Source organism: Pelodiscus sinensis, unplaced genomic scaffold (genome assembly GCF_049634645.1).
Source record: "Pelodiscus sinensis isolate JC-2024 unplaced genomic scaffold, ASM4963464v1 ctg81, whole genome shotgun sequence".
In the NCBI taxonomy this organism is placed as follows: Eukaryota; Metazoa; Chordata; order Testudines; family Trionychidae; genus Pelodiscus; species Pelodiscus sinensis.
Genome location: NW_027465987.1, coordinates 196,691 through 257,638, shown reverse-complemented (window position 1 = coordinate 257,638; position 60,948 = coordinate 196,691). Strand labels below are relative to the sequence as shown.

Here is a 60,948-nt window from a genome sequence, read left to right as displayed (position 1 = left end):
GCACAATATAAGTCGGGGGTGGGCAATAAAATGGTGGCAGTTCACAAGGGTTAGATCCTGGTAGGCTGCTGCCGATATATTTATCTGTGCCTCCACGGGTATGGGTGATCAGAGCTCTCGTTGACTGGGAATGGCGATTCGCAGCCAACAGGACCTGTGATCCCCTGTACCTGCGGAGGTACAGAGAAATATGGTGAAAGGGGGGTCCACCAGAAGCTAACTCTGGTGGAATGGTTTGTCCTGCAGGTCGGTATTTGCCCACCCCTGAGATAAGCCATGATACCAGCCTGCCATATAAAGAGACTGAAAACACCCTTTGATGTTAAACCAATATAGGCTTTTACTGTAGCTCCCTCCATGAGGGTCTGACTTTGATAGGGGATTCTCAATACCTGGAGCCACAGGGAATAGTGTCTAAATGAAAAAAGGCATAAGAAAACCAGACACACGATTGGGAGAGATGTTCAGACAGTATATTTAAAATATGAACATTTATACTACTATGTAGAATCCCTGCCTCATTGTTTGTTGGAATGTATAACTATGCAACAGGATCATTCTTGTCAGACAGGCTGTGGCTTTTGTTTCTGTCACAGAAATGGATGGGTCACTGATTGTTCATAGAAGATAGGAGCTTTCTTGCATGATTTCTCTCAAGATTACACAACCAAACTGACCACTGCACATCTACAATCAGTTGGCCACATTTATGGTCTCAAAGGCTTTGACACCCGTAAACTTGTCACTGGAGAAATTAACGAGCAGCTGCTTGGTTCCAGTCTTGGTGGGAAAGATCTCAAACGGCACTTTGGAGCTCTGCTTGGGCTTTAGTGGGGGCATTCTAAAAACCAAAACAGAAGGGGAAATATCAGTTGAGAACATCCTTGCACTTTATATTTTAGTTTCCCCGCCAGCCATCCTCCCTATCCATTTCTACCAGCAGAAGCTATTTACTGGACTTTCCAAGGGGCCTAAGAGAGTTAGATGTCCAATGCTGACTTGGGAGTTGGGTACCTAGCTCCCTTGGGTCACTTTGGAGACCCCCTGCTATCAATGTACTCTGCAGCGATGACACGGAGGGATCAAGCATATTTAATATAGTCCCAGGTCAAATTTCATTCAGGCAGCAATAAGGTATAAAGGCATGTTAATGACTTAGCAAATAACCTGAGACATTGACAGAGGGTTCTAGAATCACCCTGAATAAGAATAAATTGCAGCGCTGAGAAAATCCCAAACATCTGAATACCAGGATATTCTAAATGAAGGTCAAACTTTTTTTTAAACAGTAATTTTTGGAATGTTTGGAAATGCACTATTATTAAACTACCTTTCCATGTCATATATTCCTGGTTTTCTTGCAGATCGGCTTACAGGAGATGGATATAGAGTGGCAATTAAAGAGGGACTGTGAATATGCAATAGATCAATGTTTTTGAATGTGCTCTGCGAAAGCACTTTGAGAAACACATTAAGTGGTCACTCCAGTTTGTTTATTTACTAGTGCCACAGAGCTTCGTGGCTCCCCTTTGCAGCCAAGAGGAGCAACGGGAAGCGGTGCGGGCCAGGCTATTTCTTCCTGCTGCTCTGCTTGGCTGCAAAGAACGAAACTGTATTAAAAATCAAGTGTTTGGTTTCTTGAGTCTCATTTTCCAGAGACTTCCCTGGTTATAGCCAGAAGGAAAAGCCCTGCCAACATTAGCTTCCAAAACACCAACCCCTAACTCCTGTTATCTGTGACTTTTCTGACAAGACGTTGATGCTTCTTTTACTTACTCTATCTTGAGCTTTCCTTTCAGCAGGTCGCTGCCTTCTGCCTGCAGGGTGCAGTCTTTCACCTCTTGGTCGAGAGGATTGGTAAATATCACTTCCACATTCACTGGTTCATTCACCTTGGCATCACCGGACACCTGCAGAGGCCAAACACTTGCATGATCACTCTCTAAAGCTGAAAATGTTGAATCATAACAACAAAGGTTTGGCACTCTTATGGCATCCCCCTAAGGCAGGATGAACACCGAGCATCTCTCCCAATGGGAAAGGCAGTGGCTGTAGGAAGCAAAAGATCTAGTCTGAATCTCCTTTCCCTTTCCCCTTTCCCCAGCACTGGATTTAGAATCAGATTAGCTGTCCAGCACAGCTGACGCCCTCTTCCTCTTCAGGTGGCAAAGGGGCAGATCTTTACCTGTATGAGAAGCTCAGGGTTCTCCAGAACAATGTTCCTTTCCACCACCACTTCAATCCCATTTTCTTCTTGACACAGAGCAATCACTCGCAGCATGTTGTCGCTAGTTAAATGTTGCTGGTACTCGGCATACGCTATCTTAATGGGAAACCGTTTCTCTGAAGAATGAAGAATAAAATTCAGTTAACATAAAAATTGACAGTGTAAGTAAAAGACACATTTGCAAGTGTGACAACTGTTATTGACCTAAAAAGAGCATTTTCCTATTCCCCAGTGTCTGGTCCTAGATAGGGCATGAGCTTTCCCTGCTGTTTTCCCCACTTCCTGGGTATGTCTAGACTACATCCCTCTGTCGCCAGAGGGATGAAAATTAGACATACCGAAATTGCTAATGAAGCGGGCATTTAAATATCCCGCGCTTCATTAGAATAAAAATGGCTGACGCTTTTTGCTGACACAACATTTTTCTGGCAGAAAGCGGCAGTCTAGATGGGGATCGGTCTACAAGGAAAGCCTTTTCCGACCGATCCCTCATGCCTTGTGCAATGAGGTTTACAGGATCAGCCAGAAAAGGCTTTCCTTGTCAGCCAATCCCCGTCTAGACTGCCGCTTTTTGCCGGGAAAGGGCTGCGTCAGCAAAAAGCGTCAGCCATTTTTATTCTAATGAAGCGTGGGATATTAAAATCCCTGCTTCTTTAGCAATTTCGGTATGTCTAATTTTCATCCCTCTGATGACAGAGGGATGTAGTCTAGACATATCCCCTGTTGCCATTGTGCATCTACCTATCAGGAAGTGGGGGTGGGCTCTTCAATTCCCCTTCTGTCTCATTCCCTGTCCCCTTTTTCCTCCCCATTTTTCTTCCTGGTAGGTGATAAGGCAGATAACCTGCCACGTTGCATTTGGTTAGTGTCTATTTAATTGTCATGGCAAAGTGCAATCGGGCCTTATCCAGGATTAATTCCCTCAGATGCACATGACTTGGACCTGCTTTACATGGGTGTGAGTATATGCTTTTTCCCAAGCCTTCCTCTGTGTGCTCTTTATGCAAAGGTATTTTACAGCATTTCTCTTCCCTACTAATCATTCGGGTTTCCTTTTGTTAAAGATATTGTTTAAACAAAGCATTTCCACTATTATTGAATAGGCAACAATTTCATACCCTCCCAATAAACCAGTTTTCTTCATTCTGCTGTGCTGGTACCCTGCATTATAAAAGTCCTTGGAATGTTTCAGAAGTCCCTTTGGCTTCCATTAACTCATCTTGCTTTTTTGCTCTCCTTCTCTTTTCTATGCTTGCTTCTGTTAACCGAGTATTCTGGTTTATTGTCACCATCTCTTCATTTCTGGTTTGCTTTTCCCTCTCTATCTGAGTCGTGCTTGGGAACCACAGTGGAAATATATTATTTCTTACATTTTTCTGTTTTAGACAAACTTTACCCTGCTTTGTACCAGTTTAAGACCCTCTCCCATTACAACTTTCATAGAAGATTTCTTCAGCCCCTCAGTGTTCCCACCTTAAAATCCAATTCTGTCATTCTGTTCCAACAAACTCGTTTCTTTGACACTATTATATGAAAAATTACCTTCTTTAGAAGCAAGAGTAGCTGATACGGAGTCCTTCCACACCTCATGAATTGGCTTCCTGGTGTACACAGTGGTCCAAGCAGTCATATTTACCTTTATATTCTTAGCCTCAGAGGTCAAATTACTGAGAAGCAAGGTTAGTTTGACATCTTTGCCAACCTTGAAGGCTCCATCCACCTCGAACTTCCCAGAGATTTCAGGATTTGGAACAATCTCTTCATGCTTCATGGCTCTGCCAGCAAAACCACGTCCTACATGCAGCTTTCCGACAGCCTTTTGATACACCTCTCTTTCCTTCTCAGAGCCTATGAGAGAGAGACAGATGGTGATGAGGATGATAATAGCGTTAAAATATCTCAATATTAAATGGTGTATGCAATGTAGCTTTGCTTTTGTTGGGCCCAGCCTAGGTAGAGAGACCTTGTGTCTCCACTTTTAACTTAAGCAGCAGGATGAAGGGTCCTGGCAAATCTGCCTCCAAGAGAGACAGAGCAACTGTTTACAGCAGCTACTGTTAACCTGTTGGACAGGTGATAGGCACGCATCCATTTCAGAGTTGCTCTCCTTATACTTGAGAGCACTAAACCTGTTCATTGCAGAGAGGATCTAACATGTAGTTCCCAAACCTCCCTCATCCCACTTTTGCTGGGGCTGTACAGGGGGTAAATGAAATTCCTACTTGCTTCACTTTTTTATGCAACACGAGGCAGCTCTCTAAGCTGATGAGATTGACAGGTCTGCAGTTTAATTGAACAGACTCTACTGTATTACGAGGGTTTGATTGATCAGCTCTTGTGCCCTTTGCACATTTTTAATTGCAGTCTTTGTATCTTATTGCCATGTGCACATGCAAACTTAGCTGACAGGTGTTCCCACTGACAAAACTGAAGTGCGAATTTAGAGGCCGGGGAGGCCCCTTTGAAAAGGTTGCCCTTCCTGTGGAGTTTGCTATCTGTCTGTCTTAGGCTGTAGGGGTACTATATAGAAACCTAATCACTGTGCTGTAGAGTAGCCAATGCAATTCAAGCAGCCTGTGTTATCTTGGACAGGATCAGACAAGGCATGTTTTGCACAACGCAATTTAGAGCCACGTTACCCAGGGCTCAAGAGTGAGAGCTGACATATCAGGAATGGCATGGCACAATGCTACACGTTCCCTCTTCCTCCTTTTCTTAGCACTGTAGGACCCACTATTGTAACTTGTGTCCTCGCGCTTGTAGAACTCGCACAGGTACTGGCTCCCATTACAATATTTCTAGCAGTTTAAGAAAGAACTTTTGTGCTACCATCAAGAAACAGAGGATTTTTCATTACCTTCTTCATATTTGTAATCATTAGTGACATCTACACGGTCGTAACTGCCTACTGCCTTGGTGCTGATGGAATGGCCAATTGACTTGGTGTAGGAATAGATGCGTTTTTTTTCTGTAGTACTGGTGTTGTACGACCAGGTGATCCGGTCTGCATTCACCTCAGCAAATATAAATGGAGCGTCATAGTCCAGGTCTACATCTCCTTCTTTGATGGCCGTAAGTGAGGCAGGACCACACTGGAATACCCCTGGAGTATCAAGGCAAAGGAAATCAGTCAGGGCTAGACTAGTGAAAACACTCGAATCCAATGTAAGCAGAGCACATTAAACCTAAATTGTGTGTCAAGGGCCCCTGACTGATACAGCCCTGCCCCCCCCCCCCCGCTCCAGCCCTCTCCCTTAAAGTCATCCAGTGTAGTCAGCAGCATAGTCTTTGTATTTATTTGTTTTCATGATCAGTCCAGTTTGTCTAATTTGCAATAGCTGCAGATGTCTGTGTAGAAGCTGCACAGGGAGGGCTATTCTGTGCTTGGCACAAAGGAATAAGCTGAGGTTTTAATGCTGGAAAAGGATGCTTGTGCTCATTCCCTCCCCTGTTTGGTCAGGGAGAGAAATGATGCTCGGCCACAGCTGAATTCCTCACCCTCCCCACCATGCCCTGAGAGTCACTGTTGTCCCCCTGCTTAAACATTTTCCCGAACTAAAGTCCTTGTACCTGCGCTTCTCTCCTGGGGGGTCGCATCCAGAATTTGCCATCCGTTGTAGGAGGATCCGAGGTCCTTTCGGGTAAACCAGCTTTCATTCCAGACATGGAAATTCCTAGTGACAAGAATAACGCAAACTGCTAGTGTGTGACTGTCGTGCAGAGAGTTTGAGGGTCACAGATTCATGTTGCTTTGAGGTTCCTGGAGCCGGGGGCCAGTTTAGCCCAGGACACAACTCACTGCAGCTTTAGGGCAGTTCTAAGGTTTGTTCGGCTATAGGCAGCCCCAAAAGTAATTGTGGCTGCCCTGGATTACATGAGGGCAGCAGTGTTCTGGCCTCATCCTGTGAACTTGGAGCGCCAGTAGGTTGATCCAGAAACTCGCCTTCCCCTAGAGCCGTGTTTCTCAAAGTGGGCCACAGGCCGCTGCTTCCCATGGCTGCCGTTGGCTGGAAATGTTTCTCATTTGTTGGCTGCAAATGGCGAACCAAAGCCAGTGGGGGGACGTGAGGCTCCGTGGTTGGGGAGCTGGTAAATAAACAAACCGGAGCAGCCTATTAGCAGCTTTCTCAGAGTGGGCCCGTGGCCCTAGGGAAATCTTCAGGTGGCTGATGAAGATCGTTTCCTGGCTGCTCTTAGCTGTTAGCAGCAAGGCCGTAAGGGAGAACGGGGGCTATAATTATTACAATGCACTGCATAACTGCTCAGCTTTATATGCTTCCTAGCCACACATTCGCCTTCCTCTGTAGCATGGGGCACAGATCACAGCTGGAGGATTCTCTGCATCTTGGGGTCTTCAAACTATTTGAAGGCTTCAATATCTGAGATCTAGGTGAGAGGATTATTCTAGGAGGGGTGGGTGAGATTCTGTGGCCTGCACTGTGCAGGGGGTCAGACTAGATCAGTGGTCTCCAACCTTTTTACACCCAAGAGCACTTTTTAAATGACAGACCAAGCCAAGATCTACCGTCCCGCCCCTTATTTGAAGCCCCGCCCTCTCTATTCTCCTCCTCTCCATCACTTGCTATCCCCAATTCTTATGCTGCTGCTTTTTTTTTTTTTTTTTTTTAATTCTTCTGTAGAATGAGGTTTTTCCAAGATTTGTCCTGTCTAGACTGGACCAAATGTCAGAAAAAAACCCCTTCTTTTGGAAGCCACCTTATTCCTTGGGGAAAGAGGAATATAGGGGTGACCGAAAGAGCCTGATTGCTCTTCCACTAAAAAAGCGGAAGAACAAACGCAACCCTGGATGCAGAAGAGTTTTTCTGAGATATCTCCAGAATCCTGAAAAACTCCTGCAGTCTAGCCGGACCCCCGCTGGGTTGAGACAGGATGTGTAGTCTCTGCGGTGGGAATGAGGGATTTGGGTGTGGGAAGGGGTGAGAGGTGCAAGCTCTGGGAGGAAATCTGGATGGAGGAGGAGGTGGAGAAGGGGACACTGGCTCGGGGAGGGGGCTCCAGGCTGGGCGGTGTTGGGATACTAAGCAAGTCACAGGCTTGCGGATGTGAGGGTGCAGGAATTTGGGTTGGGGTATGTGAAGGGCTCAGGGCAGGGGGTTCCAGTGTTTGATAGGCTCAGATCTAGGGTCTGGGGAAGGGGGAGTGCAGGAGTGGTTGTGGCCAGATGGGGGCTTGGCCCCAATTGGGGGTTTGTTGGCCAAGCTCCATTTTTAAATAAAATACTATGTTAAACACAAAAAGTTTCTGCATTGTCTTTGTTTATGAGAATGGCAGGGAACCTGCCTTGAGTCAGGGGTCACTGACGCATAGAAAAGTCCTTTGGGAGCAGGGGACCCAGTACTGGGGAGGGGTGCTAGTGGGTTCTGGGTCAGGGAACAGGGTGCCAGTGGGGACAGGGGAGAGGGGGCAGGGTGCCAGGACAGGTTTCTGCAGCAGGGGTCAGGGTGCTGGGGGGGACAGGTTTCTGCAGAGGGGAACAGGGGGACAGGTTTCTGTAGTGGGGAAGGCAGAGGGACAGGTTTCTGCAGTAGGAGACAGGTTGCCAGAGGGAACTGGTTTCTGCAGGGGGGGCAGGGTTATACAGCGGGGTGGAGGGGCAAGGGAGAGGGAACGGGGCCAGGAGGGCGGGGGACAGGTTTGGGGGAGAGGAGAGGGAACAAGGTTGGGGGCAGGGAGTTCCCTACACCAGCCACGGAGGGAAGCCTCCGACCCGCGCTCCCTCCGGACTGACCGCAGGGCAGCCGGGCTGGAGGGAGGAGAAGCGGCTGCCCGGCCAGCTGGCCATGGTGCTCAGCCAGGGTGCACCAAGCTCCACGTGGGCAGGCGCAGAGGGGAAGCAGCCCGATCAGCTGGAGCGCGGGGCAGCGTCTTTCTGCTGAAAGCCACAGTCAGCTGGCTGGGGTGTTTCAGCCCTCCAGACCTCCCAGCTCCCACCATTCCTTGCAGCTACACACCTGTGTTGTTGCTCGGTGAGTAGCTGCTCCTCAAATGAGGAAATCTAATGTAAATGTACTGCGCACGCACGCAGTTCAGAGAGGGCTGAAGAGCTACTCTTAGAGCCTCAACATCTACCGGTAGCTCGCGATCTACTGGTTGGTGACCACGGGACTAGATGATCATAATGGTCCCTTCTGACCTTAAAGTCTATGAGTCTATTATACCTCCTCATAAAACATTCTCAGAAAGGCACCATTTTCCCTGAGGGCTCTGTACTGGTCTCCGATGGCTAAAATAATGACAGAATGGGAAATGAAAGAGCATGAATATGAATTATTTGATGCTGTTATAAGCCATGTGAACTAAACCATTGCACAGGTACTGGATCAGGCATGTCTCAGGAAGTAACTGCCCTCACTAAGGGCTCTCAGCACGTCCAGCCTTCCACTAATTGACAGGAAATGCACTGCCTGTCAGTCGTGTCGTCTAGACTGTAGCACATGTTGCAATTCTGTCTGTGTTCTGTCCCCAGAAACACAGCCAAAAGTTCTGGCTGGGAGTTACATTGGGAAATGTAAAATCAACAACATTTTTATGTCTGAGATCAAAGAAAACAATTCCAGGTATTTTGCAGGAAGCCTTGGGCCTCAGTTTGAAAGGCTCTGAGGAATCTTCACTTTCAATGTCTTCCCCAGTGTTTGCTGGCGCCCAAGATCTGAGATTTATCTGGTCCTTGAACCCAAGATAAAGAGCGAGAACAAAGCAAAATGTGAGAGAGACTCTTAGTGCTCTCCTTTCCTGATCACAATCTCATGCTAAATTTGTGCCTTAATTTATGCAACTACCTTTTAATTATGGGTATAATTCTTAGAATTTTCACCCCAGTGATGTGATCTGCAGAAAGCTGTATCTTTGAAAAGGAAGCCTGTGCCCTGGTCATGCTGAAAGGTCTCATGTTTGGGTGCACACTTTTAACAGTCTCGACCCAAACTATCCCAGTGAAACTGCGCGGTATTTCCAAGTTGATCCCTTAGATTCTGGTATTGACTTGGGTCCTGTAGCTGTCATACTGTTAGAACTCTTCCCAACAGCTTCAAGTGATGGTCATAGCTATTTCATAGAATCATAGAATAATAGGACTGGAAGGGACCTCGAGAGGTCATCGAGTCCAGCCCCCCGCCCTCAAGGCAGGATCAAGCTCCGTCTACACCATCCCTGACAGATGTCTATCTAACCTGTTCTTAAATATCTCCAGAGAGGGAGATTCCACCACCTCCCTTGGCAATTTATTCCAATATTTGACCACCCTGACAGTTAGGAATTTTTTCCTAATGTCCAATCTAAACCTGCCCTGCTGCACTTTAAGCCCATTACTCCTTGTCCTGTCCTCAGAAACCAAGAGGAACAAATTTTCGCCTTCCTCCTTGTGACACCCTTTTAGATATTTGAAAACCGCTATCATGTCCCCGCTTAATCTTCTTTTTTCCAAACTAAACAAGCCCAGTTCATGAAGCCTGGCTTCATAGGTCATGTTCTCTAGACCTTTAATCATTCTTGTCGCTCTTCTCTGTACCCTTTCCAATTTCTCCACATCCTTCTTGAAATGTGGCGCCCAGAACTGGACACAGTACTCCAGCTGAGGCCTAACTAGTGCAGAGTAGAGCGGCAGAATGACTTCACGAGTTTTGCTTACAACACACCTGTTGATACAACCTAGAATCATATTTGCTTTTTTTGCAACAGCATCACACTTTTGACTCATATTCAACTTGTGGTCCACTATGACCCCTAGATCCCTTTCCGCCATGCTCCTTCCTAGACAGTCGCTTCCCATCTTGTATGTATGGAACTGATTGTTCCTTCCTAAGTGGAGCACTTTGCATTTCTCTTTATTAAACCTCATCCTGTTTACCTCTGACCATTTCTCTAACTTGCTAAGGTCATTTTGAATTATGTCCCTATCCTCCAAAGAAGTTGCAACCCCACCCAGTTTGGTATCATCTGCAAACTTAATAAGCGTACTCTCTATCCCAATATCTACATCATTGATGAAGATATTGAACAGTACGGGTCCCAAAACAGACCCTTGAGGAACTCCACTTGTTATCCCTTTCCAGCAGGATTTAGAACCATTAACAACAACTCTCTGACTACGGTTATCCAGCCAATTATGCACCCACCTTATCGTGGCCCTATCTAAGTTATATTTGCCTAGTTTATCAATAAGAATATCATGCGAGACCGTATCAAATGCCTTACTAAAGTCTAGGTATATGACATCCACCGCTTCTCCCTTAGCCACAAGGCTCGTTATCTTATCAAAGAAAGCTATCAGATTAGTTTGGCATGACTTGTTCTTCACAAACCCATTTGTTAAATGAGACTCTGTTCTAAGTGATGCGCATTGATGTAGCTTAAAGAGAGGTTGAAACTCTAACCTGGGACTCTGCTCTGGCAACATCCCTGATGCAGCAGGGCCACAGATGTTGCTGGGGCAGAAAGTCCTGGTGGATGGCGAGAGGCAGGAGCCCTGTGTGGGGTGGGAGCCCAGCCATGCTGGCTGCAGAGGTGCTGGCAGCTGGGAGCCCTGCTGCAGGAGACCTGCTGAGTTGGGTGGCTGAAGCACCAGTGGACTCCAGCAGGGCAGCAGTCTGTTGTGCTGGGGCAGGAGCCCCAGAAACGGGGCAGCGGTTTGCCCTGGTGGGGCCAGGAGCCTCCGCTGTAGGGCAGTAGTGTGCCCTGGTGGGGCCAGGAGCCCTGGCAGCAAGACCATAGGCTTCCATAGTAGCACTGGTGGGGCTGGGAGTCCAGCATCACAGTGGGCAACTGGTGGGGCAGTGGGGCCGGAGGCAGGCGGGAAGCTGGTGGGAAGGCTGGCAGCTGGCCAGGAGGAAGCCGTGCTGAGGGGCCAGAAATGACCCCTCTGGTCCAGACAAATCCCTCGTTTGGAATGAGTCAGGTCCCAAGGATGCCGGACCAGAGAGGTCCAACCTGTAGTGTTGATCATTAAGAATTGTTCTGCTCATCGGACAGAGAAACCATTATCTGGGTGTGAAGACTGGGGTGACTTGCTGGTAGTTGCCATAATTTGTATTGTTTAGGTATTTCGTTAATAATGTATATCTTGTTTTGACAGTGGGCCAACTGTGGGAATTGTGGTTTGAGTCTGTCTCTCTCTCCCGTCAATGCACCGGATCAAATCATATTCTTGACTTGCATCTATGAGCTGCAGTGTGAGGTCAAGGCTTTATACTGCAAATATTTAGAAAAGGAGATGGTTACCAGACGCTGTCACCTCCCATTCTCAGAGGATTTCCAGATTCATCATAATATTCATCCACACTCAGGTTTTTATCGGCATCATGGGCAGAGTTGAAATTTGAAATCATACGAGTAGGAATCCCCAGACATCTGAGCACTAAAAAACCCAAAAGAAATAATGAAAAGCCTGTATTTCTGAGAGAGAAAGTTTCTAGGCAACTATCCTCAGCCAATATTTCTGGATAGTGATCCTGGCCAAAGCAGGTTCCAACATTACCAGAACTTTGAAACATGCCTCAGTAGATATAGGATTTAGTGTTTAGCATTTCCCATAATGGAACCTTTGCAACAAACAAACCTTTGCAACCTTTCACTGTGTTAATGAAATGTACCTGTGGTCAGCACTGATGCAAAAACCCAGCATTGTCCGTATTTGACAGGTTTAAATCCCGCAGCGTTCCACTTTTTCAGGATTTCAACGCTTCCGTTCCAGCTGCTGGGACTTGTTCCGCCACGGTAATCTCCACTCCAGTTTCCCTCCAGCACCCCATTATCATCATTACTGTTTACCTGGAAAAATTACACCTTAGATTAACTCATAGCATAGTTTTGTGGAGAAAAAGGGAAGGAGGGAGAAACAGCTTTGTGTAGCGCATAGTGATAATTAACACCGATAACTGTTACAGAAATACTTTTTCATCAGTAGATCTCAAAGTGTATCATGATTTTTACTCTATGGATCCCCACAATGCCCTTAGACAGTGCTATTGTCTCCAGTCTACTGATGGTAACCGAGGCACAGGGAGGCTGAGTGACAGACAAGGTCACACAGGGAGACTGTGGAATAGGATGGAACTGAACTTGGACTCCCAAGTTTTACGCTAGTGCCCTAATCTTTGGACAAGGGGCAAAGCTGTTGCCTCAGGGAACTGGCCTGTAATAAAGATGGCATCTTACTTTTAGGGAACTGAAAGATAGATTTCATCAAGCAATACAAACATCTAGCCCTCTTTGCTCCTTCCACCCAACAATAACAGCAGTAGCTCAAAGCCTTTTCCAGAACCTGAAGTGCATCATATCAGGGCCCATGTGCCAGCTGGTGTCAGCCTGCTGTAGATGTATTCCCCTGCCCCAGCTTGTCATGTGCTGAGTTTCAGCACAAACAAGGCTCTAGGTGAGGAGATGCACGTTACACCTCAGAGCAGCTTCATGGTTTACTGAAACTATTAGAAAATATTCCTGGCCAGATGCAACGATCTTAATATTCTTTTGTCTCCTGCTTTGATTGCTACTCAAAAACACCTTTAAGCCAGTGTAGTGCTAGTGAAAGAATAAAATCCTCTCCTGCAGGAACACAGCAAAGGGAGAGATTGGGTACGACATCTAGGGAGCTGGGGAGGACGCTGGCCCACAGAAGGATCCCTTTCCTGTAGAGCTCCCATCAAAAGAAGGCAAACATGAGAACCCCCGGTTTGACCACTGTAGATACTAGGCCCACCCTTGCTCTGTTTACTGGGGGAAATGAAGCTGAGAACAAGCTCTAATGTGGATCTAGGTATGATCTCTGTAAATGCTACTGAAACCACTTATGCTCTCTGTATACTGAGGCTATGAACACTTTATTTTGTCTGACAACTGGATACTACAGTAATAGGTGCCTCAGAAATACCCTTGATTAGGAAGAGCTTGCAAGTGCAACTCAGGTAGGTTTTTTTGGTCACACTGGTTTCTGAGCTGCAATTCCCTGTGAAGGTAAATACACAGTTTGTATCTCCCATCTGCCTTTAAAAAAACAGTCAGTGGCTTTGGCTTTTGCAGTGTTTCTAATGCAGAGTAATTTAACCCTTTTCTTACCATGGCACTGAGCACACGGCCCACGTACTTGGGATCATTTCTGCGAGACACATCGGTGGCAGGGTCTCTACGGTAGTTTAGGCTTTTATCCAGCGAGGCGAGGCAAATATCCAGAATGCCTTTTTGAAACTGTTTGAAAAACAGGTTGATGTTATATGTGATCCAAATTGTTCTTCCTTATAAATCATCAGGGTAACATAGTGTAACGCAGTATTTGGAATAATATTTTAAACGTTTCTTAATGAGCCTTTCTACTGCAATGTAAATTTGGGCTCGATGCAGGAGTTACTCGAATGACGATCTCATGCCTGTGTCATTCAGCAGGTCAGGCGAGGAGATCACAACTGATCTTTCAGGTCACAGGATTGACGACTGCGTGATAAGGGTTGGGACAGTGCGGCCCAGCACCACGGCAGTTCCATCTGTGTACAGAGTTATCCAGCAGAGGCTTTTAGATGTTTACAGCTGAACTCTGGGACTCCTGGTTTAGGAGAAATGCCCAGTTATTGATACTGATGCTTATGTGAGCTGGTATAAGGTGGGGGCATGAGATGAGGCCTGGTGCAGAGAAAAATGGCTAGTGGCTGCTAGTGCCCCAGGAAGTCTCTTAAAGACAGTGTAGCAAAAGTGTGAACTAGAGAGAGGAGGCAAGAAGAAAGGCAGGGGAGGGATAGCTCAGTGGTTTGAGCATTGGCCTGCTAATTTCTATCCTTGCAGAGGCCATTTAGGGATTTGGGGCAAACATTTGTCAGGGATGGTACTTGGCCCTGCTGAGAAGGCAGGGGACTGGACTCGATGACCTTTCAAGGTCCCTTCCAGTTCTAGGAGATAGGCATCTCCATTAATGTATTGAAAGGAGATCCGTATATCATGTTCTTTGCTTTGTATTTACCTGGCCATAGTTCCAACCAGAACTGTTAATGCGGTTTGCGTTGCCTGTAAAAACCATCCCAAACTCTTCCATCACGTACTCTTGGCGTTCAGCATTGTTAGGCATAAACACATCATCTCCTGAAAACCCAAAGCAGAGGTGCTGTAAAACCACAAAAGGGCCGAGATTTAAGAGCCTCAGATGAGCTCCTGTAAACTCCCACCCGGCTCTGCTCTGTTCTCATCAACGGATTTTAGAAACACCACCCTTTTGCTGGTGGGGCTGGAGGTGACGGAGGGGAGAGGGAGGACATGTGGCTAAGTCTCTGTTCTGCAGGGGAAAGTTAGTGTGCGCTGGCTTCAGGGCCTTGTCTCTTTTCTCGGGGATAGCAGAGTCCCTGGGAGTGCCCACTTTCTGCTCTTCTGTGGTGAGGCTGAGCTGTGGGGGGCACAGGGCTCAGGCTATGCCTGTCTCCCCGGTAGGACTCTGTAATCACACACAAGCTACAGAATGAATGTGATGAGTTTGGGAATCCCACAGGACCCTGACTGCACTGAGAGGAGAGGGAGCGCTGCCTCCTGTGCCCTCTACTGTAGGTGTCTAAGCCATTCAGTGGTTTTTGTGTCACTGGAAGGCATGGGGGCACTCCGGATCCCCACACTTGCTGGGGGGTTCAGCTGCTGTACGTCAGATGGGCAAGCTGCACGTATTAAAGCTGCAGTGAGTTACTCAGGGAGCAACCCGAGTGTCTGTACCTTGAGACCAGGGGTTATAGAGTAGAACAAAAGTTCCGACGATCCCCTGGGAGGCATTTCCCCCTGAGGTAGGCTGCACGCTCAGTTTGTAGCGTCCGATGGCAGCATTGGCTGGACAGTAAATAGAGATGGTGACGGAGCTGGACTCGGTGGATTGTTGGACTGCGCTCCAGGTACCATTGCTTGCTGTGCTGGAGATGCTGAATACAGCCTGGGTCTTAGCTTTCAGTGATGGTTTTGGCCCTTGCAAAGAGGATAAAGAACACTGAGATGTCTCCTGCTCTCCTAAGTCACATACAATTTCCAGTTGACACAGTAGAGACACACCCCCACGAGTGAGTTTGTACCAGATGTCGGCATGCTACAGACCAAGGCTACTCAACACGCAGCCCACGGTCCATTTGTTTACGGCCCGTGGTGCAGTTTGGGTTTACGCGGGGCTCAACACACGGCCCGCGGGTGGGACTCTGAGCATGGCGTCTGCTGGGAACATGCTGCACAGAGGTAAGCTGTCTCCCAGGAGGGGTGAGCGTTGAAAGACGCCAGCGGCCGGGCTGGCTGGGCAGACGGGTACAGAGTGTCGGTGTCTCTAGCCCCCAGGGAGGAAGTGCTGAGAGCGCTGGGGCTTTGTGGGAAGTGCTGGTTGCCTAGCCTTGTGGGCAGAGCGTGAGAGGTGCTGACTGGCTCACACTGGCCACGTTTGGGTCTGGTGCTGCGGCTTAAGGCTTAATATTTGTATTCGTGCCTGTCAGTGTGAAAGAAGCTATTTGCATATATTTGCATATATATTTGCATGTATTTGCAACCACGCTTAGGTTGCGGCCCTTGGCATGTGCTGTGAGTATCATTGTGGCCTGCAGGGCTTCCAAAGTTGAGTAGCCCTGCTCTAGCCAAGCGGATGCACAGCAGTGGTCACAGGGCCTCTGAGGGGTGAATGCCTGTTGGCATCATTGCCTCCTTCTGGCATCTGCAGGGGAGGCCATTGCCCGTCCGTGAGAGCAGCAGCCTGTTTGTGGGGGGGACTGAAGCGGGGGCATTACCTGTCTCTGCAGTGAACTTGAAGCTCTCTCCAGACTTCAGTGCTCTGTTGCAGGTCGCTGTGATGGAGAAGGGCTGTTCTCTCCTCACAATGAGGTCTGTGCTGTCGTATTCGTTGGTATGGTGTTTGCGCCGATTTGCTTCTTTCTGCCAGTCGATCTTGATTAATTGTAGACCTGTGAGATGAGAAAAAAGAGCTGAGGAGAAGCCTAAGCCCTTGTAGGGGCTGGCAGAAAAAATCCCAGGCATCTTCTCTGGAGTTGTACATGCTTTAAGTACCAGTTGCTTGGGGCAATGGGAGGTGATTTGATGGAGTTGCAGTCTAAACCAACCGACTGCTTCTTCCAGTCAAATTACAACTTCTGACTGTGACAGAAGGCTGAACATTTGAGGTCATGAATAGGATCATACAGGGGAATCCTCTTGGCCTCAGAAAAGGAAACCGAGGACTTAACAAATCTATAGACCCGAGACATGCTGCTGTATTTTAAAATGTGACGTGACTCACTTTTGCGGCAAATGCAGCCCCTGGAGCCCCAAAGAGCAGGAAGTCTGCTCAGGGCTTTGGCATGTCAAGACAAGGCACCTATGTAGCCCTTAGGTCAGGTCTCACACAGCCATCCAGGACCCTTAGGAACTAGATCTGATTTCATTGCAACACTTGTCCCCTTCTCCAGGGAAGCCAATGGGATTGCCAGGCCCTTGGGCAAGGTTGGGGAGCCTGACTCTGCGCTCGCTAATGGGGTGGGCCCATGGGTGGAAGGGCAGAGCTGGGCTGTCAGCCCCCAGTGTTGCCCAGACAGCATGGTGCCCTTGTCCTCGCTGTCCCTCAAAGCTGGCTGCAGCATGCCGTGCAGGGCTCTGGAGCACAATGTACAGCACTCCCACGGAAATTCAAATGGTCCCAGGGCTACGGCACTGTGTCAACAGCTGGTGCCTCAGGCCCTTTAGTATCGCCTGGCCCCAGAGCAATTTCCCCCTTTGCTCCCTACCTCTCCATTATGGGTCCTGACCTCCTCTCCCCCATGCACATCACTTCCACCAGTTCCACAGCTGCATGTGTAGGTAATACACAGAAGATAAAATGTGCTCTTATGTTCTAAGATGAGACCTCCCACTAATACTTCCCCTTATGAGCAATAAGTGTGTCTTGCAATCACCCATCTACATGGCAGTGAACGTTTTCTCTAGGCTTTGGATCCAACATCTCTTCTTTGCGTTTCTTGACCCCCCGCTCTGTAGTTCTAGTGTCCACACAAGTTATTTCTAGGTGCGACTCATAGCTTTATTGGTTGTTATGCAACAGGGGCTGAAGGCCGAACAATGTCAGATTATGAATGAAAGGAAACGATGAAAGAAGCAGTTGAATCCTCAACAGTGATGTAGCAGGGGCTCCATGAACCCCTTACTAAGCAGGGGAGATTTCGGCAAATCCAGTAAGTGCCTGAACCACTATTGCTTACTGCTTGAACTTTAGCAACCAAGCTAACAGGCGGGGCGGATATAGGGCAGGGCGAACTGGGCGGCCGCTCCGGGCCCCGCGCTTCAGAAAGCCCCGCGCATGCGCATGGCGTCACTGCGCATGCGCCCTGGCAAAGGGGGGGCCCTGCAGAATTATGCTGCCCGGGGCCCCACAAAACGGTCATCTGCCCCTGCTAACAGGCCCAGATTAGACCTAGACTGCAACTTCCGCATGACCACAGTCAGGGAGGGAAGGGAGAGTTTGGGTGCCACAGAGAGGGCAGCTTGACCCCGCGTCCTTCCTGAGGCCCAAATCTCTAGTGAAATCACTGACCTATGCATTAAGAAAACCAGGAAGTTTGTCTAAATGCTCTAAGACACATATCTATCAGGGCCCCCGAGCATGAAGTCTCTGAAAAAGAAAAAATGCATCTGGTGAAAGTGATGATCAGAAGAAAACCTCTTGCCTAACCTTTAAAAAGTGCTTGCCTAGCAAGTTTTTGAGTGGCATGTTATTGTAATACTAATGGATAAATAGGGAAAGAAAGTCTGAGTTTGGGGGAACAATTTTGGGAACACTTGGAGGGACGCCTCTAGGACTCCTAGAAGACTCTTCACTTCTGGACACATCTTCGTCCCCACTGGCAGACGGAAGACTGGCCATCGGAAGCCTGCTCGGTGTCACTCGAGAGCCACACTCCACTTTGGAGGGTGGGGGTGTTTTCCTAACCTGTTGCGGACGTGTGTAAGTGCTTGAGACTAAGTAAAGTTTAGCTTTAAGTGAAAGCATTCTTGTGTTGTCCTGTTTGTACCATCCATCTATTGGACGGATGACCATACCTCCCCTGAATTATTTCCTGACACCACCGCGCAGAGAGTAAAAGTTACTGAAAGGTTTTGGTTGAAAGAACCCGGGTAACATAACTCATTCACCTACTGGGTGTAGGTCACAGTCCCATTAGTGCCACTTAAACGAGAGAGAGAGAGAGAAAGAGAGGCTCCATCTATACTACAGCCTTCTTCTGCAAAAGCTTATGCAAATGAAGTGTGGAGTAGAATATTGCCATGCTTCATTTGCATAATTAATTAGCAGCTGTTTTTGCACATGAGGCTTTTGCACAAGAGCCGTTCTTCCTGAAAAGAAGTGGCAGAACGGCTCTTGCGCAAGAGGGGGTTTTACGCAAAAAGGAGCTGTGTAGACATTTTACAAGGAGTAAGGGAAATCAGAGGACGAGTGCTCTTTCTCAGACTTCCTGCTGTGTAGACAGCGCCAAAAGCCGAAATAAGCTATTTCAACTTAAGCTACACACCTGAAGTAGATGAAGTTGCATAGCTTATTTCAGCTTTAGCCCTGCTGTGTAGATGTGCTGGTAGTGCACACCGGCTCCACAGTTACTGCACTTTAGATAAACCACACCCATGAGAAGTGTAGAGCTTACTGTGTTCTGGATACAGAACTAGGGGGCCTGTGTGGACAATTGAATTGCTTGTTTTACTCTGCTTGCCCTCCAGAAATGACCCATAATCCCCCAAGTCATCTGCTGTTCGTGGAACTCTTCTGCCTGCCTGATTCTGTGGTCCTGGACACAAAGCAAACCTTTCATGAAATGCTCAGCTGTTGAACACAGAGGAAGGTGTGTGTGTGTAAGAGAAAGAGAGGTTGTGCAAAGAGCTGGAGAGGAAGGTGAGGGGGGTGGTAGTGTGTGTGAGATGTCAAGGTTTTCCCCACCCCCTATCTCAGGAGGGGTTGTTTCCTATGGCTGTCTAAACTTACAAGACAGCATGCTGACATCCCCCAAAACACACTTCTCCCTCTCCCACCTTCCCATGACTTCGGCTGAAAAGCAGCTGTCAGTGTAGCAGGATGACTATGGAGCAATGGGATTGGGAAACTTGCATCATGTGATGCTGACTGCTCCACAGCACCCACAATGCACTACTCTGTGTGACATTGCAAGAGTTGCTAATGTGGACACGCACAGTGTGGACACACAACAGTAGTTTCCCTGCAGCGCTCTACGGGCAGTGCTGTAACTACCAGCACTTCACATATGCCAGTGTAGACATAGCCTAAAATTCTGCAGTCTAACTGATCAGAAAGTTGGAGTGTGTTCCCTGAGTCTGGAGGAGTTGTTCCCATCCTCCTCTATGGACGCTGCTAAATTAGCCCAGTCAGAAATGACTTCATTTGGCTGGGTTCATTTGGACCTGCTGGAGACAAAAATATTCCCTTTAAAATAGCTCTGATTGCACTTAATGGCAGGTTCTACATTTAAACAGAACCACAGGGAAGATCCTCCCTCCCCCCCATTTCCCCTGGTCTACACCCTGTCTCAGATCCCACGAAGAGGACACTGGACTGGGTTGTGAAGTGCTTTGGGTATCTCACACAAAGTCTGACCTCATCCACCAAGTGTCAGCATGTTTGTCGGGGGCTGCCTCTTCCTGAAGGTAGGGTAACGAGAGTGAGTTCTTTTTAAATGGGTGATGAAACCAAGTGGACAGATACTCTATTCTCTCCCCTTCCTACATGGAGCATAAGCCTGTGGCACATGGAGCAGATTGGAGGCATTGATTCGTACGGAGAAGGTCGGGCAATCAGCTAGTTGTCTAAGGTGTTTATACGTGAATGCAAGAAGCCTGGGAAACAAGCAGGAAGAATTAGATGTCCTGGCACAGTCAAAGAGCTATGATTTGATTGGAATAATGGAGACTTGGTGGGATGACTCTCATGACTGGATGTTTTTCGCCTTCCTCTGTAGCATGAGGTACAGATCACAGCTGGAGGATTCTCTGCATCTTGGGGTCTTCAGACTATTTGAAGGCTTCAATATCTGAGATATAGGTGAGAGGATTATTCTAGGATGGGGTGGGTGAGATTCTGTGGCCTGCACTGTGCAGGGGGTCAGACTAGATGATCATAATGGCCCCTTCTGACCTTAAAGTCTATGAGACTGGAGCGCTGTCATGGAAGGGTATAAGCTGTTCAGGAAGGACTGGCAGGGGAGAAAAGGAGGAGTTGCACTGTTTGTAAGTGCAGTAGGATTGCTCAGAGCTCCAGTATAGAGAGGAAGGAAAGCCTGTTGAGAGTCTTGGGGTTAAGCTTAGAGATGGGAGCAACAGAGGTGATGTTGTGGTTGGTGTCTGCTACAGACCAGATCAGGTGGATGAAGTAGACGAGGTTTTCTTCAGACAACTGAGAGAAGCTTCGATCACAGGCCCTGGTTCCCATGGGGAGCTTGAATCACCCTGACATCTGTTGGGAGACCAATGCAGCAGGACACAGGCAATCCAGGCAGTTTTTGGAGAATGTTGGGGATAACTTCCTGGTACAAGTACTGAGGGAACCAAACGGGCCATGCACAGCTTGACTTGCTGCTCACAAACAGGGAGGAGCTAGTAGGAGAAGTAGAGGTGGGTGACAACCTGGGCAGCAGTGATCACGAGATGTCCGAGTTCTGGATCCTGACCAAAGGAAGAAAGGAGAGCAGCAAAACACACACCTTGGACTTCAGAAAAGCAGCCTCTGACTCCATCAGAGAACTGATGGGCAGGATCCCCTGGGATGTAACACGAAGGGGAAAGGAGTCCAGAAGAGCTGGCAGGATTTTAAAGAAGCCTTATTGAAGGCACAGGAATAAGCCATCCTGATGCACAGTTAGAAAGGCAAATATGGTAGGTTCACGTTCACTGCACCTTGGCTTAGCAGTGAAATCCTTGGTGAGCTTACACACAAAAAGGAATCTTAAAGAAGTGGAGACTTGGACAGATGACTAGGGAGGAGTATAAATATGTTGCACGAGAATGAAGGGCAGTTACCAGGAAGGCGAAAGCGCAATTGGAACTGCAGCTGGCAAGGGATGTGAAGGGTAACAAGAAAGGTTTCTGCAGGCATGTTAGCAATAAGAGGGTGATTAGGGAGGGGGTGGGGCCCTTACTGGCTGAAGGAGGTAACCTAGTGACAAATGATGTGGGAAAATCTGAAGTACTCAATGCTTTTTTTCCCTTTTATGAAGGAGGACTGAAAGAATTGGGCTTGTTTCATATCATATTTGCTTGTTTTGCAGCACTGTCACACTGTTGGATCATATTTAGCTTGTGGTCCACTATAACCCCAGATCTGTTTCTGCAATACTCCTTCCTAGACTGTCGCTTCCCATTCTGAATGTGTGAAACGGATTGTTCCTTCCTAAGTGGAGCACTTTGCATTTGTCTTTATTAAACTTCATCCTGTTTACCTCAGACCATTTCTCTAATTTGTCCAGATCATTTTGAATTTTGACCCTGTCCTTCAGAGCAGTTGCAACCCCTCCCAGCTCGGCATCATCTGCAGACTTAATAATCCTACTCTCTTTGCCAACATCTGTATCGTTGATGAAGATATTGAACAGAGCCGGTCCCAAAACAGACCCCTGCGGAACCTCACTTGTTATACCTTTCCAGCAGGATTGTGAACCATTAATAACTACTCTCTGAGAACGGTTATCCAGCCATTTAAGCACCCACCTTGTAGTAGCCCCATCTAAGTTGTATTTGCCTAGTTTAGTGGTAAGAATATCATGCAAGACTGTATCAAACGCCTTACTAAAGTCTAGGTATACCACGTCCACCACTTCACCCTGTGAAAGTAGAAAGAATTATACTGTAAGAAAAAGATGAATTGTGCTGTAATAATTGAATAAGTTAAAGGAATTCTGTTTGTCTTTTAAGATGAAGAAGAAAAGTATGTTAATGTTGATTGTAGGTATGCAGATCAAGGTGCTAGCCAATTTGGGCCTGAGTTTAACAGGAAAAGAAACATTAAGTGTTAGGAAACAATTCCAGATAATCAGGGAGATATAGCCAGGAGATTGCTGTGTGCTTAATATTGAAATGAAGAGTACTTGAGTAGCCTCACACTAATTATGTGAAGTTTTGCCCCCCTTTTAATCCTGTTAATTTTGGCTTCCTTTTGACTGTATAAAATCAAGGGGTTTGAACCTTGTATGGTACTCACATTTTCTCCATGCATTTTAGCAAAGCTTTGCTGAAATAAACAGAGCAGTCTGCCAAATCTGTGAGTCCTGTCTGACTTTGACAATTTGGAGGTCCCACTGAGATGGCAACCGTCTTCGCTGAGGCTGTGAGATCCCTGACTGTCTTGTAGGATGACCGTGGCAGCCGGCACCTGGGCATTTAGCCCGAGTGGTCCTCCGCCAGAACGGAAAGGTGCACAGCCACAGCGAAGTCTACGCCATCGAACCTGTTGGTTCCTGCTCTGTTCTGGTAGGGATCCCGGGATCTAACATCAGGACTCTGGTCAGGTAATTATTTTGTCCGGACTGAGGACTGTCTTGTCTCTGTGTCTATCCGTCTTCCCTGTGGTGTGAGTGAGTCTGGGAGCCATCCCTGCCCGGGGACTGGCCGACCAAGGGGCTCCTGTCCCCGCGGTCTGTGTGACTGGAATCTGCACAATCGCAGCCGCACCGCACCTTGGATAAAATCCTTGGAGTGAACGCAAGGGCGATTGAGGCAGTAGCCTGTGGGCTTCTTTTGTGTGTTGCACCGGGCACCGCTCTGACGAACCCGAATTTCCTCCTGGTGTGATTGGTGTATGAAGTCCTCCTGTATGGGTAAGCAGACGTCTAAGCAGGGATAGTTCCCTAAAGGGACCCTGGCTCAGTTTATATATTTTAGAAAGGGTCCGGACTCCTGTAAATTTCTGGAAAAATGATCTAGATTAACTCTGGGGGGATCCCAAAACTCAGTGGCCACTGTTAGGATCTTGGAACAAAGACCAAGTGGATGTCTTAAAAGACAAACTTGGCCTTCCCAAAAACTAAATTGGCTAGAGGAGAGGTAGATTGCTTCATGCAGTGGTGGGACGAGGCAAATCTTAAATGAACTGAATCGAAGCTCGCCTCCCTTAAAAATTCTAATTATAAGAAAAAAAAGCTTTATTGGAAACCTCCTCTCCCACCACCAGACCAAGCGCTTCCCTTTACCCCGTCCTCCAAGAAAACTCAGACCGGTCCCACTTGAAGCTATAAACCCTGGACCCACACAGAGCTCCACTCGATTTTAAAAGGTTTTCCAAAGCCCCAGGAAAACCCTACCAAATTGCAGAGGAATTTTGCTAGTGTGCAATGCCTATGAACCCTCTGAAGCAGACCTCCTGCAACTGTGTAAGCTACTTATAACCCCGTAAACAGCAACAAAGAAAAAAACCCGGGCAACTATCACACAGACTGACTGATGGTTTTTGTTTGTTTGTTTGGTTTTTTTGGATTTTTTGGGGGTACAGCAACCAGGTAAAAATGGACAGGGCGCCCTGGCGCATGCGTTTGTTAATAGCCTCTTATCTGCTATTAGCAGTATGTTAAAGCAAATAAGTGTTGGATGGGAGGCCAAGACCATGGACAAATTGCAAGCAGTGGCAGAGCATTGCCACTGCACTCTAAAAGGAAAGAGAAGCAGTCCTCACAAAGGTTGATAGCTCTGCAAATACAGCATTATTCAGGGCAGGGCAGACAGTACTGGGAATGGGGAGGGTACCAAGAATGGGGATAAGGTCAGAGAAGGGGTCGTGGCACCGGGTTTTTGGGATTTAGAGGTTTCAGCTCCGGTCATATCCACCCTGTGGGAACAAGGCATTATTGTCCCCTGTTCCAGCCCCTGTAACACCTCTATCCTCCTCCCAGTTCGAAAGGCTGATGGGAAATCATGGCGGTTTGTTCAGGATCTTCAAGCTATTAACTGCATTGTTGTACCCACCTTTCCTGTAATCCCTAACCCAGCAACTAATCTGGCTTCTATCCTGCCAGATGCAACTCATTTTACTGATGTTGATCTGTGTTCTGCTTTCTTTTCTGTCCCGGTTCACCCTAAGTTCCAGTATCTTTTTGCCTTTTCTTACAAGGAGCAGCAGTATGCTTCCCAAGGGGCACACAGAAAGCCCGTCTTACTTTTCCCAAGCATTAGCCAAAGACCTTGTTAACCTGGTCTTCCCCTCTGGGTCCACATTGGTCCAATGTGTAAATGATCTACTCCTCTGTTCCCCTTCATTATCTGCCTCAGAAACTGACTCTTTAGTGCTTCTCACTGCCCCCCCCCCCCCACCTTAGGGTTACCTGTCTACTGTAAGCCCTTTACCCTTTTCTGCCACGAGCAATCTGGTTGTGCACTTGGGGTTTTTACTCAGGAGCATGGTGGCAAAAAAAAAAAATCGTCCAGTAGCTTATTTCTTTGCCACCTTGGATCCTGTTGCCCAAGGTCTACCCCCGTCTGCGGGCTGTGGCTGCCGCGGCACGCCTAATTAAAATGTCTGAGTCCCTTGTCCTCCGCTCTCCTGTTTCTCTCATGGTCCCTCACTCTATAGATACTCTCCTGCTACAATGTAATACAGCTCACCTTTCCTCCGCCCGCCTCACTTTTACTGCTTTCGGCTTCGCATATCACCATAAAGTGCTGTTCTCAGTTGAACCCTGCCACTCTCCTTCCTCTGTCTAATGACGGTGAACCCCACGACTGCCTTGCAGCTGTCTCTGCTGTCACCGTCCCATGCCCCGACCTTTCTGATGTCCCTCTCTCTAACTCCGACCTTGTGTTATTCACTGATGGTTCCTGCTTTAGAGATAGCCAAGGTCGTCTCCTCGCAGGATATGCTGAGGTATCACTCTCTGAAACCCTAGAAGCTGCGCCGTTACCTTCTGTGACTTCAGCACAAGTCGCTGAACTAGTTGCCCTAACCCGCGCTTGCTTTCTGGATGAGGGATGCTCCGCCACCATTTATACTGATTCTCGTTACGCTTTTGGGGTTGTACATGACTTTGGCACCCTCTGGCAAGCTCGGGGTTTCCTTACCTCTGCTGGTACCCCTATCAAGAATGGCCCCTACATTGCTGCTCTCCTGTATGCACTCCCATCTGCATTAGCTATTGTTAAGTGCCCTGGTCACTCCACAGCAGATACTAATGTTGCTAAGGGTAATGCTGCCATAAAATCTTCCCCAGGTGCGTTTCTCGGTTCCCTTTCTGTTTCCGTACCACCGCAGTCCCTTTCTAAAGTCACCCTGCTCCAAGACTCTGCCTCAGAAACAGAAAAAGACTCCTGGGTCGCCCAGGGTTGCTCTCTACACCCTGATTCCCTTTGGCGCCCCTTACTGGTGCCTTTGTGGCCCTCTTTTCGCTCTACCCAGCTCTAGCCGCCCTGCTACACGGCGTTTCGCATGTCGGAAAGGAGGGTATGATCTCTGCTGTAACTAAGGCAGGATGGTGGGCCCCACATTTCAGCTCTTTTGCAGCTCACCTCTGTGCCGCCTGTACCACTTGCCAAAGCTACAATGTTGGCAAACCTGTAAAGGTATCTCACGGGTTCTGGGGCCTGCCCCAAGCACTGTTCTTGCATTGGCAGCTTGATTTTGTACAAATGCCTGTGTGTCAACTATATGAATTCATTTTGGTTATGGTATGCTTATTTTTGGGTTGGATTGAAGCCTTTCCTTGTCGCAAAGCTGATTCGCTGTCTGTTGCCAAATGTTTGTTAAATCATATTATGCCTGCAAAAGAAACTCCTGCCACTCTGTCCAGTGACCGGGGTACACATTTTACTGGACAACTTGTTCAGCACCTGGATCGTGTATTACATGTCACACACTTGCTGCACTGTCCCTACCACCCACAGAGCGCAGGTGCAGTTGAAAGACGAAATGGCATGCTAAAAAAAATAATAAGCTTGCAAAAATTTGTGACTCTACAGGGTTAAGCTGGCCAGCGGCCTTACCATTGGCCCTTATGGAAATTCGATCCACCCCATCCCAAAGACATAAATTAAGTCCTTTTGAAATTGTTATGGGGCGCCCTATGCGAACAATGGCTACCATTACTCCAGTCTCAGACTTGAACTTGACTCGCAGTATACTCCTTCAGTACTGCAAGGGACTAATGCAAGCTGTAAGTCACTTCCATTCACAGGTTTGAGCCGCCTGGCCAACCGAACCCACCTCTGACGCCTGCCACACCCTCGAGACAGGTGATTGGGTCTACATACGACACCACCAACGAAAACACGCCATGGAACCCCGGTGGAAGGGTCCACATCAGGTGCTGCTCACTGCCCAGACGGCTGTTAAGCTATCCGGCATCGCAGCATGGATACAGGCTTCTCAGTGTAAGAAGGCACCACCCCCAGCAGACCAGTCATCGCCTCAGGACCACGCAGAGTCAATTTTGACTCCAGAAGAAGACGTAGAGGAATAGCCTGCAATACCTTACAACCTACGTTCACGTAAGGGTTGCCTGAAGCAGACGACAACCAAAAGCAAGGCCCAAGAAGAAGCAGCAGTGAGCCTAGCGCCTGCTGCCTGGTGGACATAAAACCGTGACTGCGGTTCCCTCAGCTGAGGTTGTCAGAACCAAAAAGGGTCTTGCCTCCAGCATGTGCCTCTGGTGGGGCCTGTTCCTCGGCTACTGGTGTCTTAAGGTCTGGGGAATCCACAATGACAATGACAATTCTTTTATCCACCAGCAAGTATGGATCGCTCAGACCCTTAATATCTCTAATTGCTGGGTCTGCAGCCACATCCCAGCCCACTCACAAGCTGGTTCCTGTCTTGGCAATCCCACTTAATTCCCCAGGCCTCACCGGAGGACCTCATCCATTTAACAAGACATGGAACAGTAATGACACTTGGGAAGCAGTAGGAATAAATGTATCTAAATGGATAAGCGTGGTGGAGGGAAAAGGTCACTGGTGTTTGGTGTGTAATGGAACGGGGCTAAATCTGGGGAGAAGCAGTTGTCTCCAGCATATTGTAACATCAGTACAATCTTTAATGCCATGCAAATAACACTACTCCCCGTAAGGAGAATCACCTTGTGCCCTTCGGGGGATATTACTCCTCCTTTATAGACATCTATATGGCAAAGGGGTGCAACCGACCCTTCCCGGCTTTGATAGGGCATCATTGGGTCTGTGGAACAAAGGCCTATACCACATTACCAGTTAACTGGTCAGGTATCTGTTATCCCGCCCAACTCTTCCCACAATTCCGAGTGTTAGAGTCCTTCCCACGAGAACGCCTCCGTAATTTTAGGCGAAAAAGAAGGGACTTGTCGGATGCCAAATGGTATGTGAATCACATAAGCCCTTTAACTTGGGAAGAGGCTATTGGTGGTTCCTTTATCCCACTTGGGGGAGTAATACATCATGCAAAAAGGCTTCTGAGGTTACAAGCAGTAGTTGAAATCATGGCAAATGAAACTGGAGAAAGTTTAAGGGCCCTGGCCAAAGAAACAGAAGCGATCAGACAAGTGGTCCTCCAAAACCGTCAGGCATTGAATATAGTGCTGGCAGCAAAAGGAGGGACCTGTGCTCTCATTGGCAAAGAATGTTGTGTATATATACCAGACAACACCAATTATGTAATAGATCGCGCTAGCTACTTAGAAAAGATTGCATATCTTCCTCACGAAGAGCCAAGTTCCCTGTGGAAATGGCTGAGTAACTTGTTCAATTTCACTGGCATAGGAAACTGGTTGTTTCAGGGAGCCCTGACTATCCTATTTGGGATCTTAATGATTTTTGTATGTTTTCAGTTAATCTCCTGTTGTATCCAAAACTGTGCAAAACATATCACACAGCTAGCTACCCCTCACCAGAGTGCTAATCTGATGATTTTAAATATCACTGATGAACAGAGAGACAAAGAACGGTTAATGCAAGAAACCCAGTAATTGTTGGTCATAGGCGAAGCTTGACCAAAAGGAGGGATTGTGAAAGTAGAAAGAATTATACTGTAAGAAAAAGATGAATTGTGCTGTAATAATTGAATAAGTTAAAGGAATTCTGTTTGTCTTTTAAGAGGAAGAAGAAAAGTATGTTAATGTTGATTGTAGGTATGCAGATCAAGGTGCTAGCCAATTTGGGCCTGAGTTTAACAGGAAAAGAAACATTAAGTGTTAGGAAACAATTCCAGATAATCAGGGAGATATAGCCAGGAGATTGCTGTGTGCTTAATATTGAAATGAAGAGTACTTGAGTAGCCTCACACTAATTATGTGAAGTTTTGCCCCCCTTTTAATCCTGTTAATTTTGGCTTCCTTTTGACTGTATAAAATCAAGGGGTTTGAACCTTGTAGGGTACTCACATTTTCTCCATGCATTTTAGCAAAGCTTTGCTGAAATAAACAGAGCAGTCTGCCAAATCTGTGAGTCCTGTCTGACTTTGACAATTCTTATTCACAAGACTCGATATCCTATCAAAGAAAGCTATCAGATTGGTTTGACATGATTTGTTCTTTACAAATCCATGCTGGCTGTTCCCTATCACCTTATTATCTTCCAGATGTTTGCAGATGAATTCCTTAATTACTTACTCTATTATCTTTCCTGACACAGAAGTTAAACTGACTGGTCTGTAGTTCCTTGGGTTCTTATTTCCCTTTTTATAGATGGGCACTAGATTTGCCCTTTTCCAGTCTTCTGGAATCTCTCCTGACTTCCATGACTTTTCAAAGATGATAGTTAATAGCTCAGATACCTCCTGTATCTGCTCCTTGAGTATTCTAGGATGCATTTCATCAGGCCCTGGTGACTTGCAGACATCTAACTTTTCTGAGTGATTTTTAACTTTTCCTTTTTTAATTTTATCTTTTAAACCTACCCCTTTCCCACTAGCATTCACTATGTTAGGCATAGTGACCTGGAGAAATTGGAGGCTTGGGCCAAAAGAAATCTCATGAGGTTCAACAAGGACCAGTGCAGAGTTAGGACAGAAGAATCCCAAGCACTGTTACAGGCTGGGGACTGAATGGCTAAGTAGCTGTTTGGCAGAAAAGGACCTGGGGTTTCAGTGGATGAGAAGCTGGATATGAATCAACAGGGGCCCTTGTAGCCAAGAAAGCTAATGGAATATTAGGGTGCACGAGGAGGAGCATTGCCAGCAGATCTAGAGAAGTGATTATTCCCCTTTATTCAGCACTGATGAGGCCAGATCTGGAGAATTGTGTCCAGTTCTGGACTCCCCACTATAGAAAGGATGTGGACGCATTGGAGAGAGTCCAGTTGAGGGCAAATAATTAGGGGCTGGAGCACATGACTTACAAGGAGAGGCTGAGGGATTTGGGCTTCTTTAGTCTGCAGACGAGAAGAGTGAGGAGGGATTTGATAGCAGCCTTTAACTACCTGAAGGGAGGTTCCAAAGAGGACGGAGGGAATCTGTTGTCAGTAGTGACAGATGGCAGAACAAGGGGAGGTCTAGTTTGGATATTAGGAAAAAACTATTTTACTAGGAGGGTGGTGAAGCCCTGGGATGGGTTCCCTGGGGAGGGAGTCGAATCTCCATCCCTAGAGATGTTACGTTCCAGCTTGACAGAGCCCTGGCTTGGTTGATTGATTTGGGGTTGGTCCTGCGTTGGGCAGGGGCCGGACTTGATGTTTCCTGAGAGCTCTTCCAGAGCTAGGATTCTGTGAGTCGTTGGGGGAAATGTTTGTGGAGCCACTTTTTAAAATAGGTCTGTGGTGCTGATGTGGTGCTGAGTCCTCCCCTTTTAAAACCCCAACAGACACCAGTCATTGGGAGCAGGGTCAAACCGGGACCTGTATGTGAATGCATGAACCGTCACTGCATGAAGCCACATATCGAGCAGGTTCATTAATCTCTCTCTAAGTGGTTTTGGTGTCACTAGATGAAACTGAACACCGCACCCAGGAGATATGTGGATTACGTTGCCACATCACTGCACAGCTGTTACACTGAGGCAATTGTGGCTAGTGGTTATTTCCTTCTTGCTGCAATCTGCGGTTAGTGTTTTACTGTAGAGTTTTAACACACACACCCTTTGTTAACAAAGAGTTCTCTGAAGTAGCCAGTAGCACTTTTCATGGCTGTTACACAAGATTTAATTAAGCAGATCAAGGGCCCCACAGAATTGCCGGCAAAGGGGGGGGATGGGTGTGTGTGTGTGGGTGGCGGGGCTGGCCTTGTCCTCCCAAAAGGGATGGGGTCTCAGGTGGAAGGGACAGGGCGGGGCAGCCAGCCCTAGTGTCACCCAGACTGCATCATGGTAACCTCAGCTTCACTGCAGCAGGGACGCAGGGTGCCCTGACCCTGGCCCAGGGCTCTCCCTGCCACTGCGGTGAAGTGGAGCAGAGCAGGCTCTTGGGCCACTCGTTTCCCACAGCTGTGGTGATGTAAGGGGGGGCCGACCCCTGCTCATGGGGCTGGAGGAGGGGCTTAGGGCAAGGGGGAGGAAAGAGCAGGGTGGGGTGGGAAGTAGAGGAGGGGTCTTGGCCTGCGACAGGGTTGCTCCAGGCCTTGCACCCCTGTAGGCAGCCCTGGCAGAATAAATCCACGAGGAAGATGCCAAGATAGTAAGTGGTTCCAGTCACCCCAAGGCAATTTTAAAAACCATCGTGTGTAGATAACGTGTGTGGCTTCTAGAGTCCATGGGCCTGATTCTCCTCTGCCTCCATCCATGCAGCCCATTGACTTCCATGGATTTATTCTTCATTTACATCAGAGTGAGAGGAAAATCAAGCTCTTTGTTTCTGCTCGTTGGCTGCTGCTCTCTGGGTCTCTTTCCAGTTCCACCATATGATGGCCCTGATTCATGGTATGCCTGCAAAGCCCAAGCTCCAATGCCAGCACAGAAAGCGAGGGGCATGGCAGAGAGAAATAGTGATTCATTCCCTCTCCAGGCTAAATTTCCCTGATGGGGCTCATAAGAAGGTTTAAAGGCGCTAGTGCAAGTCCAAGGGGTGCCCTGCATACACCTTGCACCTTCAGGCCCAACATGTCTGCTCAATACACAAACACCCCTATAAACACAGGCTTGTAAAATCATTGCAGATGAGAAGTGAAAAAGGCCTCAGGAGGACATCCAGACCCAACCCCCTGCTCAGTGCAAGACCAACCACAACTAAAACTTTAAGCCCAGCCTTAAAAACCTTTAGGGACTGAGACTCCACCACCGCCCTAAGCAGCCCATTCCAGTGCTTCCCCACCCTGCTAGGGAAATAGTTTCTGAACTGCAAACCGTGGCCACTGGGCACAGTGGACATGGCTGTGGACACGCGGCGTAACACATGGTCCTGCATTCTGCCAGCAAAGTACCCCGACGTGCCAAAGATTGCTAACCCCAAAATAGAATATGCAACACTTAAAGCCCTTTGCTACAAATTCCCACTAAGCCAACCATTCTGATAAGGGAACATAACCTTACTCAGTTGCCCGTAGGGTATTTGTTGAGAGACTTATATTTTACTCACCAGCCATGGTTTCTTGCTATTCTGCCACTCGCGTCCGGTACTCTGGCCAATCTTGTATGATGAGGCTTGAAGCTGTGCTTGAAACACCATTTATAGAGAAAATTTTGGGCGGGTCTCTCTTGTGCAAACCAATTACAATTTAAATGAGGTAGGTGAGGACCTCAGACCATGCAAATATTCAGATGACAATACACTATCTCATAGGCTGTAAAGTCTCTAGTTATGCAAGCCAGGAGGAAAAACCAGGGCAGTGGAAGTTACAAGTTACTTGTTCAGAAGGAACTGATTTAGTTTCGGAAAGAGTCCTAGGTTTCAGGTAAAGCGATGTGTCACTTCTAGAGCTGAGAAGTAATTTGAGTCACTGCGAATTCACACCTTTTCCTCTCTGTGTCCCATAGGAACCTGTCTAATGCGTAGAGCTTTCTCTCTGCTCTACGCTCAAACCACAGCTGCCAGCTCCTCAGAACCAGGGACATTACGTCTCTCATGGCTGAATCACGGGAGCCAGTTGAGTTATGTTTTCCTTGGCTTTTGAAGTAGATTGGTTGCTAGTGGTTGCCAATGGCCTTTCCTGCAGTGTCCCTGGAGAGGAAGGTTTTCACGTGGTAGTAAATACCTGCACAAAAGACAATCAGTCTTCAGACATTTTGAAAAGGGTGATCTTCTTTTTGTAGGCATAAATGGGCACAAACCACAAACTCTGCAGTCTGCATGTTTGTGTGTTTAAGAAAACACTGAGGCTGCGTCTAGACTAGCAAGTTGTTCTGCAAAAGCTACCGCTTTTGCGCAAAAACTTGCCAGCTGTCTACACTGGCCGCTTGAATTTGCGCAAGAACACTGACGATCTAATGTAAGATTGTCAGTGTTCTTGTGCAAATACACTGGCGCTCCCGCTCGGGAAAAAGCCCTCTTGCGCAAATGTTTTTGCGCAAGAGCTCCAGTGTAGACAGGGAAGAACCGTTTTGCGCAAAAAAGCCCCGATGGCAAAAATGGCGATCGGGGCTTTCTTGCGCAAAATCGCATCTAGACTGGTCACAGATGCTTTTGCACAAAAGCACTTTTTGCGCAAAGGCAACCGTGCCAATCTCGACGCTCTTTTGCGGAAATACTTTTAACGGAAAAACTTTTCCGTTAAAAGCATTTCCGCAAAATCATGCCAGTCTAGATGCATGATTTATTGTTGTGAATAATTCATGGATAAGAACGCAAGAACATAAGAATGGCCGTACTGGGTCAGACCAAAGGTCCATCTAGCCCAGTAGCCTGTCTGCTGACAGTGGCCAGCACCAGGAGCCCTAGAGGGGGTGGACCGAAGACAGTGATCAAGCGATTTGTCTTGTGCAATCCACCTCCAGCCTCTGACAAACAGAGGCCAGGGACTCCATTTCTGTCCCCTGGCTAATAGCCTTTTATGGACCTAACCTCCATGAAATGATCTAGTTTCTCTTTAAATTCTGTTATAGCCCTAGCCTTCACAGCCTCCTCTGACAAGGAGTTCCACAGGTTGACTACACGCTGTGTGAAGAAGAACTTTCTTTTATTAGTTTTAAACCTGCTCCCCATTAATTTCATTTGGTGTCCTCTAGTTCTTCTTTTTAGGGAACTAATGAATAACTTTTCTTTATCGGCCCTCTCCACACCACTCATGATTTTATATACCTCTATCATATCCCCCCTCAGTCTCCTCTTTTCTAAACTGAAAAGTCCCAGTCGCTTTAGCCTCTCTTCATATGGGACCCGTTCCAAACCCCTCATCATTTTAGTTGCCATTTTCTGAACCCTTTCCAAGACCAAAATATCTTTTTTGAGGTGAGAAGACCACATCTGTACACAGTATTCAAGATGTGGGCATACCATAGTTTTATACAGGGGCAGTAAGATATTCCGTGTCTTATTTTCTATCCCTTTCTTAGCATCCTATTTGCCTTTTTGCCTAATTCCTATTTGCCTAATTCCTAGTATCCTATTGGCCTTTTTGACCGCCGCTGCACTCTGTGTGGAAGTTTTCAGAGAACTGTCCACAATAACTCCAAGATCTCTTTCCTGATTTGTTGTAGCCAAATTAGCCCCATCATACTGTACGTATAGTTGGGGTTATTTTTTCCAATGTGCATTACTTTACATTTATCCACATATGGATGCTGGAATATTCCCCCTGGGCGGTTGTATGGGTCCATTGGACTATTTTAGTCTTATTTTATAAGTGGAAAGGGCATCAAATCACTTACTTTGAGAGACTGCTGCAAATAAAGTTCTCCATGAATATTTCAAGTAGAAATAAAGCAAGGCAGCTGACATCTTTGGCTTCACACTGGCCTATCCTTGCCATGAGGGCAGGGGACTGGACTCAATGACCTCTCGAGTTCCCTTCCAGTCCTAGTATTCTATTATTCTATCCCTGGTTTTTTACAATTTGATGTTGAACTTTGTTTTTAATTTTCAATGTTTTAAACCAGCTAGGCCTGAAAGAAGAGTTCAGAATGTGTACATTCTGAGTAAACTGATTCAGTGGTGTTCCTCATAGATTGTGTCCATGCCAAGTGTTGATTCAACAGTGTGACTGATAAATTTACCTTATGATGTTATGCCAGGTCAAATATTTTTAATTAATTAGTGCGATCTCACACATGCACACACCTGAAGGATTTCCTGCCCAGCTATATGCTGAGCTCTGTCTCTTTGGAAACAGAATCTTGTTTTATAAGAAGCAATTCTGCATATGAGGACAGGAACGGCAATACTGAATCAGCCCAGTAACATCAAATCAAGAATCTCGTCTCTGACAGAGCCAGCTACTTCAGAGGAAGCTGCATGAACCCTTATAGACAGTGGCTTTTTGAAATCAGCAGTGCATAGGGGAAGGTGCTTCTTATCCTGTCATTTAGGTGCTTACCACCTGAAGAAGGAAGTTTATAACCCTTCTCCTTTGGGAAATGCCTGCTTCTTTTGTAATCCTGCAAATTAATCAGTTTAAGCTATTTTGTGACAGTTTTTCAAGCTACGTGTTGTGTTAAAAAATTAATCTTTTATTTTTGAAATTGTGTCCTTAATTGAACATCACTTGGTTCTTGTTTTATGAATAAATGTATCTACATGCTCATATGTTTCCTGTACCAGTCCGTGTTTTATTTACAGCTTGAATGTCACCTTTTAGGTGTTCCTTCTCTAAACTTAGTTTTAATCTTTTTTGTCTCTTTTCTGTCCTCAGTCACGTTTGTCACCTCCATTTCAGGGACTCTTTATTTCTGCTGTATCTGTTTTGAGGATGAGGAGCGGAACAAAAAATGAAGGCGCCACTCCAGTGATATATAGGATGACATTATAGTGATTTCAATATTTTTTTCTGTCATTTGTTATGAATACTAACATTTTGATGGCTGTTTTGATCAAAGCTGCACATTTAGCAGAGTGCACCTGCTTTTCTTTCTCTTTTATCTACATTCTTACATGGTAGATTTGGGTTTGCCTTTTTTTCCCTCTTTGTGATCAGCAAGGTGTGTTCACATTGCTAGTTCTCTGAACAGCAAGATACATAAGTATTGAGGAGGAAGCTGGGAAAGCAGTAGGAGCAACATGATAATAAAGAAAACTTTGAGTTAATTGCTTGGTAATCTCACACACACACACACACACACACACACACGAGTTAAATTTAGTTTAATCAACTGGTTGATGAATTTTTCTGTTGGCTCTTAATACATAAAAAGCAGAGGTGCATCTGGGATTAGGCATGAGCCAGGAATAAGCTTATTCCTGGCTCATGCCTGGTTCCCGCTACCCTTCTGCCTCCTCTGCCCTTCATTGGAGATGGTGCTGAGGGGAACTGGCTTTTAAGCCAGTTCCCCCCAGCACTGTCTCCTGTTCCCCCCACTTGCTGCTTCTGATAGCCTTCAATAAGCTTTTGTTTATCGGATAGTCGACTGATCGAGTAGTCGCTTACATCTCTAACACACACACACACACACACACACACACACACACTCTCTCTCTCTCTCTCTCTCTCTCTCTCTCTCTCAACTATACAGTAGATATTAGGAAGGAAAAGAAACCCAAGTGACTGTATTAGAACATTACTAGATGGAGATGGTAAAATTGTTAATTGTATAAAAGGCAGAAGTAATCAATAAACATTTCAAGTTGAGAACTTGAAAGTGGAAGACAGTATAGGGGACAGTGATCATGAAATAATAGCGTTCATGATCTTAAGGAAAGGTAGAAGGGAGACCAGCACAATTGAGGTAATGGATTTCAGGAAGGCAGATTTTGATAAGCTCAGAGAACTTGTAGGTAAGGTCCCATGGGAAGCAAGACTGAAGGGAAAAACAACTGAGGAGAGTTGGAAGTATTTCAAAGGGACGTTGTTAAGGGCCCAAAAGCAAACAATTCCGCTGTGTAGGAAAGATAGAAAATATGGCAAAAGACCAGCTTGGCTTAACAAGGAGATCTTGCATGATCTCAAAATAAAAAAGGAGTCATATAAAAAATGGAAACTAGGACAGATAACAAAGGATGAATATAGGCAAGCAACACGGGAATGCAGGGGCAAGATTAGAAAGGCAAAGGCACAAAATGAGATCAAACTAGCTACAGGCATAAAGGGAAACAAGAAGACCTTTTATAAATACATTAAAAGCAAGAGGAAGACCAAGGACAGGGTAGGCCCACTGCTTAGTGAGGAGGGAGAAGCAGTAACAGGAAACTTGGAAATGGCAGAGATGCTCAATGACTTCTTTGTTTCGGTCTTCACCGAGAAGTCTGGAGGTGTGCCTAACGTAGTGAATACAAGCAGAGAAGAGGGTAAGTTTAGAAGATAGGATACACAAAGAACAAGTTAAAAATCACTTAGGAAAGTTAGATGTCAGCAAGTCACCAGGTCCTGATGAAATGCATCCCAGGATACTCAAGGAGCTGATAGAGGAGGTATCTGAGCCTTTAGCTATGATCTTTGAAAAATCATGGCAGACAGGGGAGATTCCAGAAGACTGGAAAAGGGCAAATATTGTGCCCATCTATAAAAAGGGGAATAAGAACAACTCAAGAAACTACAGACGGGTCAGTTTAACATCTGTCCCAGGGAAGATAATGGAGCAGGTAATTAAGGAAATCCTATGCAAACACTTGGAAGGTAATAAAGTGATAGGGAATAGCCAGCATGGGTTTGTGAAGAACAAGTCATGCCAAACTAATCTGATAGCTTTCTTTGATAGGATAACGAGCCTTGTGGCTAAGGGAGAAGCGGTGGATGTCATATACCTAGACTTTAGTAAGGCATTTGATACGGTCTCGCATGATATTCTTATTGATAAACTAGGCAAATATAACTTAGGGCCACGATAAGGTGGGTGCATAATTGGCTGGATAACCGTAGTCAGACAGTTGTTGTTAACGGTTCTAAATCCTGCTGGAAAGGGATAACAAGTGGAGTTCCTCAAGGGTCTGTTTTGGGACCCGTACTGTTCAATATCTTCATCAATGATGTAGATATTGGGATAGTGAGTACGCTTATTAAGTTTGCAGATGATACCAAACTGGGTGGGGTTGCAACTTCTTTGGAGGATAGGGACATAATTCAAAATGACCTTAGCAAGTTAGAGAAATGGTCAGAGGTAAACAGGATGAGGTTTAATAAAGAGAAATGCAAAGTGCTCCACTTAGGAAGGAACAATCAGTTCCATACATACAAGATGGGAAGCGACTGTCTAGGAAGGAGCATGGCGGAAAGGGATCTAGGGGTCATAGTGGACCACAAGTTGAATATGAGTCAAAAGTGTGATGCTGTTGCAAAAAAAGCAAATATGATTCTAGGTTGTATCAACAGGTGTGTTGTAAGCAAAACTCGTGAAGTCATTCTGCCGCTCTACTCTGCACTAGTTAGGCCTCAACTGGAGTACTATGTCCAGTTCTGGGCGCCACATTTCAAGAAAGATGTGGAGAAATTGGAAAGGGTACAGAGAAGAGCGACAAGAATGATTAAAGGTTTAGAGAACATGACCTATGAAGCCAGGCTTCATGAACTGGGCTTGTTTAGTTTGGAAAAAAGAAGATTAAGGGGGGACATGATAGCGGTTTTCAAATATCTAAAAGGGTGTCACAAGGAGGAAGGAGAAAATTTGTTCCTCTTGGTTTCTGAGGACAGGACAAGGAGTAATGGGCTTAAAGTGCAGCAGGGGAGGTTTAGATTGGACATTGGGAAAAAATTCCTAACTGTCAGGGTGGTCAAATATTGGAATAAATTGTCAAGGGAGGTGGTGGAATCTCCCTCTCTGGAGATATTTAAGAACAGGTTAGATAGACATCTGTCAGGGATGGTGTAGACGGAGCTTGGTCCTGCCTTGAGGGCGGGGGGCTGGACTGGATGACCTCTCGAGGTCCCTTCCAGTCCTATGATTCTATGATTTCTATTGCATAAGTGTAAAGAAGCAGGGAGTTGTGCTTGAATCCTATAAGGATGACAAACTATTTCCCCATCCATTACCAGTAGTAACCAGTGAAGATTTTAAAGAACACCTGTTAGGCAGAGGTACCTTTTCAGATTTTGGTGTCTGTGATTAACTGTGATTCCAGGGGCTACTTAGGTACTGGAAAATTTTAGTTTTGATCAGAAAAAGTATTAATGAACTGACAGGAGCACTGTATTGAATTGCTACATAAAAGAAAAAAATTAAGTAAATATTAGAAGCAGTACCAATATGTTCTGACACCTTGTGACAAGTCATTTATTTTAAAATGTTAATGTATATTTTTATTTTGTTACTGTATATGAGCCGAAAACTTTTCCCAAGGGAGCAGAAGTACTCCACAATCAAAAAGGAGGCACTGGCCATGAAATGGGCCGTAGATGTCCTCTGGTATACCTCCTGGGTAGCCACTTCCAGCTGGTAACGGACCATGCCCCTTTGAGATGGCTTCACAGCATGAAAGACGCCAATGCCCAGATAATGCGTTGGTACTTATCACTGCAGCCACATGATTTTGAAGTAGCTTTGCATTTATCAATGCTGAATTTCATCTGCCCTTGCATTGCTCAATTACAAAGAGATCTCAGAAAACTGGGTATCCCTTACCAGTAGCTTTGGTCTTAATTATTTTGAGTATTTTGTATCATTTGCACATTTTGCCACCTGACCGTTTACTCCTTTTTCCAGATCATTTCTGAATACGTTGAACGACACTGGTCCCACTACAGGTGCATGGGGTACACCGCTACTATTCAAACCCTTTATTCCTACCAGATCCATTGGATGGTTTGGGACAACTGCCCTGGACCCCACTCTTTGGGGAGTCCCTCAGGGCACAGAGTAATCTAGAGGATTACTTTTGGGCCTGGTGCCAGCAATAGGGATCAGACCTGCTCCCACATGCACCAATGGTGGAGGGAGCTATGGGAATTGGAATGACTTAGCCCCAGCCTGCTCCACTCTGCCATCTCTCAGCTGGGTCCCTCCATTTGACTGCAGTGGTGGGAAGCTGAGCAACTCATCCCCAGCCCGCTGTGCTCCCTCTAGCAATGCAGCTAGGAGCTGGGCTCAGTGGAACAGCGTGGTCCGGGGCTGCATCACTCTGCTTTGTGTTGTCATGGTGAGTGTGGGAGACCCTGACCCCAGTAATCCTGGAGGTTCAGTTGCTTGAGGGAGGGGATGGCACAGGGTCAGGAGTGGAGCAAGGGCAGCAAGAGGCAGGGGAGGGCCTGGGTGGAGGGAGGGTTGTCCCTCCCCATAGGGAGAGCCTTGATTCCTACCCTTTGTTTCCTATCTTTTAACTGGAGTGTCTGGTAATGCTTTCAGGCTCATCAAATTTAATCCTTAATTTAATTTAATGAAAACCCTTTTGTTATCTTAATCAATCTGCCTCTGAGTATAAAAACACTCCTTGCCCAAAGGCTGAATCTTATCACACTTAAGCTGTGTTGCAGTGAAGAGCTCCATCTGGGATTAGCGCATTAGCTGGGAGAAGACCTCATGTGAAACCCATGGGAAAGGGCTCTAGCCCTAAATGGCGCCTCTGCTGCTAGGGGCAACCATCCTGAATAACCCGCAGTCCACTGCTGCTCACTTTTAAAATCCTGGGATCTCAGGGGAACCCAAGACACTGCAGGAGAGCTAAAGCTGTTGCAATATTCGAAAAGTGCAGGAAGAATAACCAAGTTAACTATAGGTCAAAGAGCTTGACATTTAGTAATGTAAAAAGTAAAATGTTGCTGGGATTACATTAATAGATATACATCAGGAACATAACAAATATCCATCTTGTGATTTTTTGGAAAATCAATCTTGGCAACCGTTTGGATATAATGGACTTCTCTAAAATGTTTAACTTCATACTGCATGACATTCTGATTTAAAAAAAAGTAGCCTTATGCAGAGTCTCTGAAAGCACATGTTCCATGGATCAGGCTGAACTACAAGAGTTTTTCCGGGATACCAGAGGGACATGTTTATTTTTCTGCTTTTTTTTAGTGAAAGAGCAAAGGTTCTCTTTCGGCAGCCCAAGGGGGTTGCCGAAAGAGGGTTTTTTTCAACATTTGGCCCAGTCTAGATGGGCCAAATGTCAGAAAAGCCTCTTCCAATAGAAGGATAAAAAAGCACGGCAGTGTAGCCGTACCCAGAGTTGGCTAACAAAACTCAAAAGGTTATTGTCAAGGGGAAATTTCATTCAACTGAGGTGTTTATAGGAGGGGTCTGCATGGATTGGTACCAAGCCTGTTGATGAAAATGTTGAATAGCAGTGATCTGTAATTAAATAAAAGATGGTAGAAATATTGGTAAAGTGGTAAATAATGCTAAGGACAGGCAAAGTTCTGAACTGCTTGTTCAATTGAGTCCATTCAAGCAAAATGCATTTGACTACAGCCAATTGCAAAGTTGTTCATCTAGAAACAAGGAGTGCAGGCCAGATCCACAGACTGAGGACCAGGATCCTGGAAAGCAGCAACCCTAAGAAAGTTCTAGAGGTCATAATAGACAAGCAGCTCAATATGAGCTTCCAGTATGATGCTGTAGCAAAAAGGGCCATTGCGCTCCCTGGATGTGTAAATGGGGAGCAGTGAATAGGAATGGAGAGGTTATTTTACCTATGCACATAGCATGGATGAGACTGATACTAAAATACTGCATCTAGTGCTAATGTCAGTTTTAAAAAGGGTGTTGAAATATTGGAGCCGGTGCAGAAAAGAAGCACAAAAATTACTTGAGAGGAGGAGGAAATACTTTACAATGAAAGATATAGAAGCCCAATCTATTTATATTATCAGAGAGTTGACTTATTCACTGTGTATAAAACCTTCACAGGGAGAAATTGCTTAGTAGTAGCAGTCTCTTTAGCCTAGCAGAGAAATGGTTAACTAGAAGCAATGTCTAGAAGCTGAAACCAGACACATTCTAATTGAAAAAAAAAAACACTTTTAACTGTGCAGGTGATTAACCATTGGGGCAAACTCCCAGGAAAACCTATGAATTCTCCGTCTCTGGACATCTTCAAATCACCACTAGATGTGCTTCTGGAAGATGCTTCAGCCAGATACAAGTGACCAGCCAAAACAGAGGAGTAACCGTGTGATACATAAGGGCCTGTAATTCTAGATAACAAATGTCCTTTCTGTCTGCAAACAGCATGATCATACACACTAGGGCTATGTCTACGTTAGGACTTTTCAAGATAGTAATTCCCTGGTTCCTGAGCGCTGGTGGCACTGGACAAGTGGGTGCTATGCTGTAGGAGATGGGGAACAATTATATGATAACGGGCTCTTCAGTCTCTCAGGGTATGTCTACACAGCAAAGTTATTTTGAAATCACTGTACTAGTGTCTACGCAAGCCAACCGCTATTTCGAAATTAATTCAAAATAGCAGAGGGCTTATTTTGAAATTGCTATTTCGAGGGCTTATATTCGAGGAATAGCGCCTATTTCGAAATAAGCGCTGTGTAGACACTTATTTTGAAATAGGGGGCCTCCAGCCCTTCCTAGGGTGTCCTGGTGGCCACTCTGGGCATAACATAACAAAAGAACATAAGAACGGCCGTACTGGGTCAGACCAAGGGTCCATCTAACCCAGTATCCTGTCTGCCGACAGCGGCCAGCACCAGGTGCCCCAGAGAGGGTGGACCGAAGACAATGATCAAGCGATTTGTCTCCTGCCATCCCTCTCCAGCCTCTGACAAACAGAGGCCAAGGACACCATTTTATCCCCTGGCTAATAGCCTTTTATGGACCTAACCTCCAGGAAATTATCTAGCTTCTCTTTAAACTCTATTCTCTGTTGAATTCTTTGGGAATTTTGTTCAGTGACATTTTGACTTTTGAGTGCTTGAACAGCTACACCGAGTGACTCATCAGGGGTTGTCTGTTGACTCTTGCTGTTGCTGCCGGGGAGAGGGCTGTGTTGTGCATGGGGGTGGGGCAGCTGTAGCGGGTGGTGGAGCGGCCAGAGCCATGCACCCTCAGAAGTCTGCCCCCGCTGGCGGAGCTCCAATGGGAGCTGCCTACAGGCTCTGCAGGGGGCGGGGGAGTCAATTTTTTTTGTGGAACCCTGGGGTTCCGCGAAGCATCATTTTGGAAACACTGCTCTATCCTATTCTTAATGATTTCTAACATTCTGCTGGCTCTGGCCGCTCCACCACCCACTATAGCTGCCCCACCCCCATGCACAACACAGCCCTCTTCCCTTCCTCCCCGGAGGAACAAGAGAGTGCTGCCTGGAGGCTTTCCCTGCTGCAGCAGGGTGCCAAGCCAGGTAAGCCTAAACCCTCATGCCCAGACCCCGCATCCAAATCCCCCTCACTCACTCCTCTCCCCCTGCCAAGACCCCACATTCCCAGTTTGCTCTGGCACCCTGCCCCAAGTCCCCTCCTGTACCCTCCCCCCGGCCAGACACCCTGCCCCAAGTCCCCTCCTGTACCCTGCCCCAAGTCCCCTCCTGTACCCTCCCCCCTGGCCAGACACCCTGCCCCAAGTCCCCTCCTGTACCCTCCCCCCTGGCCAGACACCCTGCCCCAAGTCCCCTCCTGTACCCTGCCCCAAGTCCCCTCCTGTACCCTCCCCCCCGGCCAGACACCCTGCCCCAAGTTCCCGCCTCTACCCTCCCTCCTGGCCAGACACCCTGCCCCAAGTTCCCGCCTCTACCCTCCCTCCTGGCATTATTACCCTTACTTTGTAGTTTCCTTTCCAGCTCCATATACCAGACTGTTATTAGGGCAGTGGTGCTCAAGCAGCTGTCTTCCTGGGGTATCATGGTGCTTTATTCGTAAGCCTGCTTGGAACATGCATGACCGCATTTTGGCCCCCAGGCCTCCTTTTTTTTTTTTTTTGCGTTCAACAAAATTTCCCCTGGCTACCCTAGGCCTGGCTGGTGCACCACTGTATTAGGGGTTCCTCGAAATTCTTTCAAGTTTAAAAGGGTTCCGTGGGCAAATAACATTGGGAAACACTGGGATAGAGAATAAGATAGAGAATATCATATTGACTCTCTATAAATCCATGGTATCATTGAATACTGTGTGCATCTTGAATACTGTGTGTAGATGTGGTTGCCTCATCTGAAACAAACAAACAAAAATCTGGGCACTGGAAAAAGTTCAGAAAAGTGATTAGGGCAACAAAAGTGATTAGGGGTATGGAATGGCTGCCGTATGACGCAAGATTAATAAGACTGGGCCTTTTCAGCTTGGAAAAGAGATGACTAAGGGGAGATATGATAAAAGTCTAGAAAATCATGACTGGTATGGAAAAAGTGATTATTTACTCCTTCCCATAACACAAGAACTAGGGGGTCACCAAATGAAAATGATAAGTGGCAGGTTTAAAACAAACAAGAGGAAGTATTTCTACACACACGCACAACCTGTGGAACTCCTTGCCAGAATACTGTGAAGTCCAAGACTATAACAGGGTTCAAAAAAGAGCTAGATAAATTCATGGAGGATAGGTCCATCCATGGCTATTAGCCGGAATAGGCAAGAATAGATCCCTAAACCTCTGTTTGACAGAATAGATCACTTGATTGCCTGTTATGTTCATTCCCTCAAGCACCTGACATTGTTGGAAGGCAAGATACTGGACTAGATGGACCTTTGGTCTGTCTGTGATGGCAGTTTTTATGTTCCTATTTCTAAAAACATCTGGGCAGCTCACCTCTGGCCAAGAAGTAAGGAGAACCAAAATCCATCCAACTCCAACTTAGATCCTATGGAGCAGCATGAAGAATACATTTGTGTAAAAACAAGTCCTGGCTAATGTGCTGCTCTTTCCAAAATGTGCATGGGTATCGAAATGTATTTGTTTAGCCTTCACAAACTTCTTTTTCTCACCTGCAGATTGTAGTGATCTCAGTCCAAGAAGTCCTGGAATGCAATGCTTTCTGAGGCCATGCTCAACTGAGATGTAATGACATCGACCTGGCATGCAACAGAATGCAGTAAGAAGACCATGGGATGGATTTTATTAACCATTGAGCTGCTTGTGAATGATTTTGTGACTATATGCACCTGTGTATGTATGAGTCGCTGTTGAGTTGTGGGTGTAATTCTCTGTTGAATTCTTTGGGAATTTTGTTCAGTGACATTTTGACTTTTGAGTGCTTGAACAGCTCCACCGAGTGACTCATCAGGGGTTGTCTGTTGACTCTTGCTGTTGCTGCCGGGGGGAGGGAAGAACACCACAGGGATTGAGCCTGGGGCCCCCAGCAAAAGAGTGTGCAATAGATTTTATTAACTACTAGCAGACTTCCCAGAATTGCCCGGATCCTTCAGGACAGGGGGCTGGCAGTGTGGGGGGTGAAGGGCTCAGAGCAGGGCCTTGGGGTGGTGCAAGAGGCTGGGGAAGGGCAGCTAAGTTCCTTCTAGGGTGTGTGCCTGCGTTGGGCATACGCAACATTTGAATCCTGCCTCTCTCCTCAGCAGAGCTGCGTGGCAGAACTCCCCTTCCTTGCGAGTAGAAGGGAAGCTGCTGGTGGTGATGGGCACAGTGGGGAGCCAGGGAGCCAGAGTGTGTGCTGGCTGCCCAGGAGCTGCTGCACCAAGCTGTGTGCCGGGGCTGGCGCCAGTTCCAGAGCAGCTGCACCAAGGCCCTGGCTCCAGCCCCGGCACACAGGGCAGCCGCCCGCCATGGATCCCGCCCCAGGAGCAGCAGGGCAGCCACCATGTGTCTCTGGCTCCAGCTCCAGCCCTGGGGAAGGGCTGAATCTGAGTCCGGGGCCAGGGACACGTGGTGGCTGCCCAGCTGCTCCCAGGGCAGGACCATATGGCGGGTGGCTGCTCTGTGTGCTGGGGCTGGAGCCAGGGCCTTGGTGCAGCTGCTCCTGGAACCGGTGCCAGCCCCAGCTCTGGCAGCTGCCCGCCATGCAGTCCCACCCCAAGAGCATCTAGACAGTCACCACACGGCTCTGGTCCCAGATTCAGCCCTTCCCCAGGGACTGGGGCCGGGGCCGGGGCCGGGGCCAGGCTGCAGTGTGGCTGCTCGTGGGGCAGGAGCCCCCTGCATCCCTGTTCCCCCCCCTCACTCCTCTTCCCCCCTCACTACCCTCCAGCTCTCAGAGCTGCCCCCCGTCTCCTTAACCCCCTGCCAGCTCCCCACTGGGCCCCACATATGGCTGCCCCACCGCACTCCCTGCAAATCCTGGACACTGGCAGAATCTTGCCTCTGTCCCAGGCAGGGACTCACAGCCAGTCCCATGGGGAGCAGCCCGGGACAGCCCCTGCCTACACACAGGCTGCACTGGGACGGCAGGTCTCATCTTCTCCCCACAAGGTGGGGTGCTGCTTGGGGCCTCAGCAAAGCAGGGCTGGGCTGAGAGCTTTGCACTGAGAGAGTCTGTCGGGGAGCAGTGCCACTGGTGGGCACACATCCGACCGAACAGGAGCACATGACTTCAATATTGGTGCACAAGACAAAACTCCCTCTGCTCAAGGATGGAAAATCGTAGAGGGAACAGTGGCAGGCAGGGGTGTGAGGGCTGTGGGGTGAGGAGGGGCTCAGGGCAGGGGATGGGTGGCCACTGGCTTCTCCACAGGGGCAGCCCAGGGCAGTGGGGACTGCTCATCCCACCTGCTGGCCTGTCCCTGGGATGAGTGGGGGCTCTCTCCCGCCCCCTGGCCCAGCCTTGGCAGGAGGTGTCTCTCCCTCTCCCCACCCCCTTGGCCCAGCTCAGGGTAGGTGCGGGGCTCTCTCCCTCTCCCCTTGATCCATCCCACAGCCAGGAGGACTGGTGGGAGCTGTCTTCAGGGTGGGGGGAGCACTTACCTTTTCTGGTGGCAGGAAAGATGGCAGGGCCACCGCCATGCTGTCCCGCTCCCTTGGTAGTGAGGCTGCCCCCAGTGGCCACCCTCATATCCCATCCCCCCTCTGTGCCCCTCCCTTTGCACATTATGGAAAACAGTCCCATTCCTGGCATTTCCCATTTTCTTGGCACAACCAAACCTTGACCTTGCTTTCATTTAGAAAAAGAGGAAGCTGCCTACCAAATGTGGTGGTCCCAGCTGTTACCCTTTTAGGAGGAGTTCTTGAATAAACAGACATTCAGACAGAGCTACTCTAGATATACATGTAGATGGAGCTGCTTGTTGTGAATGACTTGGTGACTATATGCACCCCTATATGTGTATGTAATTCTCTGTTGAATTCTCTCTCTCTCTGTGTAATTCTCTGTTGAATTCTGTGTGTGTGTGTGTGACACGTAGTGGGGGGTAACTTGGGGTACGTCTAAACTACATGGCTCCGTCGACGGAGCCATGTAGATTTGTTGTTTTGGCAAAGGCAAATGAAGCCGCGATTTAAATGATCGCAGCTTCATTTAAATTAAAATGGCTGCCGCGCTGAGCCGACAAACAGCTGATCAGCTGTTTGTCGGCTCAGCGCGCTAGTCTGGACGCTCCCCTGCCGACATCAAAGCCCTTTGTTGGCAGCCCTGGTAAACCTCATCCCATGAGGAATAACGGGGCTGCCGACAAAGGGCTTTGATGTCGGCGCGGGAGTGTCCAGACTAGTGCACTGAGCCGGCAAACAGCTGATCAGCTGTTTGTCAGCTCAGCGCGGCAGCCATGTAAATTTAAATGAAGCCACGATCATTTAAATCGCGGCTTCATTTGCCTTTTCCTATAACCCTAATCTATATGGCTCCATCGATGGAGCCATGTAGTCTAGACACAGCCTTGCTGGCTGCTGGCTGTAGCATGGCCCAGCAGGGCAGGGGATGAGTCATTATGCAAAGAGGGTCTCTCAACCTGTCTGACCAGCTACCCCCCAGGGAGAGAAACAAAGGAAGGTGGATGCTGCCCCTGCCTGGGGGCAGGGCCGGAAGTGAGTTAGTTTCTGTCCGGGAAGCAGGGAAGAAGGAGCAGGGGAGGGGGCTGGGATTGTAGGGCCCAGCCACCCCCCATCTCAAGGGGGCACTGAGGCCTCTTAGCCCCAGTTCCTGTAACCAGATGACATCTGTACTGTGCTGTATCCCGGAGAAGCAATAAACTCCCTCTGTTCTACTGGCTGGTGGAGTTTGTTTGTGCCATTTCGGGGGTGCAGGAGACAGGAAAACCCCAATGTGTCGTCACACTGTGTGTGTGTGTGTGTGTGTGTGTGTGTGTGTGTGTGTGTGTGTGTGTGTGTGTATGTGTAATTCTCTGTTGAATTTTCTCTGTCTGTGTGTAATTCTCTGTTGAATTCTCTGTGTGTGTGTGGAATTCTCTGTTGAATTCTGTTCAGTGACATTTCTGACTTGGTGGGAGTGCTTGAACAGCTACATCTAGTGGCTTGTCAGGGTTTGTCTGTTGACTATTGCTGTTGCTACCAGTGGGGGAGGGAAGAACAACAGAGGGGCTGTGTCTACACTGGACCCCTTTTCCGGAAAAGGGATGCAGATGAGACAAGTCAGAATTCCTCTTAAAATCAGGAATAAGGGACCTTTTGGAAAAGGCTCTATTTTCCGAAAGATCCCCGTCTAGACTGGCACTTTTTTCTGGCAAAGCCCCGAGCCGGAAAAAAGCAGCAGCCATGTTCATGCAAATGAAGCAGGGAAATTTTAAATCCCCGCTGCATTTGCAATTCCGACTTGTCTCATCTGCATCCCTTTTCCGAAAACGTGGTCCAGTGTAGACACAGCCAGGATGGGAGCACTGCCGCCCTGTCTAGTTATTTATAGGGCGCGACCATGGGGCTGAGATGTCATGAAGGGGCCAATATTAGGGCTGTCTCTATGTGGTGTGGGTGGCGATTGCTCCAGGGGCAGCCCAGCGGCAGGTGTGAGCTGAAATCACCGGCAAGGGTGTGATATTTTTCTGTGAAGCGGCCTCTCTTACTTCAACCGGGAAGCCTGTAAGAACGAAGGGTGTGTCTACACAGCAAAGTGATTTCAAAATAACTTTCCTAGCATCTACACAGCCAAACCGCTATTTCCAAATTAATTCAAAATAGCTGAGTGCTTATTTCGAATTTGGTAAACCTCATTCCATGAGGAATAACACCAAATTTGAACTAGCTATTTTGAAATAAGTGCTATGTAGACACTTATATCGAAATAGGGGGCCTGCAGCCTTCCCAGGGCATTCCAGTCTCAACCAAGAACACTCCACTCCCTCCCCCATCCCCGGAGCCCTGAAAGGGGTTGACTGTAGTCAGTGCCTGTGCCAGCTCCAAGCCTGCCAGCCCAGAGCCAGCAGTCACTGCCCCTGACCCAGTGGCCCCAAAACATGAGCCAGCAAGCCACTGGCAGCCAGCCCTCCACCGCTCCCCAGGGGTAGTCTGCCAGCTCCCTGGAGCCTGCCAGGGGCTGGAGAAAGCAGGCGCCTTCCTGGTCCAGGGTGGAGATCATGAACCTTATTCAGGTTTGGAGGGGATGCCCCCAATGTCCATGATCTCTGCACTAGATGAAGGAACTCAGCTGTCTAGGGCAGGATAGCTGCCAGCCTGGCCACCAAAGGCCTCATGTGAACTCAGGAGCAGGTTTGCATGAAAATCAAGTTGGTCCAGTGAGACCCCCGCCCTGAGCTTCTCCTCCCCCTTCTTCCCCTTGCTTCCCCCTTCCAGCTCCCTCCTCCCCCAGGTTTCCTTCTCCCCTCTCCCACCCTCTCTTCTCCCCTCTCCTGCTTCCTTTCCCCAGTCTCCCCAGAGTTTCATTCTCTCCCCCCCTCCCCAGTTTTGTTAAATAAAGAGAGTTTGTGTTCATGAAAATACGTGTATTTTATTTGACATCAGGAAGGGGCATTAGGCAGGGGTAAGTGGAAGGACGTGAGGGAGGAATGAGGCAAAAGTTCCCACTGGGGCAGACCAGGGAGGCTCTTAGTGCTCCTCAGGGTGGTAGCTCTCCCGCAGGGCCTCCTGGATACTGACAGCCCCCTGATGGACCTCCTAGATGACAGCCTGCAGAAAGTGCAGCCAGGCTCACAGCAACGCATCCACGAGAAGCACCAGAATGTCCAGGGGCAGCTCTGGCTCCATGTTGCTGAGTGCTGTGGTGTCCCGAGTGAGGGCAACCAGAGCACCCAGAGACAAAATGCTTTGCTGTCCCTCATCGAGGTAGGCAAACAAGCAGGGAAACCTGAGAAACTGGCTATCTGGGAAAGAGGGGGGCCTTTAAGCACAGTTCTCAGTTAGCCTCAGGCAGCAGCCTCACACAGTAAGTCCTGACCTGGTGCTCTGCCGGAACTGGTTCCTAAACAGCGTTAAATGTGATTCAGAGTCCACTCAGTGTGGACTCGCTATTTTGTGTGTAGATGTGTTATTTCGAAATATCTTATTTCCAATTAACTATTTCAAAATAAGATATTTCGAAATAACACTGTAGTGTAGACATACCCAAGGATTCCTGGTTTTTTGGGCTCTTGTGATGAGAGTGACCAACAGTGAGGGGAAAAGCCTGTGATTTAAAAATGCCTGTGGAGTGTTTGAAGCACCTAAGGAATGTCTGGAGAAGAGTTTAGGGAATGGTTGTGAAAGTAGTGACACCGCCAGCAGCTTCGCAGCTGTAAGGGTGGCAATGAGATGTCAAATCTGCTGTGAAAACTGAGATTACTGTGTGTGTTTATTACTTTTCACAGCAGATTTACAAGCACAGACTTCATAAAAGACTTTATTCTCCGAGTGCTTGTTTATTTCCATTCCACCTAGGTGTGCACGTGCTGTGTGTACGAGTTCTGTACGCTTTTTACCCTTAGCAATACCCATTGGGCCAGCAAGGGAGCCCCCTGGAGTGACGCCATTATACTGGCCCATATATACCCCTGCTGGCCCGCCTCCCTTCAGTTCCTTCTTGCTGCCCTTGAGAGTTGCTGGAATGCTTTGCTGGTTCCTTTGCAAGTGGGCCCATAGTCTTTCTTATGGCCTGATGAAATGCATCCTAGAATACTCAAGGCGCTGATAGAGGAGGTATCTGAGCCTCTAGCTATCATCTTTGGAAAATCATGGGAGACAGGAGAGATTCCAGAGGACTGGAAAAGGGAAAATCTAGTGCCCATTTATAAAAAGGGGAATAAGAACAACCCAGGAAACTATAGATCAGTTAGTTTAGCTTCTGTGCCAGAGAAGATAATGTAACAAGTAATTAAATAAATCCTCTGTAAACACTTAGAAGGTGGCAAGGTGATAGGGAAGAGCCAGCATGGATTTGTAAAGAATAAATCATGTCAAACCAATCTGATCACTTTCTTTGATAGGATAACGAGTCTTGTGGATAAGGGAGAAGCGGTGGATGTCATATACCTAGACTTTAGTAAGGCGTTTGATACCATCTCGCGTGATATTCTTATTGATAAACTAGGAAAATACAACTTAGATGGGGCTACTATAAGGTGGGTGCATAACTGGCGGGATAACCGTACTCAGGGGCTGTGTCTAGACTGGCAAGTTTTTCCGGAAAATCAGCCGTTTTTCTGGAAATCTTGCCAGCTGTCTACACTGGCTGCTTGATTTTCCGGAAAAGCACTGACGATCTACTGAAAGAAATCAACCGCTTTTCCGGAAAAGCTTTGCCGCTCCCTTTTGGGCAAAAGTCCTTTTTCCGGAAAACTGTTCCGTAAAAGGGCCAGTGTAAACAGCTAGCTAACGCTTTTCCGAAAAAGCAGAAGAAACGAAAAAAAGCGGTTTGGATGCCTGGAGACCCCGTAGGAACCCTGGACTTCCTGGTAACCCGAGCTCTTAAAGAGCACGCAGGCTGCTGAGCGCACGTGGCAGAAGCGTGCCTCAGGCCTGTGGCCTGAGGTCAGCCAAGGCACACCTGTCCTGCCCAGCCAGCATCAAAAGGCAGCCATGGCAGCTCCAGGTGGTGAGCCACCTGCACCCCCTGCTCAGGAGTCCCCCAGGGGCCGCAAACGGCAGGCTCCCTCCTGGACCCCCAGGGAGCTGGAGACCCTCCTGGACCTCTGGCAGGAGGAAGAGGGTCTCCATGACATCCGGTCCCGGCGCCGGAATGTCGACATCTTTGTCCGGATGGCCGAGGCTCTGGCCCACCATGGACACCCTGCCCGGAACAGCGAGCAAGTCCGGGCAAAGGTGAAAGAGCTCCGGCTGGGGTACATGCGGGCCAGCGAGGGCAAGGGGGCAGGACCAGACACCTGCCCCCATTACGACCGGCTGCACTCCATACTGGGCCAGCCAGCCCCACCAGGCCCGGACGTGCCCGTTGACACCTGCCAGCGCCCCCCCCCCCCCCCCCGCCATCCGAACCACCGAGGCGGGGGAGGGAGAGGACAGCGGCGGCACTTTGGGAGAGGAGGCCAGTGTTGCCACCCAGCAGGCCCCCTCCAGCAGCTCCTCCGAGGCCGGGGAAGAATCCACTGGTGAGTCTGCAGTTTGCACTCACAAGGGCGGAGGGCGGGGGGGGGGAGGGGGAGAGCATGTCACTCAGGCCACGTGAGCTGCACGCTGCATAGCATGAGGCAGCAAGCAGCATGTGCAACCACGTGCAGTCTGGTGACCGAGCGGCACGTGGCCGCGGCAGGCAGCTGCAGGCCACGCCTGGGACCGTGCTGCTCACACACATTTCGGCGGGACCAGGGGAAAGGGTGGATGCCGGCTGGAACCAGCCAGAGCCCCAGGGACTCAGCCCAGAGCCCGCACCTCCGCCAAGGGTGCGGCATGAAGAACGGCACACTGTCCCATGCCTGGCTGTGAGGCACAGCCAGCTGCTCTTGGGTACACCGCAGCATCACGGTCCTGTGACCGTTGCCCCCACTGAGCCCCTCGTCAGCTCCCGGTGCCTTGGCTGGCTCCCCGAGGGAAGTCCCCACTGTGGCCACACATGTCCCTGAGCTACCGGGCTTGTGGGAGGGATAGTGGGAGGGAGAAGACCCGCCCTGAGTTTTGCTGCAAGGATGGGACACCTCCCCCCCCCAGTCACTCTTCTGGTTCCGTCCAGGAGATATCCCACGTGATGGGATCTGAGAGTCCAGACCACCTCTGCCAGATGTGCTCCCAGGCACTGTGTGGGGATGCATCTTGCTCCCTGTCAAACACCAGTGATTAGCCCAAAGCTTTCACAGTCTCCACCAGCAGGGAGTTCCACAGGTGAATGCAACACAACCACCCTCCTGCCCTTCACGGGGCCAGGACACAGACCGGTGGTTACAATACTGGAGGGGGGACCCTACTCCAGGGGCGGTCCTCCTTGCAAACATACAACACGGGAGGCAGGGGGGGAACCGAGTGGGCCCAAGCCACACAACTGTGGGGTCACCTGGGCTCAGGGGTGGAGGGCATGAGGTGTGGGGCCTGCCTGACTGACCCATCCTTTCTTCTCTTCCCTGCAGCGGGACGAGCACAAGACCCTCCAGTCCGGCATCAGCAGCACCCCCAGCTGGCCAACCCCAGAGGCGCAGCCTCCGACACTGGGACCAGCTGCTTTGCCGCCACGTCATAGCGGTGGAGGCAATCCAGGCCTCCGTTTGCAAGCACGTGCAGGGGGACCTGCAGTGGCGGCAGGAGACCTGGGGTGCCTTCCAGGCACAGTGCACAAGGATGGCCGACTCCATGGCCATCCTTACGACACACTTTGTGCACGCCATGCATTATGGCATAGCTGTACCCCATGCCCCCGCCATCCCTCCCGTAGCACTGCCCATGCCCCCTCCTGCCCCCGCAATGGCCCCTGCTCCTATCCCAGCTCCTGCCCCCGCAATGGCCCCAGCCCCTATGCCCCCAGCTCCTGCCCCTGCTCCTGTCGCCCGTGCTCCTATGCCCCCAGCTCCTGCCCACCTCCCCGTGCAGCCTGCCCCGATACGGCCTGCCCCGCATGTGCAGGTCCGCCCCCGAAGGAGCGCTCGCAGGGGCCACCCGTCCCAGTAGCTCCCCCCAGTCCCAGTTGAAGGTCTCCTCCCCCTCCCGCTTGTAAATAAAAAGTCTATTTTTCAGTTGATTCTTGTGTTGGTTATTGTGTTACTCTAGGGTAACTGTAAGAAATGATTTGAGATGCTAATTAGCCACCTAAATTTAAAAGGGTTACAAACTGTGGATACCAAATTCTGTATTCTATCACCGGGGGGGCGGGGGGGTCTCTTTTTAAGTGGTCATTGGTTTGTGGTGCATAAATAAATACTGAGACTTTTCAGTAAAATTTAAACCACAAACTATATTAACATAGATAACAAACAAGCAAGAACAGTTAAAAGACGCACACTAAAGATTATGTAACATAGTCTAGGCGCAGGGAGGACGATTGTAGTGTTGCTGGCAACCTCAATCCTTTGGTCCTTCCAGGCCTCAGGAGAAGAACATCCAGGAGATCCCTCGAAGATGACTGGAATCGGATACGCTGACCTGAGCCTTCCGCACGAACCCCGAATCCTCTTCCCTGTTCTTCGGGACAGGCGATGGTGGCCTAAACCCTAGCCTAAACTAAAAAGAAAAACCCTAACTACACCCGACGAACAGTCACGATGACGGCCGATGTGCTTGGAACCGACGCTTTACAATTGGGGGCAGGTAAGGGGAGGGGGTGGGGAAGGGTAGGGGATGGGAGGGAGTCGTCTGGGGAGACCCAGGCAACCCTACTATGGGGCTTGAGTGAACATGTCCACCAGGGCCTCTCTGATGCGCACCCCATCCTGACGCACCTGGCAGACGGCAGCTGTGTGGGGCTGTTTGAACATCTGTGCCTTGGCTGCCATCCATACAGGGAGGAAGGCCTCCTCACTCCTCTCCACAATGTTGTGGAGCACGCAGCACGCGGCCAGTACCTCCGTTGCATTCCGCTCACCCATCTCGAGACGGGTGAGCAAACAACGGAAGCGGGCTTTCAAACGTCCGAAGGCGAGCTCCACTGGATAGAGGCAGTCGTTGAACTGGGCCCGGTTCTGGTCCGGCTGCCCCGTGTAGGGCCGCATTAGCCAGGGCAGCAGGGGGTAGGCTGCGTCCCCGATGACGCAGATGGGCATAGGCACATCCCCGACAGTCAACTCCCGCCGGGGGAAGTAGGTGCCCGCCTCCAACCTGCAAAAGAGTCCGGAGTTGCAGAGGATGCGGGCATCATGTGCCTGGCTGGATCAGCCCCCGTAGATGTCCAGGAAGCGGCCCTGGTGGTCCACGAGGGCCTGGAGAACAATCGAGCAGTACCCCTTCCGGTTCCTGAAATGGGCTGCTCGATGCTCCGGGGCCCGGACGGGGATTTGGGTGGCATCCAGGGCTCCCCCGCAGTTGGGGAACCTGAGGCAGCGAAGCCGGCCGTGGTAGCATCCACGTCGCGCAGGCGGATGACTCTTGGGAGCAGGATGTCGTTGATGGCGTGGACGACCTGAAGAAGGGTGCAGAGAAACACATGGGAACACATCACATACAGCACGGGTGAGTGTGCGCTCCCTTGGGCCCCCCCTTGTTTCCCTCTGTCCTCATGCACGTACATACACACACACCAGGGCCCCCCTCGCCCCATGCCCCCCCCCACCAGTGGGCCTGTGTAAGGGTGGGACGGCCCAAACCCCTGGGCAACCCAGCCTGGAGTCTTGGCTGTCCCTGGGCATGGAGTGCAGCACCCTCCCCCCACCCCACTCCCCCTGGGACTTACCTCCACGACGATCACACCAACGGCTGATCTTCCCACCCCGAATTGCTGTGTGTGATGGCGCGTTGGGGTTCCCCCACCTCCTGCACCCCCGAAATGGCACGAACAGACTCCCCCAGCCAGTAGAATAGAGGGAGTTTATTGCTTCTCCAGGATACAGCAGAGCATCTGTCATCTGGTTACAGGAACTGCAGCTAAGAGGCCTCAGTGCCCCCCCTTTGAGATGGGGGGTGGCTGGGCCCTACAATCCCAGCCCCCTCCCCAGCTCGTTCCCTAGGTTGTCTCCTCCATGTTCCCAGACAGAAACTAACTAACTCTCCTCCAGCCCTGCCCCCAGCCAGGGGCAGCATCCACCTTCCTTTGTTTCTCCCCATGGGGGGTGGCTGGTCAGACAGGTTGAGACCCTCTTTGCATAGTGACTCATCGCTTGTCTTGCTCGGTGGTGCTACAACCAGCAGCCAGTGAGTTAGCAAGTTCCCCCCACTACGTCACACTGTGCCACCGAGCGGTAGCTGTCCGGTGTGGCCAGCTTCTACAGCGCGATGGCGACCCTCTTGTTAACGGGGATGGGTGCCCGCAGCCGCGTGGTGGCTCGCTGCAGCACGGGGGTGAGCCAGGTGCACAGCTGCAGGAAGGTCGACTTTCTCATCCAGAAATTCTGGAGCCATTGCTGGTCATCCCATTGTCCGAGGACCACCCGGTCCCACCAGTCGGTGCTGGTGTCCAAACTCCAGACTGGCCTTGCTACAGTGGGGTGCTGATGCCACAGGGTCGCCAGGGCCTCCCTGGTGAGGGAGTCGAACGCGATCTCTGCCTCCTGGTCCACGAACAGCAGGGCACCGGCCTGCAGCACGAGCTGCAGGCACTTGCACAGGTCCAACAGGGGCCCGAGGAGGCACATGGCCACCCACAGCTCCATGGCAGACAGAGCAGGGCAGAAGACAGAAAACGCAGGAAAAAGCAGTTGGGGGCTAAAGGGTGGTGTCCCCAAAAGTCAGAGGGCAACCACCAAACCTGCTAAAGGTGTCAGTCCCTGGCAGAGGTCCCAACGCATGGGAGCAGGATGCAAACGGCTGTCCGGCGAGACCCCTTTAAGCATGTGTCTGAACGGAGCTCCAGCCCCGCAACCTGAAAAGGGCTGCTGGCCTTTTGCCCTCTTCAAAATGGTTCCGGGCTTCTGCTTTTGTCAAAAAGTGCACCGCCAATGTAGACGTGTTTTTCCACAAAAGTGCATCATTATAATGATAACTCTGGGATCAATCTAGACGCGCTTTTCCGGAAATACTTTTAACTGAAAACCTTTTCCGTTAAAAGCATTTCCGGAAAATCATGCCAGTGTAGACGTAGCCGGAGTGTAGTTATTAATGGTTCACAATCCTGCTGGAAAGGTATAACAAGTGGGGCTCCTCAGGGGTCTGTTTTGGGACCGGCTCTGTTCAATACCTTCATCAACAACTTAGATATTGGCATAGAACTACACTTATTAAGTTTGCAGATGATACCAAGCTGGGAGGGGTTGCGACTAATCTGGAGGATAGGGTCATAATTCAAAATGATCTGGACAAATTGGAGAAATGGTCTGAGGTAAACAGGATGGGCTACGTCTAGACTACATCTCTTTTTTGTAAAAGGGATGTAAATTAGACATATCGCAATTGCTAATGAAGCGGGGATTTAAATCTCCCCCGCTTCATTAGTATAAAAATGGCTGCTGCTTTTTTTCGGCGCGGAGCTTTGCTGGAAAAAAGTGCCAGTCTAGAAAGATCTCTCATCCCATATTTCATAGAGGGATAAGGGATCTTTCGCAAAAGGCTTTATTTTCCGCAAGATAAGCGTCTAGACTAGCGCTTTTTTCCAGTAAAGCTCCATGCCGAAAAAAAGCGGCAGCCATTTGTATGCTAATGAAGCAGGGGAGATTTAAATCCCCACTTCATTAGCAATTGTGATATGTCTAATTTACATCCCTTTTACGAAAAAGGGATATAGTCTAGACGTAGCCAATGAAGTTTAATAAAGACAAATGCAAAGTGCTCCACTTAGGAAGGAATAATCAGTTTCACACACACAGAATGGGAAGTGACTGTCTAGAAAGCAGTACGGCAGAAAGGGATCTACGGATTATAGTGGCCCACCAGCTGAATATGAGTCAGCAGTGTGATGCTGTTGCAAAAAAAGCAAACATGATTCTGGGCTGCATTAACAGGTGTGTTGTGAGCAAGACTCGAGAAGTCATTCTTCTGCTCCACTCTGCGCTGGTTAGGCCTCAACTGGAGCATTGTGTCCAGTTCTGGGCACCGCATTTCAAGAAACATGGAGAAATTGGAGAGGGTCCAGAGAAAAGCAACAAGAATGATGAAAGGTCTAGAGAACATGACCTATGAAGTCATGTACCACTACATGCATGTGACGAAGTGGGTCTTTGCCCACGAAAGCTTATGCTCCTACACTTCAGTTAGTCTCTAAGGTGCCACAGGACTCCTCGTCGCTTTTGCATGACCTATGAAGGAAGGCTGAAGGAACTGGGTTTGTTTAGTTTGGAAAAGAGAAGACTGAGGGGGACATGATAGCCACTTTCAGGTATCTAAAAGGGTGTCATAAGGAGGAGGGAGAAAACTTGTTCATCTTGGCCTCTGAGGATAGAACAAGAAACAATGGGCTTAAACTGCAGCAAGTGAGGTTGAGGTTGGACATTAGGAAAAAGTTCCTAAGTGTCAGGGTGGTGAAACACTGGAATAAATTGCCAGGGGGGTTGTGGAATCCCCATCTGTGGAGATATTTAAGAGTAGGTTAGCTAAATGTCTATCAGGGATGGTCTAGACAGTACTGGACTGGTCCTGCTTTGAGGGCGGGGGGCTGGACTCGATGACCTCTCGAGGTCCCTTCCAGTCCTAGTATTCTATGATTATCTTATCTCTGTAGTTTTTCAGGGAGGACTGGTCAGGATTTACTGCCAGTGTTCTCACAGGTCTCTGGCTTCATTGATAATGATAATCAGAAGGCTGCCTGCGTGTGTGCTCAGTGATGTGTGCTGTGTCGACTTGTGTGCTTAGTCTCCACAGCAAACCCCAACAAAGCCCCCCAAAGACCACAAACTGGATAAGGATCGAAGGTGCCAGGCCAGGTTTATTGTAGAGCGAAGTATAGTAACAGTAGACTCTACTGAACCACTACGCATATGTACTTGCTACAATGGAATGACTCAATCAGTGAGAGGTCCCACTGCCCCCTAGGTCATCCAAAGGCTGTCTCCCCAAGACACCACCTTATGTACAGGTACAGCAAGTCACACCTCACTGCTGCTGTATCCGGTTGCCACCCTCTGACGTTGTCAGTGTGCCACCCTCTGGCGCTACTTAGATACCACCTGTCACCCTGTACTTTGTGGTTTGATTAGATCATCTCTATCCATCATTCTGTCATTTTAACCCTTTCCTGAACCTGAGTCTATCTGTGAGGAGTGGGTACCAAAGTCTTTTTTAATGAGCTAGTGGTATCATGTGCTTTCCACTTATGACCAGTACCAATTATTGTTCTGCAGTCAGTACCTAGCACTAATTTGTGTCATGCCAAGTTCTGTGAGCTGGGGCCTGCCTCTTGCTCACAGCTTAGCTTTGCTTTATGTTAGCCAAGTTTTGTCCATTGTTAACTAGGCCTCAGGCCTCAAACCAGGTCTGTGCTGCATGGGCTTATGTTTTAGCCCCCATCTTACTACAGCCATTTCATTTCAAGTTGTAAAACTAACAAGACACATTTGCCATACACAGGTAACTAATATCACTTGGCTTTTGGTATGTGGCGTTTAAGTTTTGGGGTGCATTTTTCCTGTGACATATGCAATGTATATTGCAGCAGGGGTAAATGAAACAAACCTGTTACTTAACTTATTAGGGCTCCAAAAAGAGCCACAATTGTTTGTGTTTTCTTTTTCAGATTACTTAGTCTTGTGGGAGCAAGACTTGAAAGTAAAAAGTAATCATAACTCTGGAAGTTCACAGTTTCCCTTTCAAGGCTGAGTCCCTGGATTGCTGATAAAGTTGGATTTGAAAGTTTGTGTGAATGCAGACTGCCTGACTGTTACGTGCAGTTCTAACCCTCCCTTAAGTGACAGTACAAAGGGGCTGTAGATGGTTAATAAACCTGGCTCATATCAACCCTCCAAGGGAAGGATTAGCAGACAGAGTCAAATCTGAGAAGAAAAGGGGGCCTGCGCCCCAGAATGGATTATTCGGAGATTTCAGGAATGTGTTGGGCACATTGGCCTTGGGGATGAATTGTCTAGTGAAGGGCCAGGTGGGCATCTTCTTGTGGGGGATTTGGTGCTGGTGTTACTGTTTAATCCTGACTTAGATTTAATGTTCATCAGTAACCCTGTAACAATGTACAATGCATATGATTTTCTTTTGGAAAAGGAAAAGCCTTTAAACATGCTGGAATGGTAGTTGGAAGCACATCTTGTCTGCAGTACAAGAAGGAAACCGAGGTATACCACCTCATTAATTTAATGATTAAACAGTGGGATAATTCACTCTCAACCCTTAAAGGGAAGAAGCCATTGAAACCTGGCCTGCTTAGAAAACAAAGTATTGGGATAACTGCAGGCAAACAGTGAAATCAGCAAGAATATCTGTCTCATTGCTAGCGTTGTTTTTCGGAAAAAGGGAGTACTGCATTAGGCAGAAAAGGATTAATAATCATTTTAACTGTATCTACAGGAACCAATATTGCAGAAGGGGCATCAGACAGGAATTTCACTCCCCTATGGATTCCTCTGAATTCTACAGGCATGATACCACCTTTTTATTGGGCATGTCATGCTACTCCCTTTTGGAATAAAGGGAAATGGATTTTAATTAAACCTTTTCCTCTCCCTACCCCTCCAGCTCAGGCCAAATTGTTAGTTACACTCCTATCTCCTCGGTGGACCTTAATGCATCACCCTGTTCCCCATTGTTTGGTATCTTACTAACACATTTGCTAAGTGGTTCCCGTTTGCCAAAGCAGGAGGAATGATGCTGCTGGGGGCCATGAAGAATTCGTTGGATGGAAGTACCCGCAGGCTGCGAGATCTTGCCAGCTATGCCTGGGAGGGATGGAACTCCCTGCAAGAAGCTGATTCCTCTAATTGAATCCAATGCCTGGAACATGCTCTGGGGTTATTGGTTATGGGGCACTGTTGCAGGGATCAGCCCTTAGCCATATTGATCATTTATTGGACTGGAATTTTAACTCTGGGAAACATCACCGAATCCCTTCTAGCTAACCTGGCAACTAGTGTAAAGACTGTTCTTTGGGGGAGTCATGGGGCGTGACTCACTGCCGGGGCATCTTCTCAGTAACACTGGGAACTAGCTCTTGTCAGCCTCCTGCTGGCTGGTGTCTTCCCCGTTACTCTGCTCTGTCCACAGTCGGACTTTGGACCTGCGTCACTCCCAGACTGTGGTGTCCTCTTCAGGGCACCGTCCTCCAGCAATGCTCACTACAGTCATTTCTCATTCCCCTTCCAGGGGTATCTCAGCAGTCATGTGGGTCACCCGCCACTGTGGCCAGCTGTGTCCTCCAAGCCCAGCCCCTTCATCTCAGGGGCAAGCCACAGTTTGTGTGGGCCTTAGTGGCAAGGGGGGAAGGAGGGGACCCAAGCCCACCCACTATTGTAGGTCCCAACCCAAGGACCCTCCGCTGGCAGCCTTGTCCTGCCCTTCACTGCCTTCTGTTCCTTGTGCCCCCTTTGCACCCTCCCAGTCTTTGTGGCAAGGCCGCGGCCTCCCTCTTCTAGCCCCCTGGGCCTGTCCAGTACTGCTCTCACAGAGATCCTTCAATGGGAACCAGGTCCTGCACCTTTCCTGGTCAGGGCCTTACCGCTTCTGTTTGCTGGGCAGCTGCCTATATGCATGGCTGCCCCAGCAAGCACCCTAATGATTCTTTACAAGCTTCCCCTGATTGGCCAGGGCTCTGCACAGGCCCTTTCCGGCCAGCGTGAGGCAGTTGCCCTACCACAGGGAGGGAGCCAGTTCCAAGCAACTGAAGGCATACTTGGCCCTTGGGGCTACCTGGCACACAACCTGGGGAGAACGTATACTAACCCAATGTATCCTCACCATCTAGGGTGTCGCTCAGAGGGACAGGACCTCAGTCACTCTCCTACAGTCTGGGTTTGGGGGTAAATGCATTTGGAAACAATCCCAAGAACCAGTATGGCAAGTCCACGTTGGGAAAACAACACTTGTTTTTTAGTAGGGTCAGAAGTATGCTATCCGTACATGGGGTTAATATGGGCAGAACCTGGGAACACCTGGGAGGGATGGTCACAA

At 48.5% G+C, this 60,948-nt stretch overlaps 1 protein-coding gene across 2 annotated transcripts; it reads right to left on the bottom strand.

The window, feature by feature from the left end:
* Window positions 1-458: 458 nt before the first annotated feature.
* On the bottom strand, window positions 459-31,788 carry LOC102446242 (protein-glutamine gamma-glutamyltransferase E-like). 2 transcript variants are annotated; one of them, XM_006111068.4, is made up of 13 exons: window positions 31,670-31,788; window positions 15,964-16,137; window positions 14,924-15,166; window positions 14,190-14,308; window positions 13,298-13,426; window positions 11,836-12,013; window positions 11,465-11,600; window positions 5,798-5,901; window positions 5,085-5,330; window positions 3,770-4,075; window positions 2,186-2,343; window positions 1,777-1,910; window positions 459-841 (listed from the first exon to the last, which is right to left on the bottom strand). In XM_006111068.4, exons 1-13 carry the CDS (start codon window positions 31,674-31,676, stop codon window positions 694-696), a joined length of 2,082 nt encoding a protein of 693 aa, XP_006111130.2. In that variant the 5' UTR covers window positions 31,677-31,788; the 3' UTR covers window positions 459-693. The 2 variants fall into 2 exon arrangements, with proteins under 2 accessions (XP_006111130.2, XP_075773833.1); XM_075917718.1 differs by lacking the exon at window positions 31,670-31,788 and adding an exon at window positions 21,929-22,035.
* Between the last annotated feature and the right edge of the window lie 29,160 nt (window positions 31,789-60,948).

Coding starts and splice junctions, on each gene's coding strand:
- LOC102446242 (XM_075917718.1), bottom strand. Junction 11,601..11,835: donor TGCATCAGTGCTGACCACAG/GTACATTTCATT, acceptor TGGGTTTTTTAG/TGCTCAGATGTCTGGGGATT. Junction 1,911..2,185: donor ACCCTGAGCTTCTCATACAG/GTAAAGATCTGC, acceptor TGGCCTCTGCAG/GTGTCCGGTGATGCCAAGGT.